The sequence below is a fragment of the Echiichthys vipera genome (genome assembly GCF_963691815.1).
Source record: "Echiichthys vipera genome assembly, chromosome: 2".
NCBI classification, from domain to species: domain Eukaryota; kingdom Metazoa; phylum Chordata; class Actinopteri; order Perciformes; family Trachinidae; genus Echiichthys; species Echiichthys vipera.
This window is the reverse complement of record NC_139827.1, coordinates 24,841,868-24,901,005: the sequence shown is the minus strand read 5'-3', so window position 1 is coordinate 24,901,005 and position 59,138 is coordinate 24,841,868. Positions and strand designations below refer to the sequence as shown.

Genomic DNA, 59,138 nt, shown 5'->3' with positions numbered 1-59,138 from the left:
ACACTGTAAAACAGATCAGTTTGATTTCAGTTGACTCTCAGCCAACAAACTTGTTCTAACTCACCTCTTTGTCTTTTCTCTCTGTGTTATCTTTAGGAAGTCAGCTTTTCAGTATTGGTTTTATTGTTAGATGGTTTCAGTTATTGTTTGCATCTTAAATTTTAAATTGCATACATTCTCTTTTGGTTTGCTCAACAATAGCCTGCAGGGTTTCCAGTTAGAAGCAGTTTTTAAAGACATACTTGATGTCATCTGATACCTGGCCTAATTCAAGAAGGCGCTGCTGCAAAGCTCATAGCAGAATGTTCTGTTTTTCCCTTCTTGTACTCTGGCATGTGTATCATGCCCAAACAGGAACAAGCTCTTGCTTGTTTGCTTTTTTTCATTTCACCAGGGTATTTCTTTCAAGTCTTTACAGGCATTTAAACCTTTCCTTGCCGTTTTGGATACATTTTCAAATACTGACCATTATGAGAATAATGGGTGTATTAAACATGTTGCTTCTGGTTAAATAAATCTAACAAAGAGCTCTTCTACTTCTAACTTAATTACTACTGCAGACTGTGTATATCTACAGCCTGGAGTTTCTTTTCACTGCTGCTTTTCATTGTGAGGTTGCAAACTTATCTCATGTATGTGCTAAATGGCTATAAATCATGTTCAAGATAGTTTGAAACCCCAGTAATATATACATGAAGATAATATTCTCTCTCTGGAGATAGCATTTTTCACACCAACACATTAACTTCTTGTGTGTACACACACACAATTGTAAAGCAATGAATAGCTTAGTTGCACTTCATTAAGGTTTTCACTGCTCCATTCACAGATGCCTGCAATCTTTGTTTTTAGATTGTAGTATTTTACAGCAGAGAAGAGTAGCAAAAAAACACCAATTTATACAGCTGAGTAAATTTAATTTAATTGAATTTAATTATTTAAACTCATTCATCTGTGTTTTGACAGAGACATGCAGGTAATTTTGTTCTGCTTTACATTTTTGTGTTTTGCTGAATGATAATAAAGAGAACTTGAATCTTGAATCTTGAATCTACCAGAGGCATACAAAGAGTTGAACGTTACTGTCTCTTCACATTTATACCATTTAAAACATTTAGTTTCCAATCTCACTTACTAAACATTGCAATACCAGCAGAACATTCACACTGCACGGCGCCACACGACAGTGTGTGCACATTGTTATATTTGTGCAAGCAGACGTCCCTGTGATAGAATAATATAAGGGTGTGGCACCGGAGAGGTTTAGACAGAGCATATTATTACAGTGTACTGGTTGAGTTAGTTTATTTAAAAGTTAGTGTCAAAATAAAAAGAGCCTTTGTGTAAGACAGTGCAACCTTGTCAGGAGCATGCTTCACTGTGATTAACGAGTGGTACTGTAAGACGTTGTGAGAAAGGCTCAGACCTTATAATATAAAATATAATGCTGAACACATACTGACGCACATTTCTCATCTTGCAAATAGGTGAATCACATTAGTTATTAAACAAAAATATAAACTATGCAAACATTTATCTTTTCATTTTCTTTAAAAACATTTTAATAAGTCATCGGCTGGTTTCAGGCAGCAGTTTTCCTCTGGCAGCTGGCAACAATTGCCTCAGCCCAAATATCACTCAATGTCAGAGAGCGTTCTCACAGTTCAGCTGGAGAACGTGGCTTATGTTCAGATAGGGTTGGGCAAACTTTAAAAAAGACATATACTGTATGCTTTTCATTTTAGACAAATTAAATTTATGCTGTTGTTAAAAAAGTGTTAAAAATTAACCAACTGTCATTGTTTGAACCTGCATGTTTTCACTACAGGTCGTGAGAAGCACACATCATTTGTTCTGTGAAACATGAAATAAGACTTTCTTATAAATGCAACAAATCTAGTAAATTGACACTTAATATCAAAATGTTCAGTAACTAAATAATATGTAACATTTAGAATGTTAGTTATACAATCTAAGACGTGCAGTTTGCTGTTAACATGCTACGGTCCATTTTTAACATGTACGTGATGTTAACAGTAACATGTAGTAGCTTACAGTTTTAGCTAAGCTGGCAGCAGGCTCTGGCAGGTATACTGAATTAATTTGAACATTTTTATTCATTGATTTGAACATTCGTTTTACAATCAAATATATTTAAGGGTAATACAATATTCTGCAACAAACAGACACTATGCACACTCTTCTGCGCTGATAGACAAAAAGGTTTTTATGTGAGCTGAGAGACGCATGGTGTTCATAAGGCAAGGTGTGACTGTGGTTCTTGGGTGTGAGCTAAAATATGAATATACTTCTGCAAACTGATTTATTCGCCATTCACTGAAAGGAATTTTCAGCTTTTCAGAAGTCAAGATTAAAACATATTCAAACCTCACTGCAGACTGGTTGATTTATGCCCCAATATCTTGTGACAATATGCAATGCACATGGTATGTTTGAGAGTTTTACCTGCACTTGAACTTGCAGGTTTTTTGCAAAAAAAACACATCAGTAAGTCTTTTTGAAACATTTACTGTGTCGCGTACCCCATCTACTTTTCATGTGAACGGGAATGACTACTCACAATGCAAAAAGCCTCATACAAGTCTGAGTATAAAGTGCTGACACAAATTACTGCAGCTTGTGGTAACCGCAGGAACAGTATGCTCGAAATGCGCTGTGGCATGAGAAATGGCCTGAAGGGCTTTTACCTGGGTGTGTAACTCTCATACATGAGCCAACATAAAACAATGACTCCATTCCATCTCATAAAGCAAAGGATGTGAGGGCTGTGATGACTAACCGCAGTATCATGTATTTTTTTGTTTTTTTTATTATGACAGTGCCCTCTCTTTGCCCTTGTGTTTCTTCTGTCTCAGGTCCAAACTGGTTTCTGTCAAATCTTGTACGGCCCTGCGGGTAATAACCGCACCCTTTAATGCAGCGATCCATGTAAAACCCCTGATGTGCAGATGCACTGAGAGATGTGGAAATTTACAATTGAGAAACCTTGACTTAGAACTGAGCAGATTCGCTTTTCCTTTCATTAATATCATATATAATAACATCCAATAAGTACCCAGTATCTTCATTGTCTTTGATACGGTGAGTCAACTGACCTGAATGGAGAGCCCATGTGCACAAAATGAAACACTTAATTGCTTGTAGTAGTAATAATAATGATGATAATTACAGTGCTGTTGCAAAATCTATTTCCTCTTGTGATGCACACAACCATAACCACAGCATGCTGTGTTTTCTGCTTCTGTGAATCAAATATCCATGGAGTTGTTGCAACAGCAAAAAAGCATGTGTGCTGGGAATTTGCTCACCAAGTATGAAAACTTTTTACTTTTGCAATTAGGCATGAAGTTTGACACCAGAAGGGTGAATTTAACATTAAGATTTCAATTTAAAAAGGGACTTTCTGTGTGTAGGCCATGTTAGGTGCTAGTTTCCAGGGTCCAACCATATTTTCTTTTTTATTAATAGTTTTGTCTTGTTTAGTCCTGTAGACTAAGTATAATTGGTCTAGACAGTGAAGAAAATGAATCAGGTCCTCTTTGCCTAAACTTGATATTGCTTTGCTGCTCAAAATTGCTGAAACAACTTGATCATATATAGGGGCCAATAATTTCATTTAATAACACTGTTGATAATTAGTGTCAGTAGATTGGTGCACAAAAGCAGTGAAAGGAAGGGAGTCTTCATTGCTGAGTCATTTGGAGCGTTCAGGTGAATCACTGATGTCTGGAAGTTGCTGCTTGATTCAACTCCACCCAAATGAAGAAATTCAGGTGACTGTAAACTGAACCTACCCAAATCTACAATTCTGGGGGGAAGAGTGTACAAAAAAGTTTTTCTTCTCTGCATTTTTCTATGAAAATCATATTCAGTATCTCACATGATTATTTTTCCTCCTATGTGCAACATGGATTTTGTTCTAAATGTGGCCCATTGTTTATTGTCCTGGGACTAACTTTAAATAATCATGTTTCTAATAGTGTGTTGTGCAGCAACAATCTGTTTCCACTTAACAACAATAGGATTACATAATCCACTAAGGTTGTGCAAGAACTTCACTTTTAGAGAGAAAGACCAGGGTGATATCTGGTGGTCATGAAGGAAATTACACCCTAATCATTTTCATTCAAAGAGATACTGTACGGTATATGCACTTGTACTACTTGTATTTTGGGGTTCTACTAGAACATGTTCCCATGCTTTAAAGTTCAAATAAGATATTATTTTCTATATCATGTATCTCACTGTATGAGTCTGGATCCTCTCAGTTAATTTCCAGTTTCCATGGGGCGTGGTCAACGATGGAGAGCAAAATCCATTTTTTTCATTTTCACAAAAACATTTTAGGCAAGAAATAAGCAAAACAGTAACAGAATATCGAGTCATATTATATCAATCTGCCTGGATGATAGTTCGATCTGAGTTTTGTAAGCATGAAAAACTGCACTGAACAGACCTGCAGACTGGACAGTGACAGTCAGTCATCGTCTTATAAACCCGCCCCACATGAGATAAACTGTTGTGATTGGTCTGTCCGATGGCAGGCTTTTAATCTGTCTCAAGGCTTTAGAAAGAGGCCCCGATCGAAGATGGCGGTGCTTTGGGGGTAGGACACATGCGCAGTGGAACTGGAGCTGCTCTGTTCTCTTTTAAGGATAGTGCGCCACCTTTTGAGCATCATGGCAATAGCAGACCAGATTTTACTGTGCATGTACCCCAAAGCACCACCATCTTTGGTTGGTGACTTAGCCTCATTGTACTAGTCTTGATCTGTCTGAATGGGAGAGGGACCAAACGTACAGTATGTGCCAGAGCAAATGAAACATGAGCTTGGCAGATTGGTCTGGTTTCCCGGCTACTGAAAGGTGTGTTTCTCCTGATCGGTCCCCTTTAAAATCAATTAGCTGCAATCAGCAGCTAATTGATTTGTGTGTGTGTGTGTGTGTGTGTGTGTGTGTGTGTGTGTGTGTGTGTGTGTGTGTGTGTGTGTGTGTGTGTGTGTGTGTGTGTGTTCATGCCAGTTGGCTAAAAGGAGGCGTGATCACAAAAATGGTGCATAACTTCCAAATGGATTCACAGACTTGCACAGGATTTTGTAGAAGGATTGGTCATGAGCCAAAGGAGCTGATCAGCGTTTGGGTTTGTGGCAGTGCCACTGGCCTATGATGTAATGTTAATGAGGTTTTGTGTGCGTGAATTGTGTGTGTGTGTACGTGGTCACAGCTATTGCAAACTAGCTCTTATCTTGGTGTATTGTTGTGGTTTTAAAAGAGCTCAGACAACAAAAACATTATTGAGTTGTTTTTTTTTGTTTGTTTTTTGTATGACCTAAAACTTGAAGGCTTGAAACTTGACTCATTTACAACGCCTTTTATTTGTACGTCCAAAAAGTAGTATTTTGCCAATAAATAAACCCATGCATAAACAATAATCCACCTTTCTGGAGTGAAATACACATTTGTAAAAAATACACATCTTCATCTTTGATTTCTGGCTTTTATTAATCATATTTTGGTGTCATCAGAACGAGCATCCGTCAGAGAAAGATCATCACTTGCTGCAATCTTGCTATATGTGTACTGGAATTGTAATCAAAATAATGGAAAGGAAATGCCAAGGTAACCCTCTTAAAACACAAAAGTTTTGTGGAAACACTATGATTTCATAAACCTGGTACAAAACTAACCTGAAATCAAGATAAGAGAACTGCTTTTAGTCGCCCAAATCAACATAAAAATGTAAGTTTAGTGGCAGCAGAGGTGTTATTCAACGTCCTCCACTTGGGTTTCAACACTGGAGGACACCACCCGCCCATTGACGATCTCCTCCACGATAGTCTTCACTCTCCTCTCGACGTGGGGTTTATGCTCTGAGGAGGAGAACAAACATATGCATCATGAGGCTACAGTACAACAAGCCTAAGTCAGTGATGTTGTTACAGGATCACAAAGTCCGTTTAATGACTGATTAGGATTCCTACCTTCAACTTCAACAACCTTGCTGATGATCACAGCCCTATGGAGAAGGGGAACATTGTTTTAAAACCTATATTATTCACTTTTTGTCATGCTACATTTGCTTATACAACTTATACAAGAAATCCAACACTCACTTTTTCTGTTCATGTAGCTCTCCCTCCAGCAGCCTCCTGTACTCTGCGATCTCCAGTTCCAGCCTCATCTTGATGTCCAGCAGCAGTTTGTAGTCAGTTTGCTGCTCCTCGATGGAGACTCTCAGCTGCTGCAGCTCTGTCTCCAGTATGTTGATGGTCAGCTGCAGCTGGCTGAGCTGAATGCTGTATTGACTCTTCGTTTCTTCTAGATCCTGCTGCAGGCACTGAATCTGCAGGGTGGACGAGAGCAATGTTAGGAAAGCTGAGCAGCTGTGTTGCCAGCAGGCAAGGCAGGCAACGGCTTGTGGCCCCAGGCCAGTAGGAAGGCCCCGAGGGCTGACAAATTCTAAACTACAGCAGTGACAATACAAAAAGGTCAGTGTCAAGGGGGGGTTCAAGGGGCCCCCTGTGAGTTTTTGCCTAGGGCCTCAACAGACTCTAGAACCGCCTCTGTGCTCAGCAAACTTAAAAGCCAGTGAGCAAAATGCTTCACTCTCATTGAAAAGAATTACATGAATCCATCCCAGAAAGCTTAAACTCACTAAAATTTAAGTGATTTCAGTAAAAAAAAAACAATAGTTAGGAGCTTATATAAACATTAAAACAGTTTTTGTTTTCTTAGAATCCCCACTTACTCGGTCTGCTGAAGCTTTTAATCAACTTCAGATAAACTCTTGCACATAGATTTGCACCCATTACATTAGGAAATACATTTTTTAATGCTCATTAGGAGCAAGAGGGATAATTACAACTCACATTTTGAGTTGTTTCGATGTACAATTGTGCATGTGAGTGTTGTTTTAAGGCAGACTTTAACAAATATGAACCACAGTGAAAGTGTGCTTATGCATGTACCTCAGTGTGGATGCATTGCCGACTTATCTCCAGATTCTGGTAAGTCCTCTTCAGCTCTGACAGCTCTGTGTAATATGTCTTCACCTCTGTTGTGCATGTGATGATTTGCGTCTGGAGAAGATCCACCTTTTTACACGCACACACACATACGCAAATATAGATATGTAATCAATCCTGTGCAATCTGTAGATCTTTTCATAATCAACATTTTCACATTTCTGCTCTGATGTCTCACCTTAGACTGGAACCATTTATCCAGCTCCTGCTTGTTCTTCGCCACCAAAGCTTCATACTGCTCCCTCACCTCCTGCAGGACCAATGTCAGATCAACAGCCTCTGCACTGTCCACCTCTACATTAACCGTGCCATTCTGCTGGATCCTCATCTGATGCAACTCCTGCAATATGGACACATGTTTTTTTTTATCTCCTGTCCTTCTACAGGTGTGACAGGCGTGTGAGTGATGGCTGCTATCACTAACAGGTGGCGCCATTGTACTTGAAAACAGATGAGAGAGTGAGCCATCCTGCTTTTTTTTTTTTTTTAAACGCTACAACAGTGAAGTTTCTCTGAATGGTGTTCACCTCTTGGTGGTTGTTCTTCATGTACACCAGCTCCTCTTTTAGACCTTCTATCTGCATCTCCAGGTCACTGATGGAAAGAGTGAAGCCGTCCCGGACTCCTCGGAGACGCAACACATCGGCCTGCACCCCCGTATGCATGTTCAGCTCTGTCTCATACCTACAGAGGGGAAGCCACGTGAAGTAGTGATTAAATTAAATGAGAGAAAGACAAAAAAATCCATCTGCAGCTTCAGTGTTTGACAGTTCCATTAGATGTGAATGTTATTCCAACCATAAAATAAACCATAATACAACTACAGCCCTCACTTTAAATGCAGTTGACGTAGGATATTGAAATTAAATTATTTGAGGGTGCATGTGGATTTAGCATTAAGTGACGGAAAGGTAAACTTACTTTATTTTAAAGTCCTCTGCAGTCAGTTGACCATTGTCAATCTTGAGGATGATGCGTTGATTGTCTGAGTGTCTCTTCATGATCTAAATGAGGAGAAAATTAAACTTTGTCTGGATTTCGTTCATATGTTGGCTTGTTTTACCGGGCAGACTCATCAGTACATTTATGTGTCATTTGTATACAGCAGACACCAATATGTGACAGCTTATATTTATAAAAACTCAAAATCCATGTTTGGTTGCCAACATACTGTATATGCTTTCACTATGTCTCTATTGTGTACTAGAGTAGTTTTGTCAGTTAAATATGTTTTTATATGTCATGATGTGTAAAATATGTGTGGTACCTGAGCCCGGAGGTCAGTGATGGTGGCGAAGTAGCTGGTGAAGTCTTTGTGAACAGGAGATCTCTTCTCATAGAACTCTCTGATCTGCAGCTCCAGCTTCCGGTTGGCTGACTCCAGGGAACGCACCTGCACACGCACACGCACACGCAATCAGTGTGATGCGCCGTGCAGACATATGATAAATAACAGATGATAGATGTGTCCATTTATAAAACGCTTTAGTTCTGGCCCATGATTGCTTGGTAGCTAAATCGTTTTTTCTTGTTGTTGTTTTTTTTCTTTATGAATCCACAAAAGACAAATTAACTTTCACACCATCTGATGGAAGTTTTCAAATCCTTAACATAAATCTGTACCTATGTTTAAGTAAGTGTAATCAACCAAAAGTAATTTAAGTATCTTCTCGTGCAGCAGAAAGGTCCCTGCCAGCAGAGTATCATTACTCACACATTCATATGTAAGAAGAATTTAATGTTGCAGCTCCGTCAAGATGGGTACTTTTGTTTTACAATGAGACATTCATTTATTTATTTTTTATTTCAGACTTGTAATCCATCATAGGTTTTTAATATGATCTGCAAAGTGGAAATAAGGCTAGAAAGTAGAAAATAGTGTAAAATGACATAACTGTGAAATACTCTCACTGTTCACAGTGTTGTATATCAGTACTTTAGTAAATGTTTTTTCGAATGTCCAGAAGCTCCTTTAGTCTTAAATCGATTGTTCAAATTAATTTCTACAAAAACACCAGAAAAGGAGCAAAATCTCTCATGAGACTACTTTCCCAATGACCCACCTTAACCATTCAAGGTTTATGCCAAACCTTTACCATTTAACCTTAACCATCGGGCAAGACTTTTGCAAATTATGTTTTACCATAGACAGACCCAGTAGAAGTGCTGAAGAGATCTGCTTAAGGCCAATGTGAACAGAAGGGATAATCAAAGCTGCAATCAAAACCTGTTTCAGTGCCCATACCTAACCTGACTACTGTTTTAAGACAGACAAACATGTACAAATATGCACCTACCCTTTAAAGTTTACCATTTGTGTGCATGCATTGCCAACCAAGATCATATAAGGTAGGCATATTATTTATCATCATTATTATTATTATTATTATTATTATTATGATTAATATTATAAGCAAAATGAGCCACTGCACATTAAAACGTAGTAAATGTATTTGCACTTATCTAATTTAAATGCAGGCTAAACAATATAATGTTAAAATCCCAGTAAGTCTAGTAAAGATTCAGAGGATTGCGCAGCAATGTATAGGTATCATCATCATCTTCATCATCATCATCATCATCAACATCTTTTACCTTCTCCAGGTAGGAGGCCAGGCGGTCGTTGAGGTTCTGCATGGTCCCCTTCTCGTTGCCAATCACTGCGGTGCTAGTCTCGCCGTAGGAGTTCAGCGACCCGGACGAGGAGAAGACCGACTGGGAGATGCGGGTCCCGTAACCTCCCGCGCCCCCGTACACGCTGGGCGCGCGGCTCTGGAAGGGCCCTCCGGTGGAGATGCGGGTCTGGCCGCCTCCGACCAGCTGCATCCCTCTGCTCAGGCTGAAGGCGCTGCTGCCGGAGATGCTGTAGCTGCTGTTTTGGCGGCTGAGAGAGACAGACATGGTGAGATGTGGTGGTTCGAGCTGATGAGCAGAGCTGCAGAGTCTCAGAGGAGTGCCTCTGCCCTGCGACACATGGGCATTTTATAGGACTGTGAGAGGAGGAAGCAGACAGGTGCCATGCCATAACAATGTGCGGTATGCAGATAATGTTTTTTTTTCTTATGTTGTTGTGTTTTTTTTCCCCAATAGGTGTGCCCAGTAACATTAGTTACGCTATGTAGGAGACAGGCTGCATATCTCGTTAGGCAGCTTGATGGATGGGTAACTGATAATCTGTCTGATAGTGAGACAGGTAGAAGATAATTGTTTTTCCTTTCCATGTCAGTTATACTTAACGTCTGCTCAGGCATTTCCACAGTGTACACAACCTTTTGAGAGACTTCCTTTAAAGTGAGACTACAGTATGTCACCTTTAACAGAAGACATAACTTAAACCCCCCTCTTACAAATGAAGAGTTGGATTTATAAGAAATAAAACAATATCTTACTTTATTCACTACATTGACTGTACGTCACACACAAGCTGGACTCTATCTGCCCTGACGCACCAAAGTTTGTCTTAGGAGATTTTAATCATTGTAATTTAAAAATAACTTTAAGGACATATGGTCAGTATGTGACTTGCCCCACCACACAGAGGAACACTCTACTGGATCCTTGCCTTTACCTCCCTTTGGTGCTTCTTACCACAGCAGCGTGTATCCCACGCCTCCCACGACGTCTGGAGCAGGAGGAGGGAACAGTGAAAGTCTGGTCAGAGGATTTCCTCCCTCCAGGCATGCTTTGAGTGTACAGACTGGAACTGCCTATATGATGTGTGTGATGATAGATGAACTCTCAGGCACTATCTCATCATACATCACTTTCTGTGTGGACTTGATAGTTCTTATTTACCCCAATTATAAGCCTTGGGTGACTAAAGAACTTAAAAGTGTGATCAACAAAAATAAGAGAATTTTCTGTTCAGGTGACGTCCTTAAGAAAAAAAACTGTCTCTAAAGAAGTTAAGGAGCAAATAAGGAAGTCCAAAATAAAGTATAAGAATAAAATTGAAAGTTAGTACTGCAGTGGAGATCTTAGAGCTGCCAGGAGAGGAATAAAATCTATGGCATCATTAATCAGTCATCTTGTCCGACCAGGCAGCTCATCCGAGTAAATGTTGAGGATGATAACAACTTGGCAAACTGTTTTATTTATATTTCTCTCCGTTTGAACGGTATGATTCTATGAACAATATTTCCATTTTGCTGGAATCTTTGTCCCCACAGAATGATCTTGTGATATCACAGGAAACGTCAGAAATCTCCTTCAGAGGGTAGATTTACGTAAGGCAGCTGGTCCTGACTCCATCTGTGGTCGCACTCTACGACATTGTGCTGAGCAACTTAGTCAAGTGTTCACATCATTGTTCCAGATGTGTGTTGAGAAGGGCAGAATACCTGTGTTGACTGTGTGGAAGACATCCACCATAATTCCTATTACTAAAACTAGTAATCCAACAGACCGCAATGAATTCAGGCCAGTCGCTCTTATGTCTCTTGTGATGAAGGTTCTTGAGAGAACTACCAAGCTCCTCTCCTGTGGAACCAACTCCCAAGTGTTATTCGGGAGGCAGACACTGTCCCCATATTTAAGAGTAAACTTAAAACTTTCTTTTTTGATAAAGCTTACAGCTAGGGCTTACTATCAAAACACTCAATCCACAGAGAAATGCACGCAGTCTTTAAACGAGTCGTCAGGACTTCTGTGCAGTTGTGATGTCACAACTCTACTGTATGGAAAGTCTTGCTACAGTGCAGTTACAGTTATTCCCCGACATTAATGACGCAGCTCAGTGACTTAAAGAGCGCAGATCATGGATGTATAAAGAAAAATGGATACGGCGTTTGAGGTGGAGCCCCGTTCATTCTTATGAAAGCTGCTCAGTGGCACATGAAGCCAAAAAACTTCAACTTCTGCAGCTAAAAATTCCCAGATAATCGGCACTACTTCCACATTACAGGGCCCATATAGCAGCAACTTGAACGGGGAATAAATTATTTAATAGTGCGGCTCTTCTTGACTTGCTAAAAGTTATCGGACCAAATGAAAACAAAGTAATTTTGTTGAGGTGGGGTTGTTATTCTTGAATAAATGCGCATGTGTCATACCTCCAAAGCACCGCCATCTTTGGTTGGTGACTTAGCCTCTTTGTACTAGTCTTGCAGAAGACCAGGAAACACTGACCAATCAGAGCAGAGTGGGCTTTTTCAGGAGATAGGCGATAAAACGGAGCGTTTCAGACAAAGGGTGAATACAGGTATATTCAGACAGACAGTATGAGGAAAATAATGTTTTGGGCTTTTTTTACATTACAGCATTTAAACATGTTCTAGTAGAAACCCAAAATACAAGTAAGATCCAGCTGCTACCTGCTACAAATGTAGTTTCCTGTCACTTTTTTGGATTCTTGAATGGACCACATGAGGGAGATCAACCTTTCTTTTATAATGCTCACCTAGATCCTAAGCAGCAGTAATAGCATTTATATGCTTTGCTGCAGTTTGCACAGCTCTTCTGTCCTCAGACATCCTGCTCAATAGTGATTAGTGGATTCATAACAGCCACAGACACCCGTGAAAGGAATGGAAAACTGGTTCTCCTTAAATGCTTTCTGTTTTATTTTGAACATTAAACACTTCCCAAGAAGCAAAGGGAGTTGACAAGTTAACAGTCAGAGCATTAAGGGAAGATTTCTCTCTAAGCATGACTTACTACACAAACATAAACTCAGTTCCCTAAATACACACACACACGCATGCATGCACGCACACATACACACACACACACACACACACGCACGCACGCACGCACGCACGCACGCATGCACGCACGCAAAGGATCACACTTTCTTTGGAACCTTATCTAAGAATTGTTTTTTAAAAAAGTGATTGACACAAAAATCTGTAACCATTTCAATCTGCTGTGGACCACGCTCGTCAGGGGAAAGTGAAAGATAACACACTAATCTGTGCCTTTCACTCCCATCCTTAATGAAAACCATTACTTTGAAAAAGTACACTATTACAGATACTTTAGTTCAAATTTGTATGAAGTATCATAGTCTGATGCTTTCCAAGTTAGTAATTCCGGCTTTAATAGCTGAACTGAACAGAATTCAGCAACTTGTTATAAATCAGGTTATTGTCACTAATTAATTGTGCTTTAATAATTTATTTCCAAGTCAGAATCGATAAAACATCAGTCAAACCTTGTTGTTGATACAACCTCACATTCCTGCCTGCGCTCTGAGGTCATCAGGTCAGAGGCCGTTGGTTGTTCCCCACACTCGTTTTAGAGGCAGAGGGCATCGATTCTTTCAGGCAGTGGCACCCAAACTCTGGGATAGACTGCCTCTCTCTTCACCCTGCTTACTCTCTAATGATTCTTTTAAAAGCAGATGAAGACTCTTTTATTCAAGCAGGCTTTTAGTTAGACAATAAAAAAGTATTATGGCGATGAGGGCATAGTTCTATACGTTTATGTCTCTCTGTGTTTATTCATTGTCTTTTTTTACTTGGTTATTTTTATCTGTGAAACGTGTTATATAAATATATATAGATATATATAGATATATATAGATATAGATATACCTACATAAACTTTACTTACTTACTTACTCACTTTCTTTTTAAAACATTGCTGTTATTGTGTCTCAGGACCATAATTGAAAGTAAGACCATGAGAATAGCAGTGACAGCAGCGCTAATGATGACGAAATTGTTACTTTACTGACACCATTACACAACCATGTATGTATCCAGACTGTGGGTAAAAGACTCTTTGTAACCTTTCATCAGAATAACGAGTCCTGCAGCTTAAAACTCTAAGAATTCTCTAACAACTGTGAGCAAACAAAAAGAAGTGATGAGCATCTGCCACACCCTGGACTGATAACGCAGGTGTGTACACGTTTAAAACGGAACAAGCTGTCTGCAGTAGTTGGTGTCTGGGATGTTTATCAGATTTCAGTGACAGGCGTGAGCCACGTTAGTGTATTAAGACCATGCATGATTGTTGCTCCATAACTGAGGTTAAAAATAATTCCAACAGCTATATAGGATTATATCTAAGGTGCAGGTTTTATTACTCATAAAGAGTCATTAGTCAGAACATTCTACAGTATTATGTGCATTCACAGCTTTCCATTGTTTTGCTATCACTTCTACTCATGAATCCAAGTGTAGGAAATGATCACTCTATGGAGAAAATCCAGCAGGTGATGCTTTCACTGCCTGCTAGAAAATATTGTAGGGCTGTGTTCATGTTGTTTTCTGTTTCTCTAGACATCACAAGTTGTCCGTGGCGACTGGATACACAATAACTGGGCCACTTGTGGAAAATCTATACAGTATGTAAACAGCGCTGTCAACCACACTCTTATTTTCTGACTAAAAGGGTAGAGTGTTCGTCACCTGGAAAGTCCCTCCCTATACACAAACACTTTGAACACAATTCTGACAAATGTCTGTATAAACAACAAGCCTCCAGGCTGCAAAACTCTCAGCAAAAATCAAGGTCACACTTAGCCTTAGCAAAATTAGCCTGGAAAAACACTAGCCTTCAACATGCTATACCCTAATTACCAATTGTTTCTATGTTTCAATTGTCAAAACGTTTCAGTCATGTGTCAGATCATAAAAGATGACTCAGGTGGAAAACGAGTGGAAAAAGAGCAGCATTGTGGAAATTAATTTATTTTATGAAGTCATAACTAAATAATCATCCCCAGAAAGACATCGTTTTACTGACATACTTCTCATTTTACTTACTGTATCACTGTGAGTTTTGACAAAATAAGTAACATGTGTAATCTCAGAACTCATATATCATACAATACCTTTAAAGTGGGAATCTGGAGTTAACCTCAGTTGGAGCTCATTGAATAGACAAATGTGCCTTTTTATCCTGTGCTGATGCACTTAAACTTTAAAAAAGGAGAAAAAGGAAACAAGTTGTACACATTTTTAGGAACAATCTAACACTGCCTCATGAAGTCAGAACATATAAGCCTATAAACATTACTGGTGATGGTACTATAAAATGGTTGATTGAGTTTTGAAAAAACAAAGGTTTACTCTTCAGATTTGGGTTTAGAGTTTTTAGAAAGGTTTTTAAACGATAAACTATAAGATTAAAAGTGAAAACTGTTGTCTAAAGCCTGTAAAGGGTTGAAATAAAAGGCCCCATGATGTAAAAAGTAAGATTTCCATGTCTTTTTTATTATAAAGATGGCTGTGGTGCTTTATACTGTGAAGGTATCAAAAAGCAGACAATGTTTCTTTAAACGAGCCGCCAGCACTTCTGTTCAGTTGTGATGTCACAACTATACTTTATATGGGTGAAAAGTGCTGCTACAGTGTTGTTACGGTCGTTCCCCGGCTGCAGAGACAGTGCAGAGACGCCAAAAGGCAGATGTTGAAGACAGTCAGAGCAGACTGGGCTTTTCAGGAGGGGGTCTTAAACAAACAAAAAAAAAACAGGCGCCAAAACAGAGCGTTTCAGACACAGAGTGAATACATCTTTATAAAATAATGTGTTGTTTTGAACATTAAAGCACGTAAACATGTTCTAGTAGAAACCCAAAATACAAATATGAGCCTGAAAATGAACATGATATGGCTCCTTTAAGGCACATACCTTAGATCAGGTGTCTCAAAGTGATCCAGTAAAGTGCCGCTATGGCTGCAGGTTTTCATTCCAACCAAGCAAGAACACACCTGACTAGACTTACTCAACCAACTGAATGGCCTTCACACAGTTGGATTTGTTGGATCAGGTGTGTTCTTGCTTGGTTGGAATAAAAACCTGCAGCCACAGCGGCTCTTTACTGGATCACTTTGAGACACCTGCCTTAGATGCTCCATGTAAATGTGAGATAACTATTTCTTTCTGTGTCTGGTTCCAACATTTAAATAGAATGATAACTGCTTAGAGTGGAGATATCTGATTAAAGGAAGCCAGTTGAGGACACCAGAACCCAGTTTGCAGAGGCTCCTCATTTACTTCATCATCCCCTGCACTGGTCAAAAAAATCCTTAAACGTCTATTGAATTTCTTATGTAAAAACATTGACTCGTTTTATTGTTATTGCACTGCAAAAAAGGCCTTTCAAGGTAAGTGAAACGCATAATCATGGATTTGTGGATGTAGTGGTCGATTGCTTCCTTACGCACATCCTCCCAACGCATCCGTCTACCAATCAATGAGTGAACACTGTTATCTGTCTTTGATTTCAGGCCACATCTCTTACACCAAACTATAAAAAGAGTTCATCTGCCCGGTGTGCACCAGAAGCATCACACTTGTTGAATTTAGTTGTGCGCATATTTTAAACAGTCTTCACAGGTAACAGGTGACTTCTTCCATGCATTTTTTACATATAATTATTCAGTCAGTTTAAGCAATTGTAACTCTATTTTTCCTTCTTGTACACAGACATGTCAGGGAAAGGTATTGTGGTGTTTGCACTGTTGGTTGCACTGCTCATATCGTCTGCGGTTGGAGAGGCTAAAGGGACTCATCTACAGCAGCTTCTTGCCATGAGGGGGCAAGTGAGAGGCTCGACTGGCAGACAGGAGCCGGCGCCGTTGGCTCCCTCTGCACGGGTGGAGAGACGGGCACACCTATCAGAGGATGAACGGGAGATTATGACCAAACAAATAATGCAAGCGATTTCAGGTATGCTGTGGGTTGGGTGTAAAGCTTTTTTCTTTGATTGTTATGTTTTGCACGTGCCATTATATAAATGAGTGGGCAAAGATCCAAGGAGATGCTCAGATGTGTGTACTGAACCCTTGTGTGTGGTTCATGTAGGAATGGTTTGTTCACAGAGATGATGAACTCTGAGTGCATGTCAGATCGGGATTACCAGGGCTGGGTGGACTTCGGACGGCGGGACGCAGAATGAGAGGCAACAATGCCAACAGACTGCATTTTGTTCAAGTTTTATATAAAGTCAATGTTTTACTGTCACTGAAACTTTATAAATAAAACTTATTTGCAGAATCATCACAATTGTCATATCTGTCTTCATCGCTGCCACGGGGTAAAAAAGAGAGGCCGTAAAACTTTGCTTGATGAAAATGCAAGGATTTATTCACATGGCATATATGGACGTGATGCTGACACAGAAAACAGCAGTGCAGAGAAACAGTGGTTTGGTTGGTTTGAGTCAGAACACAAATTATTAGAGCCTGTGTTATATGATTTATTCCCTTTTTAATCCACAGTATCCTATGCCTTATTGCTACAGCTGATTGTTCAGAACAATTTCAAAGAAACATGCTGTTTAAAGGAAAGGAAAATATTATGCTTATCTTCACGTTCAAATTTGTATTTTGTGTTTCTACTAGAACATGTTTACATGCTTCAATGTTCAAAAAAACACATTATTTTTCTCGTATTGTCTGTCTGAATATACCTGTATTCACCCTCTGTCTGAAATGCTCCATTTTGAGGCCTGTCTCTTTAGCACCCCCCTCTTGAAAAAGCCCAGTCTGCTCTGATTGGCTTGAGAGAAAAATATGGTGCACCTTTGCAAAAGTGGTTTTCAAGGTGGGGGTGGAATTACTTAACCTGACTTTCGCCAGATGAATTTCGTTCCGCCTTGAGTCCACCTAGCTCCACTCAACCATCTGGGATCGCTCCATAGCCAAGTGATTTCAGTTTGTCGAGCAATCAGGACCGCCGGGTGCGGTTTCATAGATGTGATGTAGCGGAGAAGCGACTGTTGTGATTCAGTCAACAATGGTGGCTCGCATCTAGGAAGTAGGCGTTAACATCGATGCTGCTATTTCATCCGTGTTGTCCAATCTAGAGAATATTTCTTCTTTAAAAGAACACCAGAGAACAGCTCTGGAGGCTTTTGTACGTGGAAATGATGTTTTCACCATAGGTTGGTTTCAAAGTGAGTGGTTGAAGTAGCACGTCAATTAACATGACGGACAAGTGGTTTATTCAATCATATGCAAGGATTTTTGATAAGGCCCAGCCTCTTAAAATCACTTTCCTATGGAGCGATCCCAGATGTATGAGTGAAGCAAGGCGGAACAAAATTCATCTGGCGAGATTCAGGTTAGGAGATACTCAGATAGGGGCGATATATTCTAATGAGCCTGTATGTGACATATGCAGGGGAGCCAAATCTGATTGGCTTATTGAGCCCTTGTTTCTGATAAAGACAGCCCACAAGACTGGGTTGTCTTACTTCACAGTTTGTGGGTTGGTACTGTAGACCCTCCAGATACTCAGATATATGTGCATTAGCTCTGAAAAAGTGAGCGTGTCATAATATGTCCCCTTTAAAGAATTAGGACCCCTCTTCGAATCGGATTCCCCATAACGTCATGGAAAATTCACTTTGAATGCCCAAAATGATTTTGATTTCATTTATATCCCAGCAATTTTAAAATTCATGATTATGCAGCAGATTTGTACAAGCAACATTTTTAGTCAAAGCAGTGCAGTATATATACATATTGCTTAAATACAAATCCCATTCATTGTCTTTGATGCAGCGTGGCAAACCTGATTTAGTTTGGGTGAGGTTTTGCTCTGGATGAGGTTCATAAACTCCAACACTGCAGCCATAGAAACATGCACACAGGTGGTGAACTGTAGGGCAGACAGCTGAAGGAGGCTAACATCATCCACATTTTTGCAGTTCAGTCAGTGCATCATCTGTCATCACTATACTTCTTGATCAATTTCTCAAGTGTTTAACTCAGTATATTTCACAAACTTACTGTATACACAGCATGCGTTTCTCAATGTGCAAGAGTGTATTTTAGTGCATTTGAAAGTTCTCCAGTGTGAGAGCATTGGTTTGGTTTGTGGTTTCAACCTACAATAATTTACTGCACATATTCTTTTTTAACGTTCCCAAATCACAAATGACTTTGTTATATATACACACAAATGATGTTCCACTATGGAAACAGAAAAATTACATGTGATGTCTTTTTAAAACTAGCGGCTGGGAAAACGTGAAAATCACAAACCACAGTATAAAAGTTTTGTTTTCCTTCATAATCTTTCTTTTTTTGTGTGTAAAAAGAACTATTTCTGCAGGTTGCAGTCAAACAGCCTGGTGATCAGGTAATTTTCCTGAGATGAAAATGTAACACACGTGCATACACACACACACACACACACAGACACCACGCATACACACACACACAACTACTGTACTGTACACATTCATAGAAAAGAATAATTCTGTACACAACCAACAACTTAAAGTATGGCTCTAGCACATTCTGTGGCTTTTGTTTTAAAGACACCAGAGCTGTGGGCCCTGAACTGCACAGTGGGGATCACATGGCTAAATGCAAAGTCACTACGGTGAGAGAGGGAGGAGGAAGTGATGAACAGTCTTCATCAAACTTTCAGAGGATGACTGACTGCTTCTACCTCCCACTGCGGCCCATCATTCCCCAGGCTGCCACTCTGTGCAACCCCAGACCTTGAAGTTTCTCCACCAAGTTCAAACTGAAAATGTTCCTTTCGTCAGACGGTGAGCGTCCACGTTTGTCTTTTGCTGAGGGTGAAGGTTTTGTACTGTGGCTGTAGTGAAGGTAGTGGCTGGGATAAGGAGAGGCTGAGATGCCATGCTCTTGCAGCAGCTGCAGGAGTCCTAGTGATGAAGTGGTTAAATTTGTTTCGGCGGTGGTGGTGGTGGTGTTGGTGGAGGTGGGGGGGTTGGTGGCCCGACCTTCCAAGCCAAAGTGCTGCTGGTGGGATGGCGATGAAGAGCTCACGAGCTCACAGTTCCGACAAGATGGCAGGCCGAAAGAGTGAAGGCTGCCAACAGAAAATTAATTTTAAAAAAATTTAAAACACAGTAATCAAAAGTATTTTTGCAAACGCATGCAAGCTCATGCTCAAATAATATAAAACAAGACCACGTAAACGGTTTCAGTTAGTGAGTGTCTGTCTATCTATCATTGCTGTAAAACAGACAAGAGGATGTTAGTTTGGTATATGAGACAGGATCTGGTGGTTTGTTCAGATGAAAACCTATAAATGTCATAAGGCATTAAAACATGTAACAAGCCAAAAATATGTGATGAGCACAAACAAGTTAGAGCGTTATTAGGAAGCATAAACGTTACATAAAGACCCACTTCCTCCCAGTGTACAAACATTAAGCCAAAATATCCTGCATACGGGCGCTGCCATTTTGTAATTTTGGAGCCAGAGTCTTCACAGTAGTCACTGGGCGGTGGAGCCACAGTATCAAAGTGCCGCCCATACACCTGGCCAACCAATCGCTGTTAATCATGATGTTTAGTCTGGTTTTAAATCATCAAATAACTAATTAAAACCAAATTTATTGGAAAAATTGCTTTCTTTCTTTTTTTAGTTGTCATGGTCAGGGGAGGGGTTGATGAACTATACTGCAGCCAGCCACCAGGGGGCGATTGAGATGTTTGGTTTCACTTTCAGGGAGATGTCAGGCAGTCCATCTTTATATACGTTCTATGGTAGGAGGTGAAAGAAGCACAGTGCACAGTAGCTATGATCATTTCATTAGACATTTCATTTTTAACCTTTGGGTTTATTAGTTCAACAAAAATGGTACTGGGCCTCCATCATTAATATTGAAATCCAGCATTCATAGTGTATCCATAACCCTCAGCTCTTACTTTGCCCTGAAGGCGCCTTTTAGAGTTGGAGAAAGAGCCCCGACAGGCGTTTTCTGCCTCTGTCAGGGGTAAACAACCGAAGTTAAGTGGGGAGAGAAAGCAGCATGGAAGACAGGACACCAATACCTAAACTTATTGAATGTAAGTGAATCTGCAAAAACAAATGAATGAACACAGATTATTCTTTTGTTCCCTTTTTCAGGGCAATCGGGTAAATCACAGCAGCACAACATCAAATTCAAGCTAAAATTTGACTTCAGGGCTGTAAAAAATATACACAAAACAACACAACATACTTAAAAACACAAAGGCATTGAGAACTTGCATGTTTCCTGTATGTGTATTCTTACCTAGTGGAGAAGGAGGGGATAAGAGGGGAGGGTTGGAGGACTTGGCAGGTGGTAATGGTATGTGTGGGAGAGGTCTGAGGGAAGTTGGGACCGGATGGAGAGACTGCAAGGTCATGGAGGGAGAAAAGGCGCATTAAACTACACATGAAGAAAATGACGTTCAATGAGAAACTACTAGAGCCGATGAAGCTGCAAACAAAAATAACACCACACAATTCAAGGGATATAATCAATGCAAACTTGAGGTGGAAAATAAGCAGGAAACATGGATTTTAGAGGGGGTTTATTGAGGTGAATAGGATGACAAAGCTAGTGGAACTGTGTAGTATGTGTGCAGCAAGTTCACATGTGTCTTACCCATGCCATGCGCTCCAGAGAGCTGCGACATGTCCGGTTCATCTTCCTCCAGGTCGTTCAGACTGTAGACGTGCTGAATGTCAACCTCGAGCTCCCTGAAGTCTTTAGTCAGGACGCCCGGACGTGGATGCAGGATGCCTCCCAGGTTCGGTTTAGCCAGCTGCTGCCACTGGTGCAGAGTCACCGAGCCTGACAACGGAAGTCAGAGGGAATTACGTTTGAATAATGTTGGAATACGATAAAGTTACATGTTATTTATACCATAATGGTTTTGTTTGTTTGTTTGTTTGTTTTTTCCAAATTGTTTATGCTACTTTGTCACTCTCACATAAGATAAGTTCCAAGATGCTGATAAGATACAGTATCAAGCGTCAAGCTTTTACCTTCCAGGGGTTTGACAATTCGCAGGCGGTCGGGCAGGTAGGACCTGGATCCTCCTGCGGAGCCACAGGAGTGGCGTGAGCTACCGTTGGAGTAGTTGGTGCCTGTCGATGCCGCTGGGCTGGAGGCCAGGCTGTCATTTGGTGTCAGGAAGCCACTGGAGCCCTCCCCCTCTTCACAGTCCACTGCCAAGGCATGGAGTTTACGCTCACGCTCCACATCAAAGAAAGGCCGCTCAGAGGAGTGGTTCTGCTGGCGGGCTGCGCAGGGCAGCTTCAAGGTCCTGGCCCCCTGGTGTGCCTGGCTGGCCCAGACGCTTCGGCCCACAGACACTGCTGTTGTCTTCTTTCTGAGCATTATTGGAGCTGGGCTTTTCCTCCAGGGTAAGGCTGGCATTGTCGGAGCCATAGTAGCTGGTCCGGGGGGTGCTGGTACAACTGGAGCGAGTGGACACTGGGCTGGAGCCTGGCAGCCCAGGGGAATGACACCGAGACCGCAGCCTTACGGCCTTGTTCACCACCTTCACTGTTTCAAACACACGCCACGGGTGGTTCCTGCCAGGAGAAACAGAGCATGAGAGGCCGTTCAAAGATTGAGAAATGTATAACATATATATTTTTTCAAGCTCCAGTAGGTAAATTGTATGAAATCTTTTTTATTTAGAAGCAAAAAATGTGGTGTATATCCATGTTTATTAGTGAGACACAGGTAGGGCAGCACTTTAACTGTTGTGAACTAAATTATATTGATCTTTATTTCATTTGAAAGTAAAATGCCAGGATCCCATCTAACCAAGGAAAAGACAGTTTTAATGGTTAATGGTTTTAAGTATAAACCACATTAGGGTTGGATTAAGTCCATTAGTTAATGTCCACCCACCCTTCAGGGATTTATTTAAATATTTTGAATGAGGATAATTTGAGAATAGGTTTATGTTTCATGAATCACTGGAGGAAATAGGTTGCCTTTGTTTAGTATCTACTATGTTGTATTCCAATCATAAATACGATGTAGGTTTTGCTTGCACCACCTTAAAAAATCTATTTTCAAAACTAAAGTATTTCTTTACAACTTTAAAATGGTATGACTAAATGAGCAACAATCAAAGTTAAAATCTCTAAAATAACATCCATGGGGCCTTCAACAGGACTGTGTGGGTGTTGTTTGATTAGATTTGATCGACTGTTGCCTGGCAACATAAACAAGCAACCCCCCCCAAAAACGTTTAAAACATTTTCATTAAAATGTTGTTTAATCCAGTTTGGTGTAAGGACATACTTTGACAGAGCAAGGACAAAAATACAAATGGAGAAATCTCCAGTGGGAAACAACTGAAACTGTTTTAGTGTCTCATTATGAACTAATAGAAATCCCATTTGAAGATGAGGACACAATTTTTAGAATGAACTCTTTCTCAACATTAAAATAAAAACATAAACAACAACTTTGACTAGAGTCCGCACCGACAAACATTGTTTCCATTTAAAATACACTTGACGCTACAGTCTTCCAGCACAGCTAGCTTCTTCCTTACATGCTGTACTACAATACCTTTGGTCAGTCAACATGGGAAAGAAAGTAGAAAGAAGAAACAAGGTTTTCTCATCTGACCAGATCCTTTTGTATGTAATACTCAAGTTCAGGCACATATATTACCCAAACTATCTTTTTAATCTAAAATGTAAAATTCAACTATACTAACGTCATACCTTACTTTACCAAAACAACATAATGGTGGCAGATTGTTTGAAGCAATTAGAAGGAAACACAATTAATTAAAATAAATAATAAAATGAATTGTAACTTAACGTTCAGTACGTTAATTTCACAAAAATATGGTGAGCGCTTTAGAATATTTGTAGTTTTGATACGTTTTCTTCTAGAAATGGAGTCATAGCTTACTGGTGTTTTGTTTGTTTTTAAAACAACAGATAGTTACTGTTATAACGTGAGGTTATGATAACACAAAGCTCAGAGGAGAAAATCTAAATCATATTCAATTTTGTATATAAATAAAAGTGATTAAGCTAATTATCAGACCAAACACTTTATACTGTAACGTTAGTCTATGGCTGAATTTGTCCGATTTCCTATGATAACCTTGAAGCTACAATGTCTTTTTTTTCTATGAAATCATGAGAAAAAGAAAATTTTAACACTTGTATATTTCCGTCTTTAAGAGAAAACAACGTAGTAATGCTGCCAAACAGCACAAGGCATACAGGCCCGACGCCAAGGTGCTTATGCTTCAGCAAGCCCTTCAAACAGCAGAGAAAACCACGAAGATGGCTTCATTTAACACACACCTGAGGAAGGAGGCGCAAAAATGTGCACGTATGAAGAAGAGTTGGGTAGTGGAAAAGCAAAAACTTGTGCGTAAAAAAGAGGATGCTCTGGAGGAAATACACCCGTGCTAGAAATGAGATCAACAGGTTGGAGGGGGTTTTAAGGGCCGCTGAAACCAACAAAGAGTTCAGGAAAGAAGAGAATGAAAGGCCCCCAGCTGCTTAGAGCACAAATTGGATGAGGGGGAGCGGAGGAGAACGAGAGAGGAACAAATAGCCACAGAACTTAAAGAAATGCGCGAGAAGTGCCAGAAGAAAGAAGTGGTGATAATGAAAAAGGAAAAGCTGATCACATGGTTCCAGAGGGAGATTATAGCTCTCGCAAAGGAGCATATAGAAAAAGAAGACGCAGGGATACAGCTGAAGGTAAAATGGGAGGCCCTGGAGGTCAGGATCAAGCAGGAGTGGAGGAGAGAGACAAGGTTTGCCGTTTGGTTTTCACTGACACGGATTATGTTGCTTTGGAGAAAAATGGCTCATTGGATTCTAAGAGCTCGTCCTTTGATAGCCTGATTCAAATATCTTTCAATTTCTTTTTTCAGGACCTTTACAAGGAAAAGCTCCCTCTCTGCTTGTCCCTCACCTGTTTTGTAGAGGAGCTCAGTGATAAGCACTGTGGCCTCATAAGAAATAGAACTAAATAGATAACACATTATATAAAGATCAAAATAAATACTAGCAGCAAAATGTCATTATATTTGTTCAATATGCATTAAATGTAGATATCAATACTAAAAGCAATCCTGCTGCAGAAAAATAACCCCCATGAGTGATATTATATATATATATATATATATATGAGATTGTTAATAGTTAATAGTTAATAGTGGTGCATCAATGCAGCAGCATTTCACTGTTGTAGCCGGTCAAAGTGGAGCTTGTTTATAGATTTTCTCAGTCTCTTTGTTACATTTCCTCAGATCAGGATTAAAATTCTCAAAACCTCCACATCATCTTGCCGCTTGTGTACTTCACTATGAGGCAGCAGTATGTTTCAGACTTTCCTGCATGACGTGTGGAAATCATAAATACTTTTGCTTTTTTTTTGCTTCATACAGGGTAAAAAATGTATACATACTTTGATTAACTGTTAAGTAGATTGTTTATTATAATGTATTTAATTTTTTTTATTTTCAAAATGTAATAGAATTTACACCCATCCTTTTATTGTTTTGTCACCACCTGTTCTCAAACTGACGTCCGTTCTGGTCCAGGCCTGACCTCCTGACCTTCATTTCTTAAAGTAATGACGGCCACTTATTTTTCTTTACTTAGCTGCTTTTTTCTGCCATAATACAAATTCTAACAGTCTATTCAGTGGGACTATAAGCTGTGGATCCACCTGACTTCTGCACAACACAACTGAGGTTCCCAACCCCATTTATAAGGCAAGAAATCCCAGAATATAAGGCGTATTTTAACTGGTTTTACACTTTTTTGTTAAGTACATATTTCCACATGTGTTAATTTATAGTTTTGATGCCCTTCAGTGTGAATCTACAATGTCAAAAGTCATGTAAAGAAAGGGAAAAAAAGGAAAAATTGAATGAGAAGGTGTGTCCAAACTTTTGGTCTGTACTATATATAGATAGATAGATAGATAGATAGATAGATAGATAGATAGATAGATAGATAGATAGATAGATAGATAGATAGATAGATAGATAGATAGATAGATAGATAGATAGATAGATAGATAGATAGATAGATAGATAGATAGATAGATAGATAGATAGATAGATAGATAGATAGATAGATAGATAGATAGATAGATAGATAGATAGATAGATAGATAGATAGATAGATAGATAGATAGATAGATAGATAGATAGATAGATAGATAGATAGATAGATAGATAGATAGATAGATAGATAGATAGATAGATAGATAGATAGATGGATAGATAGATAGATAGATAGATATATAAATGAGTTATCAGTTGCATAAGTGTGTATTTTCAAGTTAAAATGCACATATTGGGCGCCCGGTGGCTCAGCGGTTAGACCAGGCACCCCATATTCAGAGAATATTGAGATGGTTTTCTGTTCAGGACCGGACTACCATCAACCATCACAAATTTGACGCAGCAGCATCGGTTCAACTCTGACCTGCGGCTCTTTGCTGCATGGCACCTCCTCTCCCTCCCATTTCCTTTCAAAACTCTAGCTGTCCGATCTAAATAAAGGCCAAATAAATATCTTTAAAAACAAAACATAAACCCCCTGCACATATCATATCATAACCGAAGCACACCATGATTTGAGTTGCCTGTACACTGTTATGGCTGACGATTAATATTCAACCTCAACTTTCTATGATGTTTCTCTCCAAGTTAATTGGTTTGGATGAAGGCTTCGTTCAAGTCAAGTCACAGAGCAGACAATAGGCTGACTGTTCTCTCCCTGCAGAGCTGCAGTCATTGAGGATTTAAGTTAAAACAGATTCCAGCAGTGACAAGTGTCATCAGAACACCAACAGACACTTCTCAAAAGTGTCCTGCAGCGTAATTCATTTCCTGCAGTCAATCAGTGCGCGCCGTATGGAATATGTTCACTAAAATACGAAGATATAGTGCTGCCTGCTCAATCCTCCAGCATGAAACACACAGCAGGTTTCACGCTGCAAAGACAGATTGTGAGCGGGGTTTTGTTTTATACAAACAAAAAGCTACCAGAAGAGGTAGAAGTACCGGGGCATTTGAGCATCAAATAAACCTCAAATAAAGTAAACATCCCAGGATTTATCCAACGAGAAATGGAACAGCTAAGAGAAATGTAAGCAAAGCCTTCCACAAATGAGAGCTCATATACAAAATCGCAGACTCACTTATACTCTGAGGGTGCCGGGGTGTCCAGGCCTTTGCGGAAGGTGCCTTCTATCTCGGCTGCCAGTGAGTCCATGGGGAGGACAGAGGCCAGTGCAGTGTACCGCTGCACCGTGCTGTTGGGCAGGCTCTTATTCCGCAAGTTCTTATTGTCCTCTCGGGCCTCACGGAGCATGTCCTCACACTGTGAGTACTTGTCCTGCAGGTCCTTGAGCTGCAGACAGAGGGAGACATATCTGTCAAAGTGTAGTACGAGAAGAATACCATTCACAATGTCAGAGCTGACTTCTAAATGTTTAAGTATACTTATGCAATGATGCATATAAACAGGTCTGTCTGGGGACGCAGAGAAGTGGTTTCTGGGTAACCATGTGAAGGCTAGTAAGAGTAACTGATGTGTATATTAACAAGTAAGATTGTAAGTGTCTTGCCTCTGATTGAAGATTTAACTGACTCTCACGGTAGGCACTCAGGTGCTGGTTTAGCTCCTCATTCTCATGCGTGAGCTGGAGGGAGAGAGTAAAGTTAGCAGAGTTTTACTGTGATTTGACATGAGTTAATTCGTAGAGAACATGGAAACGCTCTCTCACCCCTTTGCAACGAGCCTGCAGGTCAACGATCTGAGCGAGCAGCGAGCTGATCTCCTCCTGTTGTCGGAGAGAGTCCTCGACTTTCCGTGCTAGCTCCTCCGACAGGTCGACTACCTGCTTATTGACGGATGCTGAAACACACAAGTCCCTTAAAAACAACTGTGACTTATCGCCTATGCGTCATTTTCATATACTGAAACAAGAGTGTAACACTTACTGAGTTCTTCCACACACACCATCATCAGCTCCTGTTCTTGCTCCTCGTAGTTGGTTGTCTCTGTTGTGAGCTCATTAGCCTGCAGGAGTAATGCAAATGTCAAAATGTCCTACTTTTAATGATCCAGTCAATCCAAAAATGATATATTCTATTAAACGGTACCATACTTTTTGTGCATAATTTGATTGCTGATAGTTTTCTGTCGTTTCAAGGCACTAAATCCATTTCCTGTATGTTAAATTCAATCATTAGCACACCTGATTCAATCCCAAAGCATTTGTTTTAAAAAAAATCTTTTGTTTGTTTTCAATCCACTCAGTTAGAGTGGATTCGCTCATATCAGTGGAGTTTTTATTGTTTAAAAATGTTTAGTTTCAGTTTACTTTTATTAGTTTCTGTATCAGTTTTTTTATTATTATTATTATTATTATAATATTAGGGGTATTTGTCAGGGGCAAGATTTGAGACTTTCAGAATAGGTATTACAATACAAAAAAAACACTTTTTATAGGCAACTAACTCTTAGTCATGTAGACTCTCTTAATAGTCATAATAAACATTATGAATGCCTCCTCATGCATGTTGTGTTGTGTTGAAATGTGACCAAAATCTCAAAGAATAAAATTAAAGACATTTCCTGTGTGTTTGATTATTTTTGTAAAGTACACAATACAATACCCAATACACCCAGTACACAACACTTTTGTAAGTACACAATATCGTTTCAGCTCGTTTTTTTTTTTTTCTAAAGTCTAGCTTTTATTTTTATTTCAGTAAACGATGAAGAAAATTCCACACCTAGTTTTTGTTTTTAATGCCGTTTTAGTTAACTCTAGTAACCTTGATGCTAAGACACAAAAAATATAGCAATAGATGTTACTCCCCCAAATATTGAATGAATTTATGAATGAACATTATAGACTTAATTCTAGATAAAGATGTGTTATATAATATAATGTTTAATATATGTGTTTATGCAAAGTATAATGGGACTGTATACTTTTTTGTATTTTCAAGAAGTTTCTGCAAATAAATGTTTCTCTATGAATACCTTACATTCTGGATTAAAAAATAAATTGAGTCAGTACTTCTTAAACAATATCAAAAGTTAAACTCTCTACAGACATGACAATAAAAATGATGATGAACATTTTAAGTGTCTTATTTCATCTTATATGTACAAGCAACTTTCCTTTCATTTCATTGTGTGTGTGAACTTTTCAGTGTTACCTCTGATCGTAGTTTGCGGTTCTCGTCCTCTAAACCTTTCAGTTTCTGCTGCATGAAGTCAAAGTGGACGAAGTTGTTGAGAGAGCTGCATGATTCGTTCCTTTTCATTCTACGATAAGAAAATAAACATTCGTCTGCGTCATCTTTTGTTTTTTTCTCCTCAAATATTTTCTAACTGCATAAGTGGTAATACAGATACTGCGGATGCTAAATTAATGTTTTGTCCACTGGCTGAATGGCTCGAGAATGAAGAAGAATGTTCACTCAATAGATTACCATTGTTTCTTGGCTCGTGATTGAGCAAATCTACCAGCCACTTTCTTGTTTAACCTGCATTTGGCCGGAAAATTGTGCTAATTTTGTGCCCTGCGTGTACTTAAGCGTGGTTAAATGATCTGCTGTAATCACAAGAAATGAAAAGAGAACAGTAAAGAATAGTGATAACGATTAACTGCTGATGGGAAAGAGTTTAGCAAAAAGCTTAGCTGGAAAACTCAGAGAGGATCAGTGGAGATGTTCTGCCGTATGTTCACTTACACACAGGCGCGATGCACTGACCATCATAAACATTTAGGGATCTCTTTTATAATTTTTAAATAACTAGAGCAGGAAGGTTGTTTTAAATGATTTCATGATAGAATGTGTGCTACGTTACAATACAAATAATAGTCTTGTGTTTATCTTTTATTAAAAGAACAAGGATAAAAGAGTACACCTTGTTTTTAGCTTGAAGGAGTTTAATTAAGAAAATACTGACCGAATCCCAAGGCCCAGATAGAATTGTGTGACACATAACATAAAGTTATTGCTCTGTTTATTCTCTCTCTATATACTCTATGTTTTTAAAAAGATTTTATTTTTTTAAATACGATGTGTATTTCCTGGTCAAGTGCAAGTGAATTACAGTTATTCTTATTAATTTGGGTTAGGTTATCTATATAGACTAAATCAGACACCAACTTAACATCTGTGTATTTTTATGTGTGTGTGTGTGTGTGTGTGTGTGTGTGTGTGTGCCTTGACTCACGGTGACAATTCAGCGTTCTCGATCTCCTCAGTGCTCGCATAGAACTGAAGGAGGTCGTCTCGCATCGAGAGCTCATGGCGAAGTTGAGCAATCTAGAAAACACAAATACAATCACTTGAGCTCAGCAGACGGTATGAGCGCTACACGTTGATAACATGACACAGATCATATATTTCAGTGTCTCAAGAGGTGTGTTCATACCTCCTCCTTTGCAATTTCGAGCTGTTCTTCCATCATTTCATTGCGTGCGGTTATTTCCTGGTTCTGCTTCAGGAGGGATTGACCGATCCGCGCTGCTAACTCCAGATCCCGCTCTTTCTGCACAAAGATACAAAAGTACTGCGTTTATTTCACTGAACAATGCACGATGATACTGTATAGCACATTTGTATTTGGTCACACTTTGGCAGATACACAACCAGGAAAGGAAATCACAATAAAAAAAAAATGTAAACTACATTTTAGTGACTTTCTTGTAATGGCACAGACACAAAGGTGTTGAAAACAGTAATGGTCACTGAGGCAGATCATTTTAATCCTCCATAATCCCGTTCATCTGCTGTGCGTCTCTCTCTTACCTCCTCCAGCAGGTGGGTGACCGCCTTGATGTCATGATACGTCTTGGTGACCTGGCCCACTCTGTCTGAGCACAGCACTGAGGGAGGAGGTAGAGAGGGATTTAATGAATGAAGGAAGAGACAAGAGCTGTAGAAGGCACTCAGAGGACACTAGAACAACAACACCTTGCGGACCGTTTATCATGAGATAGGTGGTATGAGCAGTAACAATCAGCCAATGGGGGAGCTTTCTTATTTTGACAGATATTTTCCTCTATGTTTAATTTTTAACCAGCTGCTGAACAGGCCAGCATTAGTAATAATAATAAAAATAATGAACTTTATTTGTATAGCACCTTTCATACATGAAATGCAGCCCAAAGTGCTTTACAACACAAAATTGCATGCACCAAGTGCTTTACATTAAAAAGACCCAGAATTAACATAAAAACAGTAGTACATGTGCCAAATTATGTAAAATAAGATCAAAGGTTAAACCCACAGATAAAAAAATAAATACAACAAGCTAGGAATAAAATACAAAAAGCAGTAAAAATTGGGTAAAAACGACCAGGGTTAGAATAATAAAAAATTACTAGAAAAGCACAGTTTGTACTTCTACGACAGTTTGATATCAAATTTTATTAAGTAAGGTGATTTTGCTGTTTCTGAGCAGTTCACCATGAATTAACGATTACATCACATTTCCAGGACAAGTCTCATCCCTTTGATTTTCTATTAAACATTTCTGGTTTCTGGATGCACTGCTCTGATGAAAATGGATTATGGATTGTAAGTATTTCAAAAAGTATTATTATTCATAGATCACATAATCATGAAAACAACTGAAAAAAGCGAGGCTTTCCTCATAAACATACCCTTGTCACGTTTTTATTATTTAACACTAAGCTGTACAAACACACACCTGGACTGAAAACCGTATTCTCTATATGAATGAGAGCCTCGAGTACATCTTGTTTCTCCTTTAAGTGTCCACAGCTACGGACCACAACAGCTCCATTTGGTCGGCCAGATACTTATCCTCTTAGCTTGATCCCCTTCAGCCCAGATAAGAAGGCAATGAAGACCTCATTCTCCTGGATACAAATATAGCTCAACGGGAGAGACTGCCAGGGCTAACCTGACTGAAGTGTTCACACCAGCAGGACATGTACAGCATGGAAGGGATAACAGTGACTGGCTATTGACCTGTCCTGACCATCCTGGAGGATGTTTTGTTTATGTCCACTTCAAAGTCAATAAGGGTGAAGTGGTGTGGAAGGTCGATGAGTCATTTCCTCAGTTCACACAGATCTGGTACTGATGTGGTTTATAATTTAGTCTTTAAGTCACAAATGTACTCTCCATGAGCCAAACACTAACAAGTTATCATTGTTTGTAATTGGTTAATAAATTAATTTCATCAGAATTTTGCAATGGACTTAAATAATGAACTATTATCATTAAGTACAGTACAGCGCTTTAATTATGTGATACTTTTGTAATACTACCTGAAGTTGTAGGTTTTGTGCTTTTAACAGACAATTTGTCAGTTTAGGGACTTACAACATTTGCCAGGAATAGCGAGCAATTCTGAATGACACTGCAAACCAAAATCTGTTGTACAGTATAATCTTACTTTGGTAGAAAAAAAGCTTAGCTGCACAGAAGAGAAGTTGGCAAACAGCAAAGTAATTAGATTTATTTTGGCCTGGAAACACAGTGATTGGATAGTGGTATCAGTGTCTAATCAGCCTAATGGAAGCAACCTGACCTTGGGCTTGACTATCACACTGCACAATACACTGAAGCTGACCACGAATAATACACTTTACACTTAGGTTGAGATCAGGTTTCCATCTTCACAAAGTAGATTAAAGAGTAAAGGTACGGTCACAGAAGAAATGAACATCGGCCATCATCCACCTCCTGTTCACTTCCATTCTATGTAATTGAAGAGATGGTAAAATGGTAAATGGTCTTGTACTTATATAGCTCAAGGTGCTTTCGCACTACTTGTGACATTCACCCATTAACTCTGATGGCAGTGGACATCTACAAACCATCTAATCTAACCATTTACACCACATTCACACACCCATGCGCAATTTGGGGCTCAGTGTCTTGCCAAAGGACACTTCAACATGCGGACCAGAGGAGCCGGGGATTGAACGAGCGGTCTCTCGAATGGAGGACGACCCGCTCTTCCTCTAAACACAGCCGCCGCATAGTGCGTGGCTGTGTGTGTGTGTGTGTGTGTGTGTGTGTGTGTGTGTGTGTGTGTGTGTGTGTGTGTGTGTGTGTGTGTGTGTGTGCGTAGTGTCTCCACTAGTTTTCAGAGTGAGCCAAGATGGAGGAGATTGTCGCTGTGTCAGACCTGCCATAACCCCCTTAGCAGGCGATGGTCACTTGCCTTCATTCGTGCATATGTGGCTGGGCCCTTATGCAAAGATTATTGGCATTTTAACCCATCACGAATATTCACAAGGAATTGAATATCTTTAGGAGATTTCAGTAGGCTGTAGCAGTGCACAGTGCAACTGTAAAATATACAGTGGTTAACCATATTTATGTTGATCAAATGTATTATTTTTATATTATTTATTCAAATGTAAATTGTAAATGTAAATTGTTTTTCAGTTAAATTAAATTTTAAGTTTTACCATGTAATATTTTCATATATTCAATTGTCTGTTAAGTTATTATCCATCAAAGAGTGAGTTAAAACAATGGTGATGTTGAAAGTACTTCTTGCCTTTTTGCTGAGTATTAAAATATCTGTGCGTCTGTGGCGGCATTCCTGGGCTAGATGTAAATAGGCCACCATGTTAGTGACCCTGCTAGTCTGCTGGTCGAGATCGTCCCTAACAATTATGCTGCGTTCACTTGTAATTGGAAATTGGGAATTTCCAACTTCTGAGACAAGCTTGTAGTAAGGGCAGTGTAATAGGAACGTGTGTGTGTGTGTGTGTGTGTGTGTGTGTGTGTGTGTGTGTGTGTGTGTGTGTGTGTGTGTGTGTGTGTGTGTGTGTGTGTGTGTGTGTGTATGGATTTAAGAGGGTAAAATATAGGGGACAGACCTGAAGTAGAGAGGTGAATGTGTGTCAATAAAGTTTACAAAACAGCAACAAAATAACGTTTCATGCATAGAGACCACAAACATGACAAGATGGAGGGCTTTGAAAGAACAGGCTCGCCTGAAATTACATGTTACCACCAAAGAGGCCGCTAGAAACAACATATCTCAAGTCTTACGGAGTACTTTAAAGTTTTTTTAAAATCCAGTTAGATAAACAAGTTTTGTTTTTTTCAAAGTTCAATAAATGCATGATCTTTCTAAAATCAGTGACTTATCATTTTTATCATCTTGATCTCATTATAGACCAAAATAATCAGAATGAGGATTTTTGCCATGATCTAGCAGCCCTGGTCTACTCCCAATAAACACCCTAATCAACAACTGTGCCACCTAGAGTTGCAGCAGCATACTGGTTTTCACGGTATACCACAGTTAGGAAATTGAAGGTTATTATACCATGTACATTTGCTTATATACAGTACTGGAAAAAATACTTTAATTATTTCTAAAAGGAACACTTTTTATGCATACTTTATTTAAAGATTATTGTAACTGATAATGATCCGTGATATTTTCTCAGGTTATCATGATGTGAAAATCTCACACTGTTGCAACCCTGTGTCAACATGTCTATTACTGATAACACAATCTTGCTGATTGTCATTAAGATTAACTAAATTACTAAGAGTCAGAGGCTATACCAAACAACCTTATTAATAAACAGTAAACTACAGCCTAATTAATAAATTATTACATTTATATATTACTTTTCTTGAGCACTAAATGACTAATAGTGTAAATACCAAAATACATTCTATAGATTAACAAAGGTTAATCAGATAATGGGTCAACTTCCTCAAATCCTATTTTACTTTAAGTGGATTGCAACACTTGTGCAAAAGGTTAATGTTTATTGAATGGCTTGTTTTTTTATTGAATGAATGCATCTTTCAATACCTTTACTGTACACCCACAAAGTCTGCCCGGCCGAAATACCTGATCTATTTCCTTTTGACCAGACTGCCGCAGCGTAGAGCACATCAAGGAATGAGTTGCTGCCCTGCCAGCTAGAGGTTTTAGGGTTTGAGCTAATTCCAGGCTGCTAGCCTAATACGGTACCTATGGATGAACCCTGCTGACTTAGGTATACTTATGACGTCTGGTACTATGTTGTGGGGATCAGACAGGCATGGATGAGCTCCACGATTAAGAATCACTTTGATCCCCTATTGATCTCTATTGTTGTGAAGGTGCAGACTTGACAAGACTATCAAGAGCTAAAATTTGTCTCAATGAACTTCCTACTGTTAATCTGTCTGGACATATTTTAGAGCGCAGTTAAAGAGTTAAAGGAAAAGTGTTTTCTCATTTTATTATGAACTTTAATGCAAATGAACATAATGTGCAAGGACCAGAGCATGAAGAGTTGTCGAAATGACAAAAATATTGCCATAACGCAGCTGGTTTTCAGCACTGCAATAGAAACGGTATAGACACATTTTTTATACATCATTTTAACATTACGCATCGCCACATCACCCTGCACTAGTTTGATCCATCACTAATAGCGTAAACAGCTGGATTACAGCCAAACAGATCCTGGCTACATAGACACAAACACAGACAGATGTGCACTGAAAATATATCCAACTGATGTATCCTATTGCATAACAGAGAGGCCAGAAATGTGCTTGTTTAAATGTCCTGTTTTTCTGGAGGAATGTCCATGTGGCAGTATTCGCGCGGGTGCCAGCCACATGCCTGTTTAGACAAAGAGTGCTCGATACAGATGAGGAATAGAGGAGACTCCAAGACGCTCACATTACCTGCTTTGTTAAAGCAGAAAATCAGTGTCTGCAAAACATTTTTAACCTTAGATGTACAATAATGTTTGTTATTATAAACATATACATCAATTTGAAAAATACTGCAACATGATTAAATTGTGTCAATACAAGCGATACATCACTACAAGGCAAGTAACTCCCTTTAATGAGCTAAATTTGGCACATTTATCAAAAGTCCAGCATTTTATTACAGGGAAATGTACTGGAGTGAAACTAGGGCAGCAACACAGTTAATGTACCTGCACACTTTTCTCTACCCAACCACAGACAACAATGTCGAGGGTTTGGGAACAGTTAACAGCGGTCGTTAGTTACGAAGAGCATGCAGGTCATTCTCACAATTTCATTTGGCCAATTTAATTCTCAGTTTCCAAAAGAACAATTTGCCTGGGAGATTCAAATCACGTCCGAGAAGAAAAACAAAACAAAAACTAAATTATAGCATCAAAAAACTTTTCCCTGATTCTAAGGCTCTGACCTCCATATAACAACAGCAGTATAGGAGAAAACAAATGGCAGCGTTGTCAGTGACAATGTACACAGGGCTTGATTGCACTGCTGCAGTGTGCATGGAAGCGCGCACACACACACACACATACACACAGGCTCAGTGACCTTCACCGTACTGCGAGCAAAGTGAAGAAATTTACAAAACTTTACATATCTCAGGACACTTTCATGTTGAACTAATGGAGGCTCATGAAATGAGGAGCAAAAACAAGCATTTTGTTGAATTTAATCATCATATGCTTGGTGCACCTTCAATGACATCACTGCACCCTGCAGTGCATGCAGTGCACTGTAAAGTATTAAAGCGCTTAGATAACACACACTGTGACAACGCAATGCAGGACAAAACACACTAGACAGCAATATTTGACTTGCAGTTCAGAATAATCATTAACCCCAACACTTGATACTTTATGCTTTACATCTAATTTTCCTTAACCCTCTCTTCTAAGCATGGGTTCTACGGATCACTGACCAGTCTCTTGTGCATGGCACCTGTCCTTTTCTCACCTCATCACGCACATATCTCACCTTGTGTCACCTCCTGACAAAAGATGTCCTTGTTGTTGTTATTATTATTATTGCTGTTGGCGCATTTCTTCTCCTCCTCAGCTACTCCATCCACAAGACTGCAAGTGCTCTTCTCGTCTTCCTCCTCAGATGCAGAGGAGCTCCATACCTCCATGGTAACCGGAGAAATAATACCCTCTGCTCCTCCGTCCTTCGGTTAAATCCCTTCTTATTCTGATTCTACTGTGTGAACACTGTGCTGTCACACACCAGTTGTGTCTCATGCATCATCCTGCTGGTCTGTGTGTTGAAGAAAACAGCATCCACCTGCCTACGTGAGTGGGTGTATACACCTGTGTTCCTGTGTGCAAGAGAATCTGAGCTGCTGGCAGTTAATATATAATCCCTCAGACTGTAAGGGCCATCTGGCGTCATGCCTGCCTTCGTTCACCTGGCCACGTTGGACTACCGGGTAAGAAAAGAGGGGAGGAAGAGGAGGAGGGGTGAAGGAGGAAGAAAATTCTTCACCATGAGCCACAAAAGCTGATAAAGATCACACTGGCCCTCTCCAAGCTCAAAAAGATAAATATCATTTGGCAATAATTGAAAAAATAATCCAGGAAGGGAAGGCTGATGCAGTCTAAAAGGATACTGCATTAAGCCCACCCACCCCTGTGGAACTGAGGGAGATGGTAGGTTCCTGCCCGGCCAATGGCTGCTCTTGTTCTGTGCACATACGTAACAACAGATAGAGAGAGGGCTCTGCGTAATACTGGTGCAGACGGAGACACACCCACTCTACAGGGGTCTGATGGGAGCAACAGAGGGAATACAGTCTGAGATTTTATAGCTTTTGACTGGGATTATTCAGGGAAAAAAATATAATTTCCCCCGAACTATTCTTTTATCTATATTATATATTTCTCCCTATAGTAAAATAATTATGTTTATGTAATACTTGAATTCATAATAATATACTGTACTTCTACTTCTTGTCATGCTGAGCATTAGTAGGTTGTTTTCTGTGAGTAAATATTCTTATTTTTCCAGGATTATTAGGACGACACCAAAGATATTTTTTTTATGTAGCAGCTTAATTTTTAATCCGATTATGATCCTACAAAGGAATTCCAAATGAATTTCCCAGTAAACTTTACTGTGCTGCGACGATTCAGTCATTCTACAACCGGTCATCATACTCAATGTCTTGTCTCTGTCTGTCCTATGCCCTTACAGTTGCTACCCTAGACACAGCAGGTTCCTTACAATTAAATATTAACCTCCTCATTCATTTTTCACCCACAAACTGACTCTCCCCAGGTCAAATGCAGCACGCAAGAGACAGCAGACACAGCCTTTAGAATATGTGATGTCCCGTTTCTTCCAGCGCCTCATCTTTGCAAACATTTATTGTTTGCAGAAAAAAATCTTTGAGGGCAGCACAGCTAGCTTAAAACTATATGGTTTAGGTGAAAATCATATCACCCTTTACAGGGATGGCCCAACCAGTTAAAGAAATGGGTCAGTGCTACAACAACACAACTAATAAGGAAGTAAAGTCTCTACTTTGCCCACAATAACAAGCAAAGACCTTTGATTCATCTCCGAGGAAGAACACCAACATTGCATTGATTCACCCTTCTCTTGGAATTAGATCACCTGGATGATTGGGATTAGCCCTTTGTAACGTTATTAACATATTTACAAGGGGCGATTCGATACAAAACACAAGCAATAAAGTACAGTTCATATAAAATCTTGATAAAATCGACTCAACCCATTCCTGTAACTCAATGTGAAGGTATATTAGGCACCATATCACTGGTACAAATCTCTGCAGACAGAGCTGATATCACTGGTCAATATTTCTCTAAGGGAACACCCTTAAAGGTTATTGCCACATTGTTTTGACCCACAGTGAAATAACAGTCCTGCACAACAGTCACGTAGTGCTCATATTTTTTGATTTAATATATAAACATAATTAACTGAAGATCAGACATGTTCTCCCTGCAGTCTGCCAACCCCTCACTACAAGAACAACACATGCTTCAGAAATAGCTTATAATATAACCAGACAAGAGAGCTCTCTCTGTTGCACTGCATGTCCGAGTTGATCCCTGGGTATTTCCCATCCTGTTGTGGATCAGTGGTTTCGCATGTCATTGATCTTACTTGGAATACCGGTGTGTTTTCCAATTAAATGTAACTTCTTGTTTTTATTCACTTGACCATCTATAATCACATAAAGTTACAGGTATTTTAAAGTCTCACACGCTACATGAGACAAAATTTGTTTGCTTTTTAAATAACATAAGTCATTCTTTTTGCAGTCAATCATTTTTTACAAACAAATCTCCCTGTGTGCAACTACTAAAATTGAGAAGTTGTAAAGAAGTTGTGAACAGTGAAAACACAGCAATAATCTGGTGCAAACCAGATTACACTGCAAAGTGGAAATAGAAAGCAGTAATCAGTTGTTTAGCCTTTTGTGCCTTTATCTCGACAGGACAGCTGGAGGTTGACAGAAAAATGCAAGAGACAGAGAGAGGGGGGGGGGGTGGTTGGGGGGTTGGCTTGGATAAGGAGCAAAGGGCCACAGCATGTGCAGCACCAGAAGCACGTGCACAGATAATTTTCTGTGCTCCGTTAATCAAAAAAAAAAAAAAATAGCACTACACCACTGGATAAAAGTATCTTCTCTCTACTTCGCCAGCTTTTAAAAATATTGCATGTTGTTGTGACGTCAAGTACATCACACGGCACATCCCGCGTGAGGGGGAGGCGGGGGCGAACAGCCTTTAGGGGCAGCTCACATTCAAATTAGGAATGTTTCAGCAAGGGAGGCCTGCCTTATACCCAGTATTCGACTGTAATGGAAATGCCAATGAGCCTCTTTAGCTGCTAAATGCTATCGGGTTCATCAGCTAAAGGCTAACTATGTCAGTCTGCAATTTGGTGCTGGAAACGTAACGCGTAACGGTGGTTTTATCAGAGCATCTTCACTAAAAAAAAAACAGCTGCTTGCTCTGACTGGAGGTTGATGAGAGCAGTGGTGGGCCAGACCAACCCAAACAACTGTCACAATACTCCGTAGCTGAGGGTACTGCCAGGTCAGGGGTAGGACACGGACGCAATGCAAGACTGGAATTAAAACACAGACAGATGGTGCAGAGAAGGAACCAGAAAGCTAGAGTAAAGAACACTAAAACAAACAACACCATATGTCAGCTGTCAAAAAGAGTCACGGCACTGCAGCATGGCACAGCATGGCACAATCTGCAAGGACCAAGTTAGTCTGTCCTGGTGACTTGGCACCAGCTGGGTACAGCCTATCTAGCATTATTAGGGCGCAGCCTTACACTCTCATGAAATCCTATCACTAAAAAGCAAGGTCATCAGAAGGAAGGTATACCTTGGAATAAAGTTCAGATAAGCATTTACTGAAAAATAAGAATGTAAATGGCAGTGCAGTAAAGTAAATAAAGTGTACAGTAGATTATGAGGGAGGTTAAACTGGGTGAGCACAACTTTCTGTTACAAAGCATTACCACAGAGCAGAGTTTCTTAACCTTTCCAGATATCATTGCAAAGTAAATATCTCAGATATTTTCACATTCACACTGTGTGCTGAATGATATGTCGCCGACCAAACCACAGATTTACTGGCTTTGCATCATTATTGTCAAACTGTTCTTAGGTGAGACTGAACATATATATATATATAAAAATTAGAGAACGAAGTACTAAATACTTGATTTATTCTGCAATATTGTTATTTTTTACTGTTCATAATTTGATAGAATATCAGCTGTGGCTATACCACTGCTGTACAAACTTTGTTTTTCTAAATAACCAAGGCATTTCAACAAAAACCTTTATTTTGTGAAAAAAAAAACAGTGAGCAAAATAAGAGAACAGTAACCACTGTGTCAGAAGAGAAGATTTAAACAGTGTTTTTTTCGGGATATAGGATTCAAAAATGAATAGGAAGTGTAGAAACCCTTGCTTTGAATGACTTCAGCACATCTGTGCCCAGAGATTTTTTTCCAGAGATTCTCTACGTGGTTTAGATCTGGACTCTGGACTGGCCTTTTCATTGTTTCAATATTCTTAGCTTCAAAGAACTGCTTGATCCTTTTTGCAGTGTAATAGGGGGCATTGTTGATTTAAAATTGCTGATTAAGAGGCAATTGCAGTGAAGGTATTGCATATTGCCAAAGGAGGTAAACATAGACATTTGCATTGCAATGTAGTTGTACAAGAGGTCGAACTCCTGCTGCAGAAAACATCCCCCAAACCATGACACTGATGGCTGAGAGGGTCATCCCTTTGGCCTTTATCTGGACAACCTGCTGTCTCTGGGTTTCAGTCTCCTTGGAGCGGTTTGCCATCTTACAAAAAGCTACCAGATAAATAAGGTGTGTCCAACAATTAAGTGTCACCAGGTGCCAGATTAACACCAATAACTGAGATGTATCTGAAAGTGTTCTCTAATTTAGCTCACTGTTTTCCTTCACAAATAAAAGTTTTTGTTGAAGTTCCTTCATTATTTAAAAAAAAATGCTATAACAGCAGTGGTAAGGCAATATCCGATATTCTAACAAAGTATGAACAATAAAAAATATCAGAAAGAATAAAGAATTCCTACTTTGTTCTCTTTTTTTGATCTCCGCTGTGTACATCTCTTAAAAAGGATCCTTAATATGTGACTTTAAAATGTTATACAGATCAAATGATTACAGAGCAGAACATCTAAGACTCACAATGTTTTGAAGTACATAACAAAAGTAAACAAACAAAAGTACTCCTCATGCATATACAGTAGTTTCCGTACAATAGAAAGCCATATAGTAGTTAATGTGTGGATGCACACAACCTCCCATCACCCCACTAGTCTAGGCAACCTTTGCATCTAATCATACTGACAATTGCCAAGAATGTCATCATGATGTCAGAGTTGCCACTGGGTTATGCCGTCTGCAGCGCTCCAGTGGAAACTGCTTAGGACACAAAGTGACGGCAGGTTAATCGGCTTGGTGACATCTGTGGCTTACAAATGTGGAAGTGTGTGTGGAGGAGAGGGGATTTTAGGCTTCGCACCCTCAGGTCATTACAAACACACACCCTTAAGTTCATTCTCATTTCTGGGTGAAATAGAAAAATGCATTATTGTCTTACAGATCAAGCAAACATGTTCAGAATAGTAGTGACCATGCAATTATTTTTAATGTCAATTAATCTGCCAATCAATCATTTAGTCTGAAAATACCAGAAAATATTGAAGATGCCCACCACCATTTCCTAACACAAAAAGTGATCTTTTTCCCTTATTTCATCATTTATATTCATAAAGATCACAAACAAGATGTACCTTTAAAGCTTTATAAAAAACAAGAACTGTTCTGCAACTCACTATTAGCAAAGATCTTCTCTTACATTCAGTCGATGCATCCAGTATATTAAATAAAGTTAGAAGCCCTGTCCTCTTCATATCCATTTTAAGGAAAAACCAAGACTGGTTTTCTGAGTTCCAAACAAGCGGACATTTTCACTCAACTGGGTGGAAACAATCTCCAAGATAAGAACGCCCTCTTTATGTTTATGTTCATGTTTAATCACACATTTGCCAAATATAAACTGCTGTCAATTTTTAACAGACCTTACACCACTATGACCTATGCAAAGACTGAACTCGTAAAAACAAAAGGTTACAAAATGAACACACAGCAGCAGTAAGACATCTCTGAACATGAAACCCAGTATGAAGGCAGCAATACGGCAAAAAGAAACCAATGCACTGGTCGACTGATATGGGTTTGTCAATGGTCAATGTCGATATTTAGATGGCCCATAAAAAGCTTCACAGCTATTTGTTTAAGGTCCCACAACCATCCCAAATGACAAATCTGATAAATGTTTTTCTCATCGGCAGCAGAGATGGTGGGCTGGGGATGCCTACAAAATAGTTTTCAAGCCCTGTAAGCTAGATTAGCTGGTCGAAGACTTGCTACCTTGACGCTGACGTCTGCTCGTAGAATTGAAACGTCATAAGTGGGAACGCAAACTTTGTTCTACAGCAGCCACACTGACAAGGCTGCATGGAGACATTATTATTATTATAATTATTATATTTATTATTAGGGCTACACGGTGGTGTAGTGGTTAGCACTGTCGCCTCACAGCAAGAAGGTCACAGGTTCGCATCCCGACCTCGGTCTTTCTGTGCGGAGTTTGCATGTTCTCCCCGTGTCTGCGTGGGTTTTCTCCGGGTACTCCGGTTTCCTCCCACAATCCAAAGACATGCATGTGTTAGGTTAATTGATGAGTCTGAAATTGCCCGTAGGTGTGAATGGTTGTCTGTCTCTGTTCGTCTCTATGTGCCCTGTGATAGACTGGCGTCCTGTCCAGGGTGTACCCCGCCTTACGCCCGATGTCAGCTGGGATCGGCTCCAGCACCCCCGCGACCCCGACCCCGGGATAAGCGGTTGAAGATGAATGAATGAATGAATGATATTTATTATTACTGTTATTATTATTGTGAGCTCAGACATTAGCCAATGCTGATTATCTCAAAATGGCGTTAATCAGGCAGTTGCCCCATGTAAAGAATCTAAAGGTCCTCGAGGCAGCGACTGGGGGTTCGACTCCGACCTGCAGCCCTTTGTTGCATGTTCCCCTCTCTCTCTCCCCCCATTTACTGTCCATCCTATATAATAAAAGGCTTGAAAAACTGCCAAAAAAATAATCTTAAAAAAAATATATAAAAAGCCGGTAATCAGCCTGATTAATCACAAACCAATGAACGTGAATGGGTCTAATCATTTCTTACTTAGTCTCACATTACCAGTCTAGCTGCACAAGTTACTATTCTGCTAAAAGGGGAAAATATGTCAAGGTCGTTTGTATTTCACATCAAAGGTCAAAAGGTCATTTGGAAAAAAATTATCACTGGTAACTCCATCACTACACAATATACTGTATGTTAGGTGTAAATAAAACAGTACTCACAGAAGTACTTAAACGTCTCTTCAATCTGCTCATGTGTGAGTCCCAGGACGACTGTTGGTGGCAGCAGAGGGGTGTGCAGCCAGTCGTCATTGTCGTATCCAAACACACTGTCTGCTCGAAGAGTGTAGTTGGGTTGACCCTCTGATAGCAGGCTCACTATCTCCAACTCGGGCAGGTCTGAACAAAGGTCTGTGTGGGGGGGTTGATGAGTGAGAGAAGTTTTTGTTTATATATCTACATAATGCACTCATTATTTAATATATAGAAAAGATATTCCTCCTTTGCATATTACCTGTTAAAGTTGACACATCGTGGCAGTGTCGTTGTCCCAGGTCCCTGAGGTTGACAGGTGAATCAAGATGAAGGGGCTGGGGGTCCACATCCAGGGCCCCCGGCGCCTCCCCCCGCCCCTCATTGAGGGAGAAGTCTGACTGAGAGTCCAGGTGAGCCTCTGGGGGCCAGGAGGGAGGAGAAAGCGGTGCAGGATGAGAGGAAGAGGAGGGAGAGGAGGCAGGCTGGGACAGCTTGACTGAGACTGGAGGGTTCAGGGTGAAGGTAAGCCCAGGGCTTGGTGTCCCGCTGTGGCACCGATGCCCCCTGGTGGCTCAGGGAGACGACGCAGGCAACGAGGGCATCTGGCTCTGATTGGCTGAGAAAGTAATGACTAGAGAGAGAGGAAAATACAAAGAGGAAGACAGTGAAAACATAGAGTAGACACATTAGAATGTTAAGGCACTATGTGCTGAAATATTTTTAATATAGCACTGATGACACGTAATTATTTTACTGAACATTGCAATCATACAGCATTGACTGAAATATGGTGTGATGACAAATAAACCATTCTAATGTATAACATTTACTCTGAGGGAATGTCATGAAAGTTTTTGTTTTATCATGGCAATTATATAGACCCACAGTTTGTCCAACAAACAAAGTATATAATATGTCTCATACTAATAACCTCAGCCTCATCTGATTTGGAAATTTTAGGTCATACAGAATTTTTTTGTATTTTTCTCATTTACGATTGCAGCCCTACTCTAACATACTGTATAACTGTGATAAAATAGTACCGTATTTTCCGCACTATAAGGCTCACCTAAAAACCTTCAAATTTCTCAAAAGACATCAGTGCGCCTTATGATCTGGTGCTCCTTATATATGGACCAATATTGAGCCACAACAGGTCTCACAACTACGGTAAGCAGCCGCTGGCTCTATTTTCCCCGTAGAAGAAGTAACGCGCGGTGCATGTTGAGATATATGACTGCGCGGAGCGAACCGTTTCATTTCCATTCGTGTGTTTGTGTAAAGCCCCCAAAATGGCTCCTATTAAGAGACACGCTTACGACGCAGAGTTTAAACTCAAGGCGATTAGTCACGCAGTAGAACACGGGAATAGAGCAGCAGCGAGAGAGTTTAACATTAACGAATTAATGGTGCGGAATTGTAGGAAGCAACAAGATGACCTCCCCTGACTGTTTTGTTGACATTCCCTTTGGCGCAGCTACATCTAATGGATGCATAACGTAACCCCAGCCTCGACTGTAGCGTCTATTCTATGCGCCAAAATAAGCCATACATTGAAGGTGCGCCTTATAATGTGGTGCGCCTTATAGTGCGGAAAATACGGTAACTACTGTAGCAAAGAAAAAGTTACACAGAAAACACACCCATTAGCGACAAAAGTTGCCATTTTATGTCTATGGAAAGCTGCGGTGGCCGCTCTGTGCTGCAACTGTTTGAATTACAGCCAAATTATCTGAACTTAATGAACTTTTGGTGGCAAAGTGTTGAACACAATACCCGCAAACAATCAGTAAACAGAGTCCTGTGACTCCAAGTTGACATGTGTTACAAAGAATTTCTGAAACACGTGAACACGCCTGCCGGCCGCAGAAAGTTCTTACTGTTGTAAAAGGCGACACTTTGCTACTGCTTGGTGTGTTTTCGGCATTATATCATTATTATAAAAATTTAAAAAAACAACAAAAAACACAGCAACTTCAATGATGACTGTTTCTATTACATCTAATCATGTAAGTAATTGAGTCATATATTTTCCAAAAGACCTGAACTCCCCCAGCATCAAACCTTTTGATCACAGAGCCTTTCTCTAGAAGCCAAGCGGGGCCTGGCCTCCTGTCTATGTTATAGGGTCACGCAGATAGAGTTACCGATGCCTAAAGCCACACACAGATCAGGTTCCTCATAACTGTGTAACCCCTTTTACACATACAGCATGAGGCAGAGCATGCTACATGGAGTACACACAGAACTGTTAATGCCTCTGGCTACAGTTTTGAAGAGTGTGCCAAAAAAGATCAGAACACCATGATCATTTTAACATATTTTTCAATGGACATTAAAATAATGATGTAAAATCATTCCTTCCAATGTAATGAAGCGTATCCAATTCAGTCAAACTCATCACAATTAGATATTTTTATCAAATCCTTCAACCCTACTTCACTGTATAACTGTCAGCACAACACAACTTTTCTATAAAAGGTAAACATTACTCTGTAGTAATATACAAGAACAAGCATAAAAAAAGAGTGCTGGAAGTGGGCATAACCATTGAGTCTAAATACACAAAGGCATGTTCATGACAAAGATTTTAAACAGACTTTTTATTAATTATATTAATAATGACATATTGAATCTTACATATTTTAATACCGGTATTAAAAATATTCTCATACAGTTCAAAAAGCTGTGTATTAAGGATAGGATAATGCTCCGCTCATAAATTTACATCACATGATGTCTCCATGCTTTACCCAGGCTGGTAACAAAAGGACACTTGATGCCTCGACCCAGTTATTGCAGTCAATAAAACATGCTGGCCAGAGGGCAAATGGTTAGGCCCAATTAAAGCAACAGCTACGAGACTATCATGTTAAGTACGAGTCGAGCATGTGCACATACACATGACACGCACAGCTGAAGACCGTAGCCATGAACACATCATAACACAACCATCTGATTACACAGCCCCAGAATCACTATGACTGCCACCAGAATCCCTTTATTGGCCTTTTTCCTTGCTGGTCTGTTTCCCTCCTCTGCTCTTTCACAGCACAGTTCATCCAATCAGCTGAGTGTTTTGATTTGTGGCCAGCATCTCTCTCTCTCTCTTTCTCTCTCCCTCTCTCTTTCTCCCTCCCTCTCTCTCTCTTTCTCTCTCCCTCTCTCTTATAGATGTCACACCACCTGCACACACTTCACTTTTTAAATTCACCCCCATCAGACCAACCACATTTCCATGTGTTGGAAGGAAGGTTGAAAGGATAACATTCACTGAACATAGTGAACCTCTGTGGGTATAAAAATATTTTAATTTCACATGCACACAAAACTAAGAGCTGTGTATGCACGTCGAGAGAAAAAACAGCCATGTCCAGGCTTTTCCAATTAAAACTCTGTCGGTTCCAATTGAGCAGTGAGTGTTTTGTTCTGTTGTTTTGTTAAGCATGCAGCCAAGCAAGACCCTGTCAGATGCTTAGGGGTGACACTCTGGGACATGGTTATTAGCCATCTCACCCTCCTTTGTATTCTCATCTTTTTACTGTGCCAGGCAGGGTGCCAGAGAAGGAGAAAAAACTGTCAGCTGAGTAATCAACTAGAGCATCATTCATACAGACCTGAGCCACAGAGAAGATTACCACACCAAGCTCACACAGCAACAGAGTGACTGGCCAAAACAGACTTAAAATCATGCCATCAGGGTTTTTTGAAAGTGGATTATATATAGAATCAATGTGACATTAATCTAATAAAATGATCACATGAACTACAGTAATAAAGGCTGGTGTTTTATGGTACTGGCTTGAAGTCACGTCTGAACTGAAACTGCGAATCCTGCCTTTGACCTTGGAGCCTGGACTGGAACTGAGCTGAACTCAACAGAGGTAAAGGGTGTTTGAAAAGCTCTACGTTGGTACTCTGTGCAAACAATGCCCTCACAGGAGGGTGTGTACGTGAGCAGAGGCACACAGGAGTGAAAAAAGAGACGGAAGGAGGAGGGGGAGGGAGAGAGAGAGGACAGCTACACTGAAGGGGCTGAAACGGAGGGGTACATTTGACACATGGGTACTAATCTACCATAGCACACCAGCAGATTGAGCAAGTAAAGTTCTGCACACTGGTCAAAAAAGCTTTTATTTTGACCTCTGAATTTATCGCTGCTCAGAGAAAAGTAGTTAATTTAATGGCACAAAGCCCAAATGAAGTCCTGTGATTGAGACGTTGTAGCAGTATTGGTCAACTTAAACATATAGAAATCAGAAAAAATATGAACTACAACACCACATCTTAACTCAAGAAGAAATGTAGTAGAACACTGGTGAACGCAGTTTAGCAAATGCTTCTTAAAGCTAATAAATGCATGTCATACAAAGGAGAAGTACTTTTTCACAAGTACTTACTGTAGCTTGATCCAAAAAGCTGAAACCAATTAATTTAACGGCAACTTTTGAATCTGGCTTAATCATAGTATATGTAGTAGTTCCTACTTATTCAAGTGACCAAGCTTTAAATTACCTTTCACAAGTTCTTGAACCAAATTATAAAGGTAGAGTCCCTGCGTGATTATTATGATTTTTTTTTTTTTAAATAGATGTAGGTTTAAGGAAATAAGAAGGAAAGTAACAGATTTTCTGGGTTTTTTTTCATCTTAACTTAAAAGATCAGGCAGTAAATGTTTGCTTTTTTAAGTTACGGTTGTTAACAGGAGACTTGAAACAGTAAAAAATTAAACTGCCTTTGAATTTGTTTGGTTCTTAAAAATCTTCAAGAACAGATTAACAGTAACATTAACTAGGGGCTTATGTTAAATTGCTTTAAATGCCTTGGAGTGCAAATAAACTCACTTAAACCCAGCATGCACCCCACAACAAAGGCTTCAGGACCATAGAGAATAACGCACTCATGGTCTGGATAATTGCAGCCATTTAATGATTAAACGTCATTAGAGAGATGTCTAGGCTTTGCTATGAGGCTCTGCATTATTCTGCTCTACTGCACGGTTTAGCGTAAACTGCTTTTGAAAAATATCTCATGTCATAATATATAGTAACCATAATACTGTGTGTCATTGCAAAGCTAGCACAACAGAAAATCACCAAAACTTAAACCAGTCAAGTTCTTTAAAAGACCCAATTCCCTTTTTTTATCAACATCATCAGACTCATCTGTGGAAATTTCCAAGATCCCAACATCAGGCTTCAGTATTTGAACCTAATCAGCTAAGAGGATAAGATGACCAAGTGCGTCTGCAGTCTGTTACATTTCAGAGAAAAGCGGACGTGCATTAGTTCACGATCTGAACACACCATTAAGTCCACAAACAATTCAGAACACCTGCAACCTGCTTGCACATACACACTCTCTACATCACAAGACATTTATGGAGCAATCAAACTGCAATGATGTTTAACAAGTACTGCATGTGTATCCGTGTTGCCAACCATATTCTGCTACTTGTGTTACAATATCCTCAACACTCACGCAGAACTAAACATCACATTGATCCTCTATTCTATTTGAATCCACACAAGGCAGGCAAGAATACATTATAAGTGGGTTTAAAAAAGTATTTAGTAGTTACATGTCATCAGACTGTTAATAGAAATATTATAAAGTTTAATTAGAAATCATCACACACATTATAAGATCGAATAACTAGATAAAAAGGTGTTGCACACTCTGGCTCCGGATACATTACTATTTTTTTCAGATTGATGTTTCAGCTTTCTTCAAAATCCTAAAGGAGGCCTGAGGGCCGAAACATAACCTGAATGAAAGAGTAGGCATACGGAGCTACAGTGTGCAACACTTATTATTTTTCTATATCAAATAACCAGATAGCCACAAATCCTTCTAATGTTGTATACTGTTATGTTTTACAACTCTGAATCCCTTTAAAACTGTTAGCTTGCTTTCTTCAAGTCCAGTGAGAGTCATCCTTAACTAGAGCCTTGCCGATAAATCATCCGATAATAGCTTATTGCAGATATATCGTATGAGTATATATATATATATATATATATATATCAGCCAATAAATGGCGGGTACAGAAGTACAAAAAGGCCAAAATTTGTGTCGAAACAGTGTCCATAGTTTGTCCATCAAAGAGAAGGGACAAGTTTTTTTTTTTTACATTTCTTGGTTAACAATTAAAATCCTTTATCAGTCATAACCGCTACTTAATTTTCCATGTTATCACTAACCAGCTACACGCAGCAAAAAAAATTATAAACCCATGAATGACATCATGCACGTATTATTGTAAATGACAGTTGTTCTGAAGCAGCATTCAACGCGTTGAATGACGAGAACTGTTCAGTTAACCATTAACAACGTTCTTTGCAAAGTTTTCACAAAAGGACAAGTTTATTATTGCTGATATCTGTTGTACTAATAATAATATTTTTATATCAGGCTGAGGTCAGCACAATGCAAACACAAAGCCTACATCATGACAAAAGACAGGATATGATGCCCGATGCAAAATAAATATTGAAGTTTGCCACATTTAAGAGAGCTGAAAAAGCTTGGGAAATGGACAGACGGCTTGGATAAAACCAGAAGAATGACAGGAAGGAGTAGATGAAAGAAACATCATCACAATGTCTTAGAGCACAAGGAGATGTCTTCAAATTGCTTTTTGTTTGGTCTGACCAACAGTGCAAAACCCAAAGATACTGAGATTACAATAATATGAAAAGCAGTAAACCTGGAGAAGCTTGAACCAGTGATAAGTGACAGTTTCACATTAACACTATGTAACAGTTTATTATCAAATTTGTATGTGATTAATTGACTAATTATAGAAGGGTAAAGAGAGGAAGACATTCTAACAGCTCGACAGGGTCAGGGATATAAATAAAATAGACAACCGGGAGGAAAAGAGCATGGGAAACAAACAACAAGCCGGTGTACAGAGGACCTTAACGTGAGCAAGAATGTCACCCTGACAACTGGGAGCGCTATATCTGGACAGCAACTCCACATGAGAAGAAAGTGGTCACAAAAACCCAAATACCTATTACTCACTCTGTAAAGGGCAATCTTCTCTGTCCACTCAACATGTGGTGCTTTAAACTGCTCCTGGAGTTGGAAAACTTTGATCCAGAACATCAGACCATCAAACCTATATTCCAAATGACTCATCTGCAGATCTCTGAGATTTGAGCAGAATAACATTTTGTCTGACTCAGTCAAAGATAATGCTAGTGTACAACAGAGAGTTACTGACTCCCATGACCTTTAAAACAGAAATATGATTAACAGGATGCAAGGTTGAAATAATCATTCTATTCTGCTTAGCACTATCAAAAGCCCTTATGTGTCCCCAGTGGGACGGTCAGCATGAGTCCTATTATTTTGCTAGAACAACAAAATATGTCAGACAGGGTAGTGGAGTTAAAGCCCTTTTTTAAATCAACCTCAAACTTATTTTTTTGTCTTAAAATGCATCTTGTTGTCCTTAATTAGCACATGTTCATTATCTTTTTGTCTGACCTAAGCAGCAGAGTTCTCTTGTGAGAAGACACAACCCTGAGTTAAATATGTAACTAATATCTGGGGGGGAATGGAAGTCATTCCACACATCATATTAACTGCCTGAAGGTTACACTAGATTAAACTGTTACTCAGCTGTATTGCATCCATTGTGTTGCAGCTCACTGTACACCACTAAGTGTCTTTGAGACACTCTTAAATGTCAGAACGCTAAATACAGGGTCTAACATGTCTGCACTATAAAAGTCATTTGTTTAGTCATACTTACTAAATGTGGAAAATATGTATTTACACTGTGTATATTTCACCTTTCACATTGGTGTCTCTATCTGGTAATAGATCAAATTAAACAAACAGAAAAGAAGTGTCCGTTGTAATGAAAGTTAGGGCGTTGAGGTCAACGTGTTCAACCTTGAATGCCAGTGTGTGATGATGTGTTATGAGTCCAAACTGCTAAGATTAATTGCCTAGCATTCTTATGTGTTTTGATGAGAAACAGCTGAGCATAACAGACAGCAGAAAGAAAATAAAAAGTCTCCCTCACTTTGACCCATCCGACAGTTGACAGACAAACAGGACATATCATCAGCAGGGTTGGTAAAAAAGTACAAAGAGACGAGCCTGAAGCAAATTTTAAAAGAAATACTGACTGATTCATCTAAGACACAATTATAAACAGGGACATGGCAATAAATCCCTTTTTTTGCAGTCAAAGTGGCAAAGTTAGGCAGATATATAATATCATTTTATTAAGACCAGTCATGTTGACAGATCAAGTACAATAAGGGGAGGAAATAAACTGGAAAAGCTTCTGTGTTTTATCAACACAGACTGAGCACAGCAACAGACACATTAGCTAAATGCTAATTACACTGGACAAGCCAGCAAGCCAAAGAATGAATTAAAAACAAATAGAAACAGACTTACTGTGCTGCTGTAGTAGTTATCTTAGCATGTGATGTTCTGTGTATTTACGGTACTGTCTCCTTTAGTGTCCATCAAATGAAATGCTGTCTGGGCTGCTTTACCGGCCGGCTTCTGTCCTGTCCTGAGTGTGTCCTGTCGGAAGGAGAGGGAGAAACAACAGTGAGGCGGGGTGGAGGTGGGGCTGAGGGGGACTGAGAGGAGAGGAGGAGGAGGGACCTACAGAGAAAAGGCGTGCTTGGTTTAACATGATGTGTGCCTTAGAAACAAACCAACTCAAAAGAATAGCAAGAAGTCTGTGAGCCAGCACTTGTTCATGGTATTGTACTACAGCAGCAGGTCAGGATGTCTCACTTCCTCATGGACACAGTTATTTGCATCAGCCAAACACTGCAAAGCACCAGGTTTCTATTGTGCTAGCCAAATCAGATTTTCACCTATAGAGTAGTTCAGCCTTTATCAAAGCAACAACGTCGAGTCTGCTTTTTCAGCACTACTGGTCACTGATTTACAGACAGACACCAATCAGTGATTAATTACTAGCTATCTAAAACTAACCGAACCTACAGTCTACTATTTTGTTACACAGGCCTGTGGATGTCTTACCCTCTTCATGTCTATGTTTCTTCTGTTTAACTAGAACTCATCATGACAACTTAAATCTTTTGGCCCCAAATTTATTTTGCATGTTCACCCTTATCTTGGATTTATCATGGCAGGTTAAGGGTACATCCTGGGGGAGAAATAAAAACACATTTACTCATAACATCAACGTGTGTGCAGTTTAACATACGTTTGTTAGAGCTGGCTTAACATAATACTGGGGACAAACTTCACACTCTACAGGTTCAGCCCTTACAATAGTATACTGGAATGATACTCACAAAACCAGATTTATGCTCGAGATTTTCTCTTTATATGCTCTAAGCAACATATAACTATCATATGTCCTATGTGGGGCAATTCAATTTCCAATCCTGAACCCCTAGATAACCGATTGATCAGATCGCAGTGTTGTGGATTTTCCACTTGCAGCTGCACGACTCGGTTGTAGCTTCTCTGTTATTTAACATGTAACCTGATACAGTCATGATATCATTGGAAATAGTTAAAATATTCAATTACATCATACAAGATGATGTCCAAAAGTAAGGAGCTTAAATGCCTCAACTATGCTGAACTCTTTGAGCACATGCTCCACAAACATGTTTGCCGACTGGAAATAACAGGAAATTATTTCTTTATGTAAAATGTGGCAATCGCACAGCATTAAGTAACCAGCTATTAAAATACTTTTGCTCTTCAATCCTTAAGAAATGGACAGAAAAGGCGAGAAAAAAAAGGAGGAAATAGAAATTCACTCTAGTTTACCAGAAATTTACTGAGGCTAAAATTAGAAAGTGAAACAAAAAAAAAAACACTGTAGTAAAGATAACATACAGTAAAAGTGAAAAACGAACTATTGTTAAACCCTCATTTTTGCATTAGGTGCACAAAGAAAGAAGACAAAAATAACAGTCAAGTTGGTAAGAGTGTGGTTGTTGCCAATGGCAACGATAATCATTATTCAACTTCTCGAATAATACAAGATCAAATAGGATCGCCCTATATACTGAGGCTAAGTCCTCGCCGGAGCGGCTCGGGTTGTACTTCAACCCGCTGCATGTGGTCCCCCCCAACTAAAATGTGATTTGACAATTTTATTTCTGAGCTCTTCTAGGAATTTAAATAAAAAACAGACTATTCTTTCAAATACAAAGAATGAATCTAAATAAAGTCGTATCTTAAAGCTGACAATAACTATTTTTAATTTGCAGCAGTGATTTTGGAGCGTGGATCATTGAACCAATGTATCAATGTATCTAGGGCTGAAACAATTACTCAAGTAATTTTCGGCCTCGATGATTCGTTTAATTTCTATCTCACACGTTATGCAGCCTGTTTAGCTCAGGGATCATTGTTCCACACGGACCGTTTTTGCAGATGCACACCACTACATCTGGAAAAGGCAGAGAATAAGTTTGGGATCATTTCACACCTAAAAAGAAGCCAATGTGTCCACTGCAAACTAGTCATCGATGATTCAGCGTCTGAGCCGAAAGCCGCCCGTTGTTAACGCCACTTCACCGAGCGCCACTGTTCTGGTTTAAGGAGGGCGGTTTCCGTAGTTACTGAGAAACAGGAAGAGGATAGGTAATGTTAGCTGTCCTCGTGAATGCCTCTATGTTAGGTTTTTTCATGAATGTTAAACATAACGTCACATTCCAGATCAGTCTTTATAGTTTTGCTTGAGTAAATGTGTCAGTGGCGTTTTGTACGTTGCTTGTTGTTACAGTACACAGGAAGAGAGCGACTTCGCTCTTCCTGATAATATCTATCTATAATAAATTTCCTAAATAAATCTAGTTGTCCTCGAAACTTGTTTGAGTAAACGCCTGCGTCACACAGAATTTTAAGCACCTTTTTTGAATTGTTTAAATAGTAAACTTATTCATGGTAAATTGCGAGTGTATTGCCAACACACACATCTCGTCTCTCTCTCTCTCTCCCCCTCAGGTGCACGTGCACACTGAAACGCATGCACGCACGCACACACGCACACACGCACCTGTTAGGTTAGCACACCAAATAGGCCTACCCCAGACATAATATATTTTTTTTGCAAAATAACGCAAATTATTATATATAACGCAAAATTATGATTTGTTTTTTATCCGATTAATCTGTGGAATAATCGGTAGAATACTCGATTACAAAAAGATTTGATAGCTGCAGCCCTAAATGTATCATTACACCCCTTTTAACGAATACTGTCAGGTAAGAGGTAAGATTGTGGAAAGAATTCCCTTTGAAAATTTGGGGTAATGAAAACACATTTATTTAAAACATCAGTTTGTGTACAGTAACTAGTTGTTAAATCTGAATTAACATAATACTGCACACGGCACAAAAATCACACTGTACTAGAAAGATATGATCAAAAACTAAGACCAGTATTATTTATGCTATTAGGCAATTTAATTCCAAAACTGAACTACTGACTTTTGGAGACAGTATCTGGTTTGATTGTTTACACCGGAATTTAGGGGAGTCTTATATAAGGATTGCATGTTTACCAAAAAAGGGCATTGCCATCTCTTCTGGATTTTCCACTTGTTCTAAAATAGCTGCACGACTGCTACCTTCTCTGTTATCTAACGTGTAACCCGATACAGTCATGATATCACAGGAAATAGCTATAATATTCAATTACATCATACAAGATGTTGTTCAACCAGTAAGGAGCTTAAATGTCTCAACTACACGGAACTCTTTGAGCACATGTAAGCACCTACGCTCCACAAACATGTTTACTGACTGGAACTAACCGGAAATGATTTCTTAACATATGTTAAAATGGCTTTTCTTCTTGATCCCTACGAAACGTACCAAAAGCCAAATAAAGACGTAGGAAGAAAAGCAAGACTGTCACATGAAAAAAAACTGAGAGATTTTGCAAGTGCTGCACCAAGGTATAAGAGACAGAAACACAGAGAGTTGTGTTGGAACTAGTGTGTTGCTGCTAAAAGCTGACGGTAATCATAACTCATCATCTCAAATAATAAAAGATCAATTCAATTATATGATCAGAGAAGGATGGACTTTGGTCTCATGGTTGTAATGACAGTTTTATAGTGCTGAACAGTAAGCTACTACGAGTCAGTAAATTGATATCTTACCTTATGTGTATCTTATCTTATGTTTCTAGAATACAGTATCATATTGTAAAAAGTATGATTTCACAGTGGTCTTTCAAACTTAAATCTTTGTTAATATGTTTCTATTATAAGTGAAAACTTGGGTGAGGGTTACAAGAGACCCAAGGGGAAACGTTAATTAAAACTGAGACAATTGAATTATTCTTTCCCCTTGGCTTTATTACATGACGGGTAATAGTGTGCTGCGCCCCTTCCTTCATACAGTTTACAATACCTAGACCTCATGCAGTGTTAGTGAGCGGCCTCAGTAAAGCCATACACAGTGAATTAAGTGTGGTTTACACACAAAGGTGCCTTTCATTTCCCACCAGTGTGTGGGTGTAGTGAGGGTGCACCTTCTGTGAGTCTCTGCTGTCTGACTCCACAGTACAACTAAGGTATACAGAAGCCATTGTTAACGCTCCCCACCTGCAGGATTACCAAGGAGGGGATGGCTTCTTTAACTATTTAAGTACTGGAGTGTTTGACAGGGGAGGGGTTTGAATATGAAAGGTAACATTTTCACCTTTAACCATTCAGCTGTTGTTATGGTTAATTTTGATGCCAAATATTTGCAGGTAAGTATTTCACAATCGTAAAGGACTTGATGTAAAAACTTAGATGCACGTGGTCTAGGTCCTACACAAATACTGTGGAAAGTATAAAAACGCTCAATCCACAGATAAATGCACACAGCCTGTGTTCAGAAACTGTCTTTAAACGAGCCGCCAGGACTTCAGTAAAGTTGCGATGTCACAACTATAATATATATGGGTAGAAAGTGCTGCTGCGGTCATTCCCCGGCTGCAATGATGTTTCTGAGATGCAGAGAGTGCAGAAGCAGGAAACTGCGAAATGCTGACCAATCAGAGCAGACTGACTTTTTTCCAGAGGGGGTCAGGCGATAAAACGGAGCGTTTCAGACAGAGGATGAATGCAGGCATATTCAGACAGACAGCGTGAGAAATGTAATGTGTTTTTTGTATGTAACAAAAATATATCCCCTTTGATGGTTATGCCTACTGATAATAATGAAATACATAACATGTTTGCTGTAAAGAAACATAAAAACCTGTGTAAAACTCATAATGTCAAGGGCTTAGAGTTGACCATTGATTCTTCACTTTCAAATCATTAACGCTCTCAGTCATTATTACCGATAACACAATTTATAACACCGCCGAGCCAGAAGAAAGACGTTAGCTGTAGCTACAAATATGAACTGCTTCTTCACGTCTCACCGAAGTGTCACTAAAGTAATTGTTCAAGTTCAAGTGTTAGTCAAACAAAGGCAACGTAAGCGTTTAGAAGACGTTTAAAACAGGAACACTTGCACCGTAACATCAACACTTCCACCGCCCACCCTGCAGCGCTGTGGAAATGTACCCTTACCAAGTTTGGACAACTTAACAAACTAACTAGTGGCAGGTCTACAATACAAGTGTCGGTGAAATGACAGTGAACGGTAAAGAGAGGGGGGCGGATTAAACTCACATGTCTGTTTCATTCGTGTCTACTCAAGGTCGTAGTCGGTGTTGGAGTCACTCAGCAAACTTGAAGCTCAGCTGTCTCAACGGCTGGTCCGCTCTGTGTTCCATTTGGTCATCTTGAAAGCGAGGCATCATGGGAGATGTAGTTCTTCAACGAGATGCACCTTTTATCCCCATCACACAACATCAACGGTAGGCCAAATCAGTTATAATCGCGTTGTTTTTTTTCTGCAGGGATTTCTTGACTATCTTACTTATCATCATGTAGGCTAATATACAAGAGGGCGTGGAGTCATGTGGGAGTTAAGCAACGCTCTATATTAGCAACTGGTCACATGCAAAGTATTTTAAGCCAGAGAAATCACATCACACCCTGTTGATATTTTTGGTTGCCCTATCTGGCACAGAGCCTGTGCAGTGTGTGACAGGTGATGCTCGCTGAAGAAATACATAAACACTATAAGCAATAAATAAATAGGTTTATCCATCATTTAGCAGATGCAATATGTGTAACAGATAACAGTGTTGAAGATGATGTAAACGCATATTTCAAGCAGATACTCTTCCAAAAATGTTATCATCTGTCTGATAGTAATGTGTGGCATTAAAAGAACATCGGTGGTTATTTGCAGCTGCCTCTCTTACTTTACTTTATCTCCCCAAACTAAGGACTCCCACATGTGACTGGACAAAATGCTGAGCTATTTTAACCCTGAGAGCCAACCACCAGACCCGCCTGAGAATGTGCACGGACATGCTGTGCACCCTCAAACGTTCACATAGAGAAACTCACACACACATCTGATCTGACCCAAACAAATGCCTCTCGCTGAACGTTAACTGCTTTTGTGAGCCTCTGTCTACCTCTAGTGGTAAAAGTCTGAATCAACAGAAAGATTGTAGTCATGATTATCACCGGTTCTAAGATATCTTGCTCAATTATTTGTTAAGTTTTGTGAAAATCTTGATTAAACCATTCATTAAAAGACATATCCAGTCCAATCGAGCTGGTAGATTTGTCTCATGGGGTAACAAAAGCTGTGGCTGAAATGTTACTCTGCATTTAACAAAACAATGTTGCTTGTTCTGGGCGAAAGCTCCAGCCCAAGAAAGTAAGTGGACCTTGAGTGGGGACTGTTTTTTCCTCTATTTCCAAGCTGGCCTTCTAAGTCATATGGACAAGACGTCAATGGGGAAGGGCACGTTCTCTAAATACTGTCAAGTTTGAAGATCTACAGTTCTATGAGCAGTGAGCAAAGTCCATTTAGACTGTAATAAGGTCAAAGGCTGAAGTAATAGTTACTATAGATCTTTTTTTTAAAACGTTTTTTTGGCAGTTTTCAAGCCTTTTATTATAAAAGACAGACAGGAAATGTGGTGACAGGGGGGCATGCAGCAAAGGGCCGCAGGTAAGAGTCAAACCCGCGGCGGCTGCCTCTGGGACCTTCAGCCTCTTTACATAGGGGCGACTGCTCTAACCACTGTTCCACCGACCGCCACAGTATAGACCTTTTTAATGGAATCCCATTGCTAGGCAACAGTCTTGGTCCTTGTTAACTTCCTGTCTGCTGATGTCATCCACATTCACTGCAACAGGGATCGAACTTGGACACATTTAGCATGTTTTTGTTTACAACTTTGAAAAGGTCTATAGTGAAATACTCAAAGTATCAGAGTATCTCTCTCCTGGTACAGGTGCTCAACTGCAGCTATACTGTCCATTGTTCCCCAACATTCCTCAGTGGACAGCCAGCGCTACAGTACTGTATCTGCGTGTCTTCCATGTGTAAGTGATGATTAATAATTCACCACAGTCTCCATCAATCCAGCGAGCTAGTGGTCTGCTCCCGGCCACTTCCTCTCCCAAGGACAATGGGGCCATTTCCTGCGGGGTGAGAGGCAGAGGACCAGAGAGAGCGGAACAGGCGAGTATTGTAAAGCAGGGACATCATATCAGCAGTGTCCTGCCCTTGGAGTGAAAGACGGG

The 59,138-nt window shown here is 39.7% G+C and overlaps 2 protein-coding genes across 2 annotated transcripts; both read right to left on the bottom strand.

The window, feature by feature from the left end:
- Nucleotides 1-5,783: 5,783 nt before the first annotated feature.
- Nucleotides 5,784-11,416, bottom strand: LOC310956471 (keratin, type I cytoskeletal 19-like; the record flags this gene model as incomplete). The annotated part of the gene is made up of 11 exons (XM_083926695.1): nucleotides 5,784-5,890; nucleotides 6,002-6,036; nucleotides 6,134-6,363; nucleotides 6,989-7,114; nucleotides 7,224-7,385; nucleotides 7,573-7,729; nucleotides 7,967-8,049; nucleotides 8,313-8,438; nucleotides 9,641-9,929; nucleotides 10,634-10,667; nucleotides 11,386-11,416. 11 exons carry the CDS (start codon nucleotides 11,414-11,416, stop codon nucleotides 5,784-5,786), a joined length of 1,380 nt encoding a protein of 459 aa, XP_083782821.1.
- A 5,699-nt stretch (nucleotides 11,417-17,115) lies between these two features.
- On the bottom strand, nucleotides 17,116-45,729 carry hap1 (huntingtin associated protein 1; the record flags this gene model as incomplete). The annotated part of the gene is given in 16 exon segments (XM_083926685.1): nucleotides 17,116-19,789; nucleotides 20,985-21,087; nucleotides 21,342-21,530; nucleotides 21,725-21,981; nucleotides 21,983-22,276; nucleotides 26,895-27,106; nucleotides 27,324-27,398; nucleotides 27,483-27,613; nucleotides 27,700-27,778; nucleotides 28,930-29,038; nucleotides 29,957-30,048; nucleotides 30,158-30,274; nucleotides 30,535-30,611; nucleotides 43,471-43,659; nucleotides 43,763-44,067; nucleotides 45,713-45,729. Coding segments are annotated over 16 exon segments (2,640 nt in total). The 3' UTR covers nucleotides 17,116-19,395.
- Nucleotides 45,730-59,138: the final 13,409 nt, after the last annotated feature.